The sequence below is a fragment of the Lissotriton vulgaris genome, chromosome 6 (genome assembly GCF_964263255.1).
Source record: "Lissotriton vulgaris chromosome 6, aLisVul1.2, whole genome shotgun sequence".
Taxonomy (NCBI): Eukaryota; Metazoa; Chordata; class Amphibia; order Caudata; family Salamandridae; genus Lissotriton; species Lissotriton vulgaris.
Window position 1 is genome coordinate 1,891,525,675 of NC_141694.1, and position 72,089 is coordinate 1,891,597,763.

General features: G+C 46.8%; 1 pseudogene across 1 annotated transcript; it reads left to right on the forward strand.

Annotated features, from left to right (window-relative positions):
• The first annotated feature begins 9,584 nt into the window (after positions 1 to 9,584).
• LOC147709792 (uncharacterized) lies at positions 9,585 to 57,957 on the forward strand (annotated as a pseudogene). Its single transcript, XR_015296732.1, has 2 exons — positions 9,585 to 9,823; positions 54,618 to 57,957. The product of XR_015296732.1 is annotated as an uncharacterized LOC147709792 (transcript).
• The last annotated feature ends 14,132 nt before the right edge of the window (positions 57,958 to 72,089 follow it).

Below are 72,089 nucleotides of genomic sequence, written 5' to 3' on the forward strand. Positions count from 1 at the left end.
AGTTAATCAGTAACTTCACTCTATTTCGACGAGACCTGATGGACATAGTGAGAAAATTTGCTACCCCATACATGATTAGGGGTGTTTCCATTAATTGTAAAAACAGAAAGGCCGGTTTCACTTGGGTAAACTTATGATCATTTAATATGGGCTTAATATATTTCTCTCTTGCAATTCTAAAAAAAGGACAAAAAAAGAGGAAATGAAGAGAATCCTGGTCTGAGAAATCGTCACACTTACAGGGGGCGTTCTCATGTGGTTTACACCATTTATTGTATTCACCCAGCAGGAAGTGAGACTGATCAAAGCGAAATTTAGTGAGGAGCCACCGGTGGAAAGGTTTGTTTACTACCGCAAAGTATGGTTCGATAGCTAAAGATGTTATTGTCAAAAAATGTGACCTCACGGTTGGCTTCATAATCTCGCGAGTTTCTCTATCGGCTTCTCTTTTCTTTATATATTCCAGTTTTGCCCAACTAATGTCCTCTTTTTGTAGGCCTTCAGGGTTGGTATATAAATCAGGGCGGCCCAAATATTGTGCTATTTTCTTAATATATGAAAGCCACTCAATCTCAGCCACACGATCCCACCCCATACAGTCTTTAATAATCGTGTGGTTCAATGTTAAATTGGGATTAAGCCAAGTTTTAATCCATGCCCTTAGTGGTGCAAGGGACAACATATCTTCAATGTAACCCATCCCTAATTCCATATGAACTGAGTGAGCAGGTGTGGATTTTGGTAAGCCCAGAACAGTTCGCAGAAATATGTTCTCTGCCCTTTGGATTTGGGTTGTGTTCTTATATCCCCAAATAGAGGCTCCATATCTTGCTATTGCTATGGTTTTGGCTTTGTATATGGATAATATAGCCTCTGGTGGTTTGCCGCCAAGACGTTTGGCGAACCCCAATATAGCAGCAGATGATCGTTTTACAGCAGCGGTCTTGTTCTGGATTTGTGGTGCCCATGTCCCTTTCGCGTCGAACACCACTCCTAGATATGTGAAGGTTTTAACCTTACTGAGTGCGGCACCATTACAGGTCAGGGTTCTGGTATTACTTTTAGAATTACCCACAGCCATGACATGCGACTTTCCTGCGTTAATCACTAAATCCAGGTCTCGCATAAAAGCCCCAAAGGTGTTAAGTAGATGTTGAAGGCCCCTCGGGGTCCTTGACATCAGCACCGTGTCGTCGGCATATAAAAGTACCGGCGTCACGGAACCACCCATGCAGGGCACATCTGCAGAGGCAGTTTTTAGCGACTCACCAAGGGAGTTAATATAAAGGGAGAAGAGCATAGGCGCCAAGATGCACCCTTGGCGCACTCCCCTTCCCGATTTAAAAAAAGAGGTGCAGTTCCCTTCTTGGGTCATACGGATGGTTGCCTTTAAATCACTGTGGAGTCGCGCTAAAAAATCCACAAGTGCCCGATCCAGTCCCATTTCTAGGAGTATTGTCCACAGCTTTGACTTATTAACTAGATCAAAAGCTGTGGACAAGTCCATAAAGGCCAAGTACATCATTCCCCTTGAAGCTACAGTGTATTTGCTCAGTATAAGGTGCAAATTGAGGCATTGATCTTCTGTACCTCTGGCAGATCTAAACCCATACTGTGCATCACACAAGATGTTTTTATCGGTAGTCCAGGCTGAGATTCTCTCTAGTATTATTTTACCCAAGATTTTAAATGAGGAATCTAGCAGGGATATGGGTCTGTAGCATCTAGGGTCCCCCCTTTGACCCTTCTTGAATATGGGGATGATGACAGCCTGTGACCAGGTAGTTGGAGGTCTTATTTTGTCTATACCAACTACATTAAAGACATTTGTAAGGACAACTAACCACATTGCTGAGTTTGTTTTGTACATATCAGCGGGTACGCCATCTGGCCCGGGGGCCTTCTGTGATGACATGCCCTCGATAGCACTCTGTACCTCTTTAATAGTAAAACTTAGAAGGGGGGCTTGAGTGTCGATCGGTGTTAGATTAGAGGGTCCAAAGTCGATGTTGCTGCCATAGATTTTTTGGAAATGGTCCAGCCATTCCTTCTCAGGAATATTTAGCTCCAGTGGCGCATTTTCTTTCCCATTGAACAAAGGTGTATTAACAATGGTCCAGAACTTTGCGCTGTCCCTCAGGGTAGCTTTTTCATACAGATTATCCCACGCCTGTTTCTTGATTTCCTTTTTCCTAGCTAGGATATCCTGATTGTATTGTTTTCTAAGCCTCGCCACCTCCACTCTATCACGGGGTACCTTTTTCAGTGCTTTATGAAGCGCTCAATGTGATTTGGAGCATGCATTATTGAACCACCCCTCAGCCTTTCTCTCTCTATTTGTGGGTTTACATTTTAAGTCATCTGCCACCTGACGACAGATGGCTTCAAAGGACCCAATGATATTCCCTTTGAATCTCAATGGCTCTCTACAAACATTAATACCGCTGCCCACTTTCTCGTTAAGGGAGTAAAAGAACTCTTCAGGTATAACTTTGCTCCATTTCACCCGTCTCCCTTGGTCCTTTACGGTGATATCAACGGCGATATCTACTTCTGGGTTTTTATTAAACAATGATAAAATATTATCCTCCATATTCAACACAACCGGGTTGTGATCACTATGTGTGGTATGTATAGCATTGTAAAAAGTAACATTCTGCAACATAACTGGTGAGATAAATATATAATCAATAATACTGTTGCAATCCCTGGCTCTGTAGGTTGAGACCCTTTCTTTACTATCAAAAAACTCTGGTTCGTAAAGTTTGTTTTCAAGAAGCAGATCTTCTAGGGTCGACCCTTTAACAGAATGTTCAAAATGTGGGAGTTGGAACATGTCTACATTCACATTATCTATGAAATGACAGTTTTGTTGACATAGATGTACATTAAAATCTCCTAACAAAATAAAATATGTCGGCGCGGTTTGACTCTCTTTAAAATTACACAGAAAATTATTCAGGGAGTTGAGGTTTTCGATATCACCAGTGCCTTGGGTAGCGTTATAGAAGTTAATGTAAACGCATTTAGATTGATTAGTCAATGTGACTTCCAAGGCTAGAAAATTTTGGGATAGAGTGTTTATTACTTTCGCAGTTCCATTCATTTTAACTGACATTAAAAATTGTAAACCTCCTTTGTTTCGACCAGAATTTGATGGTTGTGCAGCAAGAAAGTAGGATGTATACCCATCTATCCAAAAATCACAATCCGTATCCCATGTCTCCTGCAACGCTATCACATCATACCTTTTCAATATATTCAACCAGTTTATATCTTCCCTTTTAGAGCGGAGTCCTGCAATATTCCAACTCATTAGGTTAACTATAGAACCCCTTGCATTGCTATCATTAGTTGTAGACGATGGGTCAGTAACACAATCAACAGGAACTAGTCAATCAATTTCCTCCAAATTTGATAGTGCTGAAAACATATTTGATAGCTCCAAACCATTACTTAATTCACGACCCTGGTTTACATGGGGTTTAGGTAACATACCAGTTGTTTGTGTTGCCCAAGAGCTAATACGGTGAGTTTTGGTTGGGGGAACAATACGACTTGCCCTTTCAGGGAGCTTTTTTGGGAGTACAGGTGGGGGGTAGAAGAGTACAGGTGGGGGGAGCCGCATTTGTTCAGGGCCAACCCCCCGCACCGGTTCCCTCCCGCCTCGACATTTCCCGTGTCCCAGAGCCTTACCTGAGCCGCCGCTCCTCCCCGCGCTCCTCACTTCACCGCCGCTCCCCCTCGCCATGACGCACCTGAGCTGCCGCTCCTCCCCGTGCTCCTCACTTCACCGCCGCTCCTTCTCATCTTCACGTACGTTGCGGCCAGCGCTACGTCGCAGCCGGCGCTACTTTCAGGGCACTACTTTTTTTTAAGTTATATTTTTAAATGTACGTTTTTTTTTTATTTTCTATAGCCTATGTCCATCTGCACACCCTGAGGATTACAACAATGTATTGGGTGTGTGGATTGGCACTGTGGTTCCCGAGTTTACCTTGCCAAAAGGTTTGTGTTCTCTCTATTTAATAGTAGTATAGATTGTGCAACCTTCTCTGATGTGTCTGTAAACCTTACCTTTTGTCCTGAATTTTGACCTCCTGTCCTGAACTTTTGTCCCGAATTTGGACCCTTTGTCCTGAATTTTTACACTCACTATCCGGAATTTGCACCCATGGCAGTTGGTCACCCTAGGCATCACGGCGACCTCTCCAGGTACTGGTGGTTGGGGGGTCGGTGATCCTCGGTGTTCAGATGGAAGCAGGGGGCTACCAATGACAGAGGTGACAAGTGCGGGTGCCCTGCAACCCACTCATCACCACCACATGAAGGAAGAAAAGAACCCGAACAGCTCGTCGACCCAACTTCAAGAAAAAAACTTTCAGACGCCATGGAAAGGCAGCAGCATCTGCTGTCTGCGAGTCTGTCAAAGTAGATTTGTACAATAAACCCATTTGAAAGGGAAACTGCATTAAATGTCTGCCCCATCACGGTCACCCCTCAGCATCTTCAATCCCTCGTTCACACCTCTTTTAAACCTCACGTCAACTCGTCTCCCTCAAATTTCGGGAGGGGGGGCTAATTCATCCAGCCAAAGCCATGTGCAGAGTGGAGATGAAAGGGCTCTAAGTAAGGGTGAAAACACAACAAAGCCTCATTACCAAGTAAATGGTCTTTTAAAGACCTGTGTGAAGCACTCCGGTGCTGTGTGTGTGTGTGTGGTGTGCCGGGAAGCTGTCTCAGGCAGGCACACACATTCTTATAACATTCACACCCCTCAGAATGACAAATCACCACTTCTAGCTGTCTCGTCATGGGGTGGGAGTGGGAAGATGTGCACAACAGAGGGAAAGGGATGGCCAGTGCAGGTGACGCCTTTCTTTTGTATAGGAATTTCTGCTGTCATCATAGCCCAGGAGTTGCTGTCTGTGCACTTGTATAGATGTGTATTCCATACAAGTGTACAGACAGCACACCCTGGGCTATGACCCCTGCAGGAAATACTTTACAAAGGAAAAGTGTCACCTACACTGCCATCCCTTTCCCCCTGCTGTCTATGCACTTGTATGGAATACACATCCACGGCGCTGTTCACCAGATAAATGGTTAACAGGGCCATGGATCTGTCTCTTTTTGCATCCAAGGGCACTGACGAATAAGCAGAGGAAGCCCAGGCAAGGAGAATCCAGGAGACATTTGACCCACACCTATCTAGAAAGTGAGACCTTCGGGAGGGGCTGGATGCCAGGACGACAGTGCTGCTGATCAGCCCAACTCTACTGAATAGTATCAGAGGAGCAGGCAGCAGATTTTAAGTAAGTTCCAGCAAGTTTAATGCATTCTACAGCATCACCAGCATTACCTACTGGCTGCATATCTAGGTTACGGTGTTTTAGACTTACATGCATGGAAACGTCAAGGAGGACAGTCCCCTCGGAATATGCAAATGTAGTGTAAGCTTGTAGGGGCAGATTTACAAGCCCCGTGGGCCACTTTTGCGTCACTTTTCCCATGTTAAAAGTGACGAAAAAGTGGCACAAGAGGCTTGTAAATCTGCCCCGTAGCGTTCAGCTTTTGGGATGCCAGTGGGGTAATTTTAGGGTTCAGGGTGGGTATGGGTTTTGGGGTGGCAGAGATAATTTTAGGGGTCAAGGTCAGTATGAGTTTTGGGGTGCCAGGGTTAATTTTAGGGTTTAGGGTGGGTATGAGTTTTGGGGGGGCAGGGGTAATTTTAGGGTTCAGGGTGGGTATGGGTTTTGGGGTACCAGGGGGGTAATTTTAGGGTTCAGGGTGGGTATGGGTTTTGGGTTGCCAGGGGTAATGTTAGGGTTCAGGGCGGGTATGAGTTTTGGGGGGCAAGGGTAATTTTAGGGTTCAGGGTGGGTATGGGTTTTGGGGTACCAGGGGGGTAATTTTAGGGTTCAGGGTGGGTATGGGTTTTGGGTTGCAAGGGGGGGACATTTTAGGGTTCAGGGCGGATATGGGTTTTGGGGTACCCAGTGGAAAAAGTTAGGGGTCAGGGTGGGTATTGGTTATGGGTTTTGGGATGCCAGGGGCCTAATTTTAGGGATCAGGGAGTGTATGAGTTTTAAGGGGCCAGGGGGGTAATATTAGGGTTCTTATATGTACTTTAATTGTTGTCCAGTTTCAAATGCAGAATTCACTTTTTTTTTCTCAGCTTGGCCTGAGAATTACCCAAACCTGATTGTCTGCCATTTTAGCCCCACCCCTATTGATTAACATTAGCCATGCCCCTTCGTTTGCTAGGTTAGCCCCCCCTGGAAAAATTTCTGCGGATGCCCATGGCTGAGAATAAAGAGAGAGAAACAGGAGAAAGACGGAGTGCGAAAGGGGAGAGAGAAAAAGAGAGGAAATGAGAATAAGTAACAGAGAGAGACGAGAATAGAGGAAAGAGAATGCGGGGGAGAAAAAGGGGGAGGGAGAATGAGAGAGAAAGTGAGATAGGGCGGGATTTAGAGGAGATTTGGGGTGGAGTCAGGAGTTCAAAATGCTTGGTGCCTGTTCAAGAGGTGAGGGGGCGGGACACCGCTCGAGCTTCACAGTAACTCTGAAGGCACACACAAGATCAAGCCACTGACAAATGTCTGGTGATGCTGAGCGAACAAAAGCAACAGAAAGCCAACATCTGTGCACTGGAGCTGCTCACCAGACTGGTAATGCCCGCTACCACCCCACAACAGCGCTGGCACGTTTCCTCTGCCAACAGCTCTTGGATAAAACAGCACAGATAGACAAAATACATATGGTGAAGCAAGTGTCAAACCTTCATCTGGGGGAAGACACAACCTGGTCGGTTTCTTTATTTGTACGATTTTAAGATGTAGTTTACCATCATGGTTGTGCATCCGTCAGACTACCATGGCGCCCGGTTCGCACAATACTACACAAAACAGCAAGAATTATACACAAAGCAACACACGCACAGCAGGGTATGTGAGAGGAAAGGTTCTGTGTTATATACAATGGGATACAGCAGCGAGTACAATGCTGCAGTCAGCAGTTCCTCACAAAGGCAGGCGCCATACTCTATTTGGGTTTCAAGGACCCCGTTCTGCATGTAAATGGGATAATAATCTGAAGCGAATCTAGGGATTATGCGCAGTGAGAAGGCGTGCTTCAGTAGCCTTGGCACCAGCCATGAGTGATTGATCGGATTCACACAGCACAGAACACGACACGAAGGGAGCCATCATGAGCCAGCCCCTGGCAGGGGAGAACCAAAGGTGAGAGAGGAAAAGCGCCCATGATCACAAACTGCGCCTGCAGGGGAGCGGGTAAAAACACTGCAGGAGAGAGAGGGAGGTGAGGTAGGGTGGGGCGTTAACTGTTTTCAAGCACTTGTGCTTGCAGGCATATTACTTCATATTCTACTCTTTTTTTTACCTCTATAACCTTGGGTTTCACTGTAATGTGCTATGCACTGAAAAGTGTGTCTTCGCCATGTCAGTGGTAGTAAGTGCTACATAATTTCAATTTACAATTATGAATGGCATATATTTTTAATCCCAAGGGTCATCCTGCCAGCATTAGCAAAAAAACATCAAATCAACCAGGAAATCTTCAGTGTCAGACATGTCAATGTGCTGTGGCAAAACTGAAGCAATCCTCTGACCCACACATACAACAGCGGGTTTCCCATGTAGTCACACGCCAACCATTCACCGCATCACAGTGCGCTCTAGCTTGCAGCAAAAGAGAAAAGGGCTACACACCACACTAGTGCAGTGGATCCAGCCTTCCAGAAGGGCCTGAAGCTGGCTAGTGATGGAGAGGGTAAGAGGGAGTGAAAGGTGCGGTGGGTATCAATGAGAGCGGAGCACTGGCATGTGAGGACCAGTAACGAAAAACAGTGAATGACAGGGGTTGGGGGAAAGTAGAAGTGATTTGCAGTGAGTGGTAGGAGAGTTTAAGTGACATGCTGGGAGACAGATAGAGAAATAGAGAGGCTGTGCGAGGAGAGGTTAGCTATGGCAGCAATAGCTACCAGGGGGACATCAGAGACGTGAGCCTCAATAGAGGAGATGGTCCCTGGTGGAGTGGGTGGGTAGTGACAGAAAAGGTTGACACTGATAGGAGGTGGGCATTAATAGAACACTAGGGCAGTGACAAAGGAGGTAATCTGTGTTGGTGAAGATGTGCAGTGACGGGAAAGGTAAACACTACAGGAGAGGTGACACTTAACCGCAGAAGCTGACTTTACAGAAATCGAGGCAGGGAGATAACGGGTGGGCTGTGAGGTGGTGAGTGACAGGAGAGGGGGATAATGACTAGATGGAGCAGTAGTGAGTTGGTCAGTGGTGGGAGAGGGGTAGTGACGGGAGATCTGGGCACTCATGTGAGAGGTGCTCAGTGGCGAATAGGTGGACACCGGCTTGCGATGTGTATACACTTGAAAGACGTTAAAAGTGCCCGGTAGAGGGGCAGTATTTAAAACCTGAAGTGATAGGACAGGGTTCCATGAACAAGTTAGCAAGGGAGCCATGAGACACAACAAGTGGGAGGGGTGGGGTGTGCACGTGCGCACACACAAGAGACAACTCTTGCAGCTGAGCGGGCTTGAACCTTGAAGAAGTAAACAAGTGGGAGGGGTGGGGGGAGTGCACACGTGCCAAGCAGCAGCTGTTTGCTCTTTTTCAAAGCACACACTCGTGCTTGTGACGCGCCGCTGTGCACTCCCGCAAGCTGTATGCCGCCACAAGAACGAGTATGTGCTTGGAAAAAGAGCTCACATGCGCGCTGCATAGCCGAGACCTAAAAAACGGCTCGCCTCAGCCAGGGGTCCATCAGCTGATCAACGAGGCTGCTCAGGTGACTGTATGGAGTAATGGGAAACGTGTTTCCAGAAACTTAAATGTGATTGACTGCTGTTTGAAGTAGTAAAAGAAAGAGAAGCCTAACCGGAGCCTCCAGACCTTACACAGAACTCTGTAAATTGCTGGTAGACTTTCTTTACAGGAGGCACATTAACCCTTTGCGCTCCTTTGTGGTGAGAGTTAAAACTGCCAAGAGTAAAAAAAACGACCTCTCTCCACCTGGAGCATTACTCCCTCTGTCTTTACAAGCCTCACAGCGCTTGCACATAAAGCCGCTGCTTTGGAGCGCCCCTGGGGCTGCAGCTCAACTGACTGAAGCAAGCAGGTCACACCTGCTGGCTGCAGACTCACACAGGACGTCACTTCCGGCGGGTCATGGGAGCAGATCTACGCATGCGCGGCCTAGTGCACGTGAAAACGGAAGTTGTCAAATGTTTGTGACAATGGAAGTTAGAACCTACGTGTTCGCGGAGCTGCGGTTACTAGTATGTGAAGACTTCCAGTTAAAATTAGCCCAGGCGCTGAACAGAGATTTTTATTTGTAAACCATCACGTTTTCTAGGCATGCGCCGCCGAGCCCAGGTTAAGAGTTGATAATGATAACGGAAGTCTAAGTGGTGAAGTACGGGCGGAAAATGGTATGGAAGTTAATAACTGCGCATGCGCATCTCCCTGGTCACTAGTACCGGAAGCTTAGACGCGCGCATGCGCGGAGCTTCAGTCACTTGCTGTTACCGAGCCTTAAGGTTAGAGGTCTGCGCATGCGCACTGTGATCCGTCGTGGCATACTGACAGCTGCCCCCTGGCCCCAGGGTGTTGCTGCCGACAATAAAGAGCAGGATCCCCGGAGTGAGTGCACGAGTCATCGCTGCTCGTGTTTTATACGACTTCACGGGCACCAGTGAGTCCTGGACTAGACACATTTCATAGCAGCCAATCTCAGGTCCCCGTGTGACACACGGCAGCGGCTTCCACCACAGGGTCTCCAGGTAAGCAGCCGCTCTCACACGTGCCAGGGAAAACGAGCTGCGAACCACTGTAAATAGTGGTTTTTCGAGGTTTTGAACGGCCCACGCCCATTAAGGGGGGTGAAAATACCCCTGGACATCGGCACCAGCCATAGCAAGCTTTTTTATGGAGAGGGGGTGTGCAAAAACATCCCTAGCACACGTAAAAGTTTTAGAAGCACAATAAAAGGACAGTAGTAACTTCTTATGACAACACAAATGTATAGACTGGTCAAAGGAGGTTTCTTCAATCTTTTATTCTTGGCATAGAACCTTCTCAGGTATGAGTTCTCTGACAGATCGAGAGCCAACACGTGTTTCGTCGCTTCTGTTACATATACATGCAGCTTTGTCAAGGCTCCATCGTCTTCAATATGCAAATGCTAACATATGGTGATAATTCCGACCCACACGGTCCTCCAGCATGGGGAAATCATTGTGGTAGGGTCCAATTAATGACAGTCGCTCTTCAATGTATGATTATGCAAACTTCTCAATTTCCTCCGTGATTCGTGCAAACCCCTCACGCTGGCATCCTCGAGTACGAGGGTGTGGGGATTCAAAAGTGCTTCTTAGGTACTTCTTGGCGGGGCCCCGTTCCCTGCTCACACTGTAAGGGTTTTGTTCAGGTTAGTGGGTGTGTCATTTTGCAGCGAGTCAATGGTTATTTTGAGCGAGTTCAATAGAAATAAAGAGGAGGGACGGGGAAGCAGTGCAGAGGTACAGCTGTGTATGGGGTCCTCAGAGTTGGGGAGGGGCAAGGGTGATCAGGAAGCAGGGTAGGGTGCAGCTGATAAAAGTTGTGTATGGGGTCCTCAGGGTGGGGTGGAGCAGTGGAGGGAGGTGCAGAAGTGAAGCTGGGTATGGGGTCCTCAAGGTTGGCCAGAAGCAGGAGGTAATCAGGGAGCAGGCAGGGCAGTGCAGATGTAAAGTTATGTATGAGGTGGGGAGGGGCAGGAGATGATAGGGGGATCAGGCAGAAGTTGACCTCTTGGGTGGGGAGGGGCATAGGGTGATCGGAGAGTAGGTGTGGGCGGTGCAGAGGAAAAGCTTTGTAAGGGGTCATCAGGGTAGGGTGGAGCAGGCAAGGGTGGTGCCAAGGTAAAGCTGTGTATGAGCACCTCTGGGGTGGGGAGTAGCAGAGGGTGAATAGGAAGCAGGGGGGGTCAGAGGTAACGCGGTCTATGGGGTACCCTGGAATGGGAAGGGCAGGGGGTGATAGCAGGACCGTTCTAGAGGGTAGGCCAGGCCAACACAAAGGAGCCCATGGCACACCTGAGGTCCTTCACAACTGGGCAGCCACCAAATTCTCTTGTTTGTGATGCTTCATGTAAGGCCTGCAATCTTCTTTCTCTGCCTAATTACTTAACTTTAATGTTAGAATGCAATGAATGGGCCTGGTTGAAGGTGTGAAATCAGCAGGGATGGAAGCTTCTGATTTTATGCACAAAGTGGTAGCACATGCCCACTGTAGCTGAAAAGACAGCGTGCTGGTGTAACAGGGTACTCGCATGACAAAATCTGTGACATGAGTGAAAGTAAATAAAATTGGCATACTTTAGAACACATGTAACTTCAGTCAGTCAGTCAAAATTCTTTATTCGATTAATTAAAATCATAAAAGAAGGACGAGCAATACACGGTAACATTTCATCATGGTACATAGTAATACATACAGAAGAATTTATAAATTTATAAAATTAAATTTTTTTTTATAAAAAACCCTAAAAACACATTATACAAGAATAAAATTATAACCATAATCTTAAAAAATTCATTTGGATATAAAAGGTAATCATTAATCAGGGACAGAGTGACTGGTGCTAAAACGATGCTTATTTATACGTGCACCAGCAACCAAAAAACTAGCAACATGAAATGCCACTTTTAGATTGGGTAAAAGTTGCAGGAATAGCATAGCTGGTTTGACTTGAGTAAAACCCATATTGCACAGTATAGGCAGCAAGAATTTTTTTCTACTTTCTTTGTAATGACCACAGAACAGGATAAAGTGCGTTGTGTCTTGAATAGAAAAATGGTCACAATCACAAAGATCAGCATTTTCAGGTCTAGACCACTTTTTAAAATTGCCCAATATAAAAGGAATTAAATCAAGGCAAAATCTTGTTAGGAGGAAACGATGGTATGGTTTGTGTACAGAAAAAAGATATGGTTCCATGCCTTGAACAGTTATTATCGTACAATGTTTCCTAACCGTGTGTTTGTTCAACTCTGTGGCTTCCCTCTCCAGTACATAACGCTCAGTCAAAAGATTTTTGACTGTCTTTACGTCTTCTAGATTTATCAAGTGTATTTCTTGCCCGTGTTAGCGTTTTTTTGCTTTCCATTAGTGCCTGTATTTTTCAGCTTGTGTCCTTCCTGTTTGCCCGCCTACCTCGCCGCCCTCCGTCTTCCCTCCCCGCTCCCCGCCACCACCGCAGACCCCGCCCCTTTTTTCCTTCTGTTCCCTCCCCGCTCCCGCCTCCCAGCTGCTCCGCCCACCCGCGCACTTTGCCTTTATATGGCGACTGTGCGAACGCGCAGCGGTCACGCGCAGCGGGCGCGCCGATTGTGTGCCGAAGGCGCGCCAAAGGTAAGCCCGTCTGCGACCGGATCGCGCCCAGCGCCAGGACCCCTGGCCCCCGAAGACCCCGACCGACCCGCCTGACGTACTCCGCCGCCACCCTCATCGCTCTCAACTCCGGCCGACTCCCAGAATGCCATCAAGCCACACCACGACGCACCCACAGACCTTTCAGCTGCCAAGCCTGCAAATTCAACAGCATCCGGACCTGCCTCACACCAGCACCCGCCAAGTCGAACACCAGCAGCACCCACCTCAAGTGCATCCTGCTCAACACCCGCTCCGTCCACAGACACGCCATCGAACTCTGGAACCTCCTAGACGCCACAGCCCCTGACGTTGCCTTCCTCACGGAGACCTGGATGAACGCCTCTTCAGCTCCCGACATCGCCATCGCTATCCCAGAGGGCTACAAGATCGTCCGGAGGGACCGCAACGCCAACCAGATGGGAGGAGGCATCGCCATCATCCACAAGAACACCATCCGTCTCACGACCAGCTCCGACAACACCCTGACCACCGCCGAACACCTGCATTTCCAGATCCACACCAACCCGAACACCACCCTCAGAGGCACCCTGATCTACCGACCCCCTGGACCACGCACACAATTCAGCGAGGACATCGCCGACTTCGTCAGCCCGCATGCCCTCCCCTCCTCTGACTACATCCTCCTGGGGGACCTCAACTTCCACCTGGAGAACAACAACGACCGCAACACCACCACCCTGCTGGACAACCTCGCCAACCTGGGACTCAAGCAACTGGTGTCCACCCCCACCCACCTCGCCGGACACACACTCGACGCAGTCTTCTCTTCCAGCACAGACATCGACTTCAGCCACGCCACAGAGCTTCAATGGACGGACCACAGCTGCGTCCACTTCACCTTCAACAGAACGACGACCCACCACCACCAGCAACAGGCCGCCCGCAGAAGCTGGAACAAGATCACAGCAGACCAGCTCGCCACCTCCCTGAGCCAGCACCCTCCTGCCAGCTCAGCGAACCCCAGCCAGGCCGCCGACAACCTCACGAAGTGGATCAGCATCTGCGCGGACGAGCTCGCCCCGCTGAGGACCCCGCCCAGCAGACCCGGCAGCAAGAAAGCCCCGTGGTTCACCGACGAACTCAAGAGCTCCAAGAAGAACTGCCGAGCCCTCGAGAAAGTCTGGAGAAGGGAACCTACACCGGACAACAGGACCTCCTTCAAGCTTGCCACCCGGAAGCACCACCAGCTTATCCGCGCCACCAAGAAAACAGCATTCAAGGAACGGTTGGACAACAACGCACACAACTGCAAGGAACTCTTCAACATTGTGAAAGAGCTTTCCAACCCCAGCGCAGGAAACAACGACATCACCCCATCGCAAGACCTCTGCAACTCCCTCGCTTCATACTTCCACAACAAGATCGCGGACATACACAACAGCTTCAACAACCAACCAACGCACACCATGACCGAACAATCACCCCCCACCACCACCCTCCACGCCTGGACCCCGATCAGCACCGAAGACACCATCCGCACGATGAACTCCATCCACTCCGGATCACCGACCGACCCCTGCCCTCACCACGTCTTCAACAAGGCCGACGCTGTCATCGCACCCCACCTGCGAGACATCATCAACACATCCTTCAACACCGCCACCTTCCCTGAGAGCTGGAAACACGCCGAACTCAGCGCTCTACTCAAGAAACCAACAGCGGACCCCACCGAACTCAAGAACTACCGCCCCATCTCGCTCCTCCCGTTTCCAGCCAAAGTCATTGAGAAGACCGTCAACAAGCAGATGGCCGCCTTCCTCGAGACGAACGGACCCCTCACAGTCCGGCTTCCGAGCCAATCACAGCACCGAGACCGCCCTCATCGCCGCCACCGATGACATCCGAGCCCTGATGGACAATGGAGAAACAGCGGCCCTCATCCTCCTAGACCTCTCCGCGGCATTCGACACGGTCTGCCACCGCACCCTAGTACAGCGTCTCAGCAACATCGGAATCCAGGACAAGGCGCTGGAATGGATCATCTCCTTCCTCGACGGAAGAACACAGAGAGTCCGCCTACCACCGTACAAGTCAGAGGCCTCCGAAGTCATCTGCGGCGTCCCTCAAGGATCATCTCTGAGCCCCACCCTCTTCAACGTCTACATGAGCCCCCTCGCGGCCATCGTACGCAAACACAACCTCAGCATAATCTCCTACGCCGACGACACCTGAGGTTCCGTGACAATTGTAAGTGGTGCTTTCGACTCGCACGAATATGGTCGAGTCTGGTATCTATGAACCGCAAATGACGAGTTTAGTAAGTGTGCGCAGTTTCGCTGTGCTAACTTAAACCGTTCGTTTGTTACGTGGGTTTTTCATCTGTACCCACGGGTTCCATCTTAGATACGGCATCCATTTTGTCTCTTGCCCTCAAGTAGCCAGCGAACGGACGCTGTCCGCTTCGCGACCCTGGGACTCCCAAGATATTTGCGGAAGACACATGTTCTTTGTAAGTGTCTTTATGACGAGGGGGATGCTACTGTAAGGCAAATGGCGCCGCTCGAGGCTCATCTTGCCGCACGGACTTATTGTCTCAGCCGTGCATCTCATTAGGCACGTCTCTTTGATGTCTGTATCTCGTGTTTCCCGATACCTCCCCTTTTACACCCTTTCCGATCTCCCCACTGTCTCCGTCTTCCTCTGCACCTGTCTTCATTCCTATTTCGATCTACTTTACTGCCGATTGGAATTTGCTAAATGGTGGGAAGATGGTTTTTATAGTTGGGAACCGCCAAATGTTTCCGCACTCATGTTCCGGACCTCATGTGTTTCAAAGTGACCAAAGCGACCCCTCTGGGGGCTAATTGTGGGAACTGGGTTGTAAACTTTTGTGTTCAATGTTACCCTATGGGTAAAAACTGTATAAAAGGAGCGATCCACAGAACCAATTTGAAGCAGTCTCCCCAAGTAGCACGCTGTGTACTTGTCGTGATCTCTGTGTTCCCTGCAGCAAATAAACCTTGAATCTTTGACGTCAGAGGAAGTGTCCCGTGTCTCTGTGACTTGTACGCCGGAGCAGGTTACCCACGAAGGTTTCAGGTGTTGTGCCCTGGCACCGCTGGGTCCAAAAGAACCCAGTCCTTCAGTTGGCGCCCAACGTGGGGCTGCATCAGTGGTACCGGTCCAAGCCCGACGATCGTGAGGAACTTCGTGTGAAATCTCCGAGGGAAGGTGCACCCCGCTTCATCGATCCTGTTGTCGAAATAAGTGGCCCGAAGACTTTTCCCGCGAAGATTCCCGCCTCCGGACGGCTGCGACGGACTGCTGCCCTGACTGTAGACCTGTTTTGGCGCCTGGCGTAGACCTTGGTAGAGCGAGACGATAGACGGGCCTTCCTGGTGACGCCATCGATTTTTGAGTTAAGTATTTGTGGGTCGCTCCCATGGTTCTTGGTTGTTGACACTCGAGCGAGTGTTTTTGTTGTTCACGCTGTGTGAGTGTTTTTGTCGGTGACACTTTGCTAGCGTACTTTGTTGTTGTATTATTTGACGACTGCAGCCGCCAAAAACCGAGGGTTTTGTTCTTTGCTGGGACCTGGTAAATCCCGTAACCCTTGAAGTTTGTGAAACTCGGCTAGTGTGCAAGATGCCTGGTCGTAGTACTTTGTTTAGTTGTTTCAGACCTTGTGGTGCGGATTCCCTGCTGGAGGACTCGTGTCCGATACCTCCGGTTGGAACTCCTACTTATGATCTATATAGCAAACATGGGCTAGGCCCGATTACCTTTAATGATTATTGGATTAAATATACAAAGAAAGACGGCGACCTTCGTTGGCCACCTCACGGTAGCTTCGAAGCGTCGATCTTAGATAATCTAGAAATGAAGTTGTTCGAACGAAAATCAAGGCCGGCCATGTTTGATGCCTTTCGGTTGTGGCGTAAAGAAGCACGACAGAGAGAAATCAGACAAAATAAACGTAGTCAGCGAGATAATGTTGCTACCATAGTGAAGAAAGCTGAGCAGTTCCAGCGTGATAAGGAGGATAAGGATAAGGAAGTGTTTGAGAGACTACAGCGTATGACCATAGATAAATGTTATCCTGCTTTACCTACGGAGTCGGATAAGAAGGAAGAGGCAGTTGAGGATCCTTTAATGTCCTACCTAATGAAGTCGCCACCTCCGTACGTTCAGGGTACCGCAGCTCCTGTGGTCCCTGTCGTACCTGTTCTTCCACCTATTGTTCCTCCACCTGTTCCTCAACCTGCACCTGTTCTTCCGACTGTTCCTGCTCCTTTGTCTGTTTCTATTCCTACTGCTCCTCCGCTTCCACATACTCCTGCTCCCGCTACTGCTCCTGTTTTGTTAACCCCTGTTGCTGCTACTGTTTCTACTCCTTCTCTTGTTAGTCCTGTGTCTTATCTTTCTCCCTCTACTCGTAGTCGTAATTCTCCTATTGCAGCTAGTTTCTTTCAGTCGCTCGGACCTGTTCATGGGTCTGCTAGCTCTGATGGTCCTCAGAGACGTAGCCAGCTTCCTGGAAACAGAGAACGTGTTGCACTATATAATATGGCGATGGGTTGGATGGTAAACCCCCTTAGAAATCCACCCCGTGTTGTTCTCGAAACGTTTAATCAATTCAACATACCGACCCAAAGGTATGTGTTTGATGAGATGTGCAAGTTCCTACATGATCAGATAGCGGCCGATGCGCCTGACGAGGTGCTGACCGCCCTGTCTGACCTTCGGCTTCAGTTCGCAACTGGGCTGATAGTGGATACTAATGTCCGACGTGCTATTGAGCGGTTGCTATCTCTTCGTCCCGCTCCTATTCCTCATGCACTGTTTGTTGAGGATATTGAAAAACAAGACGAGTCTGGCCAATATCCTATGCGTGAAGTTCCGCCGGTTTGGATACCAGCTGATGCTAATGCTAATCCTCCGGTATTGGCGCACTTTGAGCGAGTGTGGATACACCTCCCATGGAAACGATCGGAAGTGCTTCAGGTGAAACAATCTTTGCCCGATCCTCGTAAAAATCCTACAGGGTATTATAAAGAATTATCGCAGCTCGTAGATGCTACGGTGATGAATCTCGCCGATATCGACATGTTGTTTGGCAACGTCGTACCGCAGCCGGTATGGGCTAAGATTCGTCACCAAGATCACGCAAATGAATTAGGTGGTGATTGGGCTGCCATTACAGCGGCAGATGCTGGACAAGTGGCTGCTACTAAACCCGATCAATTGATCACTGCTCTCCCTCAAAGAATTATTACGTTAATGAAAACGCTTATGCCAGCTATGAGAGTAAATTGGGACAAACTGTCCGCTTGCAAACAAAAGAAAGATGAGAGTGTTTCCGACTTCTTTACGAGGTTTGAGGAAGCATTCATTGACCATAGTGGACAGGATATGGGTACTGAGGGTGGACAGAGGTTGTTTGTGGATAAATTTGTGTCGAATTTGTTGCCCGATTTGAGCAATAAATTGAAGAATTCAGAGAGTGCATGGGCCGTTTCTACCTCGGCTCAGATATTGGCTACGGCACAATATTACGAAAATAGGGAGAAAGAAGAGAATGACCGTGCTGACAAAAAGACAAAAGAGCTGAAAACTAAAGTGTTGCTGCAACAAGCGTATCCGCCGCGTTCCAATCAGAATGCGCCTCAACAGAATAGGTCGCAGTCGCAATTGAATAGATCACAGTCGCGTAACGATTCCTCCTTCCAAAGATCCTCGTTAGGGTATAATCAATGTGCTTATTGTAGACAAGAGGGACACATCAAGTTCAATTGTCCTGTTCTAAATGAACGTAATAGTGGTAATTCGTCTAAAGGAGGCCGTGGTGGTTCACAGCAGGCACCACGTGGTAGAGGTCGTGGTGCTCAAAATGATCGCTCAGACAACTCATCTAATTTTAATAATTGTTTCGATCAACGTGGATCGTCGCAAGGGCGATCGGCGCAGTACACTGTAGATGATTATTACGTCGATCAGGGAACTGACGACAGTAATTACTAGGACAGCCATAGACAAGGAGAGGGAGTGGTATCAGTTCCGGTTGATCAGAGAGGGCCTTACGTCGCAGTTGCTACATCGGGCGTCGTTGAGCCTTTTCTGTTGGACACTGGTGCAGCGAAAAGTTCTATCATGCATTCGAAACTCCCTGGCGCACCTTTGTCTGGCTTAACAAATGTTTCCGTTGGATTCTCTGGCGCCCCCGTTAGCAATCCAGTTTCTCGCTTTTTGCCCCTTCAAATTGGGCCACGTGAGCTCCAAGCTCCGTTGATTTTAACCACGGGTTGTGGTGAAAATCTATTGGGTCTGGATTTGCTTAAACGTTTGTATGCAACATTGTATTGTTCTCCTGCGGGTGTGAAGCTTACGTTAGGAGAGAGGGTTGTCTCTCCTATGTATTTGTCTCTCGATAGGCTTCCACCGGAATTGAGTTCTCTTCCTGCGTCTTTGTGGGCGACGGGTCCAAATGATGTGGGCCTACTTGATATCTCTCCCTATGTTGTTCAGTTGAAATCGAATGTGCGATTGCCACGTATTCCCCAATATCGTATCTCCCTTGATGGTGAACGGGCACTGTTAGCGATCATTTATGACTTGATCGAGAAAGATGTTATTGAAGAGACGCGGGGAAACGTGTGCAATAGCCCTGTACTGCCCATTCTTAAACGTACTGATCCTACCAAACCGCCTGTTTATCGTTTTGTTATCGATTTACGGGAGGTAAATAAAATTGTGGTTCCTCAATTTCCTGTTGTGCCCGACATCACGGCGCTACTGACTCTGATTCCAGCTACGGCATCATGGTTTTCGGTGATTGATTTGAAAAATGCGTTTTTCAGCATCCCAATTGCCGAAGAGAGCAGGGACCTTTTCGGCTTCTCTCTCGGTGGGCGTAGCTTCCGGTTCAAACGCGCTCCTCAGGGCTACTGTGAAAGTCCATCGATTTACAGTCAAGCCTTGAAGGGTCAACTGGATGCGTTTCGGTTGCCGGTTGGTGCGGCCTTAATCCAATACGTCGATGACTTATTGGTGGCTGCTGATACTAAGGACATTTGCAAGCTTGCTACGGTGTCGTTGCTGCAACATCTCTGTGAGTTAAATCACAAGGTGTCACCTTCTAAACTCCAATATTGTTGTCAAGAAGTAACCTATCTAGGTCACTTATTGTCAAAGGAGGGAAGGAGGTTGACCCCAGAGAGGATTGCAGCGATTGCGCGAATGGCTGTGCCACAAACCCAAAGAGATGTGCGTGCCTTTCTAGGTATCACGTCGTACTGCAGGCAGTGGATTCCTAATTTCTCATTGCTAGCGAAACCATTGGTGGCTCTTACGTGCAAGGATGTTCCAACTCCTTTACCATGGACGGAAGAATGTCAGAAAAGTTTTTCTGAATTACGTGATTCATTGTGTTCGGCTCCTGTGCTAGGTACCCCTGACTACAGTAAGCCGTTTACACTATATGTTCACGAGAGGGAAGGTTGTGCTTTGAGTGTCTTAACGCAACCTTTCGGTGGTAAGCAACGTCCATGTGCATATTTTTCCTCGACCTTGGACCCAGTAGCTAGAGCATTGCCGAGTTGTTTGAGAGCAACTGCGGCAGCTGCGGTCTCCATCCGACAATCAGCAGGATTGGTCATGGATAATATGCTTACGGTGATGGTTCCGCATGCAGTCGATACTTTGTTGAATCGTACGAAAACTCAGCACTTGACGAGTGCGAGGTTGTCTGGGTACGAATTGACGCTCTTGGCAAGCCATATTCAGATAAAACGTTGTAATGTCCTAAATCCGGCAACTTTGTTACCAATTAGCTCAGAGTCAGATGAAGTAGTAGAACATGACTGTTACTTGCGGACAGAAGAGGAAACGAAAGGTCGAGTGGACCTTAAAAACACCCCATTGGACGATCCGGATGGCACTCTGTATGTGGATGGGTCATGTTTTAAGTTGTCGAATGGCGATGTGACTACCGCTTATGCTGTTGTAACACTGAACACTGTTGTTGAAACTGCAAGATTGAATCAGAATTCTGCCCAAGCTGCGGAGCTGATTGCTCTTACTAGAGCATGCGTGTTAGCGAAAGGGAAACGTGTGAATGTGTACACTGACAGTCAATATGCGTTCGGTGTGGCGCATAGCTTTGGACGATTGTGGCGAGAGCGTGGTTTCTTGACGTCGCACGGTACGAAGATACAGCATGGCCAGCTTGTGAACGATCTCTTGGATGCATTGACTTTGCCTACGCAAGTTGCGATTGTTAAATGTAGTGCACATCGTAAAGTGACGGATGATGTTGGTCGTGGTAATGCGTTTGCAGATGAGATTGCTAAGGAGACTGCCCGGAACCTTAGCACTCGAATGTATGTGACGAGTTCGGTCAGGTGGCCTACAGAATCAAGTATGTGTGAAGATACTGTTGAGAGCGTGAAAGCAATTCAGAATGAGGCCACCGACACTGAAAAGACGAAGTGGAAAGAAAGTACGGGAAAGTTGGATGCAAATGGTTGTTGGATTGATTTGTCGGATCAGAAAAGATGGATGTTGCCTGACGCGTATGTACTGGCCGTTGTGACAATGGCACATGGGTTGGCACATATTAGCGCGAAAGGTATTTGTAAGTTGTTGTCGCCTGTGTGGAAGAATGATGGAATTACGAAATGTGCTGAACGTCTGGTGAAGAATTGTATGGTGTGTATAATGTACAATCCTGGCAAAGGAACCCCAACTCCTCCTGGCAGTTTTGCTCCTCCTTCGCATCCCTTTGAGGTGATTCAATTGGACTTCATCCATATGGAGCGATGCAATAACCTGAAATACGTTTTAGTTGTGGTTTGCGCATTCTCCCGATGGATCGAGGCCTATCCTCTCAGAGACAATACTGCTTTGTCAACTGCGAAGATCCTACTGAAGGAATATTTTCCTCGGTATGGAATGCCTAGAGTCGTGTGGTCAGATAACGGAAGTGAGTTTGTCGGAAGTGTGATGAAGAGTGTGTGTAAGGGCCTTGGAATTAATCAAAAATTCCACAGCGCCAATCATCCCCAGTCAGCTGGATTGGTTGAAGGGTACAATGGCACCCTTAAACTAAAGTTAGCAAAGATTCAGGCTACGACTGGTCTTTCGTGGCCTGACGCTTTACCCTTAGCATTACTGTCAACAAGGGCGACTGTACACTCCCGAATAGGGCTTAGTCCCTATGAAATAGTGTTCGGCCGTCCTGCGAATGTGTGGGGGGTTCCTAGGCCAGGGATATTTTCTGATCTTGAGTATCCAATGTTGATTGACTACTTACATGACTTGACTGCTAAACTGAGGTTAATTCACCAACAGGTTTACGACGCATTGCCGACGCAGACGGAGGGTCCAGGCCACCAGCTCCAGCCCGGAGACTGGGTGGTTACACGCAACTTTTCACGAAAGAACAATCTGGACCCCCGGTTTACCGGACCTTACCAGGTGCTCCTGGCCACGAGGACTGCCGTTCGTCTTGAGGGGCGGAAAAATTGGGTACATGCTACCCATTGTAAGCGAGTCCCTATTCCTTTGCCGGCAGACCCGTGGGTAAGGAAAGGCATTGCATCATCAGAGACAGAAACATTGCCGGTGTTTGTGCCTTTCAGCGACGCACAGCCTGTTGGAGAATCCTCAGCGCAGCAGACAGCCACTGTTGAACATTTGTCAGCAAAAGACTCGAGACCAGATCAATCAACTGATCAGCAGGACGCTGTCTCTTCAACGGATCCTTTGTTCGACGAGCAGACACGTCCCGGGAAACATCGATATTCTTTGCGATCTCACACTAAGGACAAATAAAATTTTCTTACTTTGCTGAAATCGAAAACTGCATTATCCCCGTTTCCCGTGATCAGTTTTGAACATTCGTATCACTGTAATTTTTGTACATATATTGAGCTTCCTCCTTGTACCTTTTTCATTTTACAGCAGAGAGACTTTGTGCTTGAATATACGTATTGTGTATTGAAGGCCGTAGGGCCGCGCGCGTACTTCCTTCTGGATAGTAGGTCTTGACGCTAGGTTAAAGGCCGTCGGTTCCTAGGAACCCCTAGGGATTGACTATTGCTGCACAGAACGGAGTGCGTCAAGAAACGTTGCGGACGGTCGCAGGGAATGGCATTCTCGAAGCTGAATGATTTGGAAGGAGCTCAAGACTACAGACTCAAGCTGCAGCAACTCAGTCGTACTAAATGCTTCATATTTCGATTGTTTATGTTGTTTTTGACTGCTTCTGCATTATTGGCGGGTGGGGTGTATTACACTATGTCCTACTTCTTACCAGCTACACCTACTCCTATTCCTTACCCTAATCTTACCACTACTGCTTCTCCCCATTCTTTTCACATGTTACCGGAACACGAGCAGGCTAGACGTGTAGAATTCCGCAATAATTCCTTTATTCAGCTCCTTCATCAGCATCAGTTAGTGGTTAACACTACTAATTGTTGGGTGTGTGGGTTGATGCCACATACTACAGATAAGGGAATTCCATATCTGGTGTTACCGTATAGTTCCCAAGGGTCAGCTCGAGCATTTCAAACAATGTTTCGAAGCGCACTGGGTTTCCACCCCATTCGAGAACCACATTCCCCCTACTCTGGCCCCACCTCGTATCAGAAGCCTTTATCGATAGCAATAGAGGATATGGAGAGTGAGATCCATGACTATTCGCTTATCCCTGAGGAAGAGGTACGAGCCTATAAGGTCCTAAGTAGAGGTGAATATAGTGTGTTCACTAGTGAAAAGCAGCTCAAAAGCTCGCCTCCAATATGGGTCGTACCCCACACTGGTAATTTTTGTATCATGGGTCGTGGCCGAAGATCGCAAGCCCGACTTGGAGCAAGTGGTTGCATCGAAAATTACATTTTGCCGATGTTCTCATCCCCTGTGTTTCTGGCTGCCAAGGGTACCTACTTTATCTGTTATGATCGTGCATACACATGGTTGCCCGCAGACTTCATGGGCACATGTTTTATTGCAAATCTGTTGCCTCCGACGTTCACTGTAGATGCCGATTATCATAAGACTAGAGTTGTGCGAGGCGTAATTAGCGAAGAGGACACTGCCGGTCAAGAGGCAGGAGACTTTTTCAAGGGTTTCCTCCCGTTTTGGGGACCTATGGTTAATAGTAGGAACCTGAGACAGTTGACTCGAGTGGTAGAATCGACAGCTAATATTACTGCCAGTGCCCTTGGTAATATCACCACAGAACTTCAGGCGGAGAGACTTATGACGTTACAAAACCGAATGGTTTTAGATGTCATCCTAGCAGATCGCGGTGGGGTATGTAAGGTGATCCATTCGAGCTGCTGCATTTTCATTCCAGATAATGCTCCTACTGTCTATCAAGCCATCTCGAGGTTGCATAAGATCTCCGAATCCATACACGTGGATGTAGGGGATTGGACGCTACTTGGATGGTTTTGGGGCCTGATGTCGACTTGGGGTTGGAAAATTCTGATGATCATTGGAGTTGTGGTAGTGTTCCTGTTCACGTGTTGCCTTTGTGTACAGTGTGGTCCTGCCTTATGTGGCCTCTGTGCTACAACGTGTATGAGACAACCATCTGTTACCAAGGGGACTCGATTGGACAGAGCTATGCTACAGCAACATCTCGAGGGTCTGATGAATATCGAATATGATTCCGACTAGTGCTTGCCTACATGAGGGCAAAAGGAGCGTCTGAGGTTCCGTGACAATTGTAAGTGGTGCTTTCGACTCGCACGAATATGGTAGAGTCTGGTATCTATGAACCGCAAATGACGAGTTTAGTAAGTGTGCGCAGTTTCGCTGTGGTAACTTAAACCGTTCGTTTGTTACGTGGGTTTTTCATCTGTACCCACGGGTTCCATCTTAGATACGGCATCCATTTTGTCTCTTGCCCTCAAGTAGCCAGCGAACGGACGCTGTCCGCTTCGCGACCCTGGGACTCCCAAGATATTTGCGGAAGACACATGTTCTTTGTAAGTGTCTTTATGACGAGGGGGATGCTACTGTAAGGCAAATGGCGCCGCTCGAGGCTCATCTTGCCGCACGGACTTATTGTCTCAGCCGTGCATCTCATTAGGCACGTCTCTTTGATGTCTGTATCTCGTGTTTCCCGATACCTCCCCTTTTACACCCTTTCCGATCTCCCCACTGTCTCCGTCTTCCTCTGCACCTGTCTTCATTCCTATTTCGATCTACTTTACTGCCGATTGGAATTTGCTAAATGGTGGGAAGATGGTTTTTATAGTTGGGAACCGCCAAATGTTTCCGCACTCATGTTCCGGACCTCATGTGTTTCAAAGTGACCAAAGCGACCCCTCTGGGGGCTAATTGTGGGAACTGGGTTGTAAACTTTTGTGTTCAATGTTACCCTATGGGTAAAAACTGTATAAAAGGAGCGATCCACAGAACCAATTTGAAGCAGTCTCCCCAAGTAGCACGCTGTGTACTTGTCGTGATCTCTGTGTTCCCTGCAGCAAATAAACCTTGAATCTTTGACGTCAGAGGAAGTGTCCCGTGTCTCTGTGACTTGTACGCCGGAGCAGGTTACCCACGAAGGTTTCAGGTGTTGTGCCCTGGCACCGCTGGGTCCAAAAGAACCCAGTCCTTCACACCCAGCTGATCCTCTCCCTGACCAACGACCCCGCCTCCGCCAGAGCCAACCTGCACCAAGGGATGAAAGAGGTAGCCGAGTGGATGACGACCAGCCGCCTGAAACTGAACTCTGACAAGACGGAGGTCCTCATCCTGGGCTCTTCCCCCTCCGCCTGGGACGACTCCTGGTGGCCTCCCGCCCTGGGCACCGCACCCAAACCGACAGACCATGCACGCAACCTGGGCTTCATCCTGGACTCCTCCCTCTCCATGACCAGGCAAGTCAACAACGTCTCCTCGGCGTGCTTCAACATCCTACGCATGCTACGGAAGATCTTCCGGTGGATCCCCACCGAGACCAGGAAGACCGTCACCCAGGCCCTCGTCACCAGCCGACTGGACTACGGCAACGCCCTCTACGCCGGTACCACCGCCAAGCTCCAGCAGAGACTCCAGCGGATCCAGAACGCCTCAGCCAGACTCATCCTCGACATCCCACGAACCAGCCACATCACCGGACATCTGAGAGACCTTCACTGGCTCCCCGTCAACAAAAGAATCACCTTCCGCCTCCTCACCCACGCACACAAAGCCCTACACGACCAAGGCCCGAGCTACCTCAACAGCCGGATCAACTTCTACGCTCTCAAACGCCACCTCCGATCAGCCAACCACGCCCTCGCCACCGTCCCCCGCATCCGAAGAGCGACTACAGAAGGAAGGTCCTTCTTCTACCTGGCCGCCAAGACCTGGAACTCCCTCCCGACCGACCTGCGCCTGACCCAAGACCACCTCTCCTTCAGGAAGAAGCTGAAGACCTGGCTGTTCGAGCAGTAGCGGCACCCCCCCCCCCCACCCCCAGCGCCTTGAGACCCTACGGGTATGTAGCGCGCTCTATAAGTGTCACTGATTGATTGATTGAAGTGTGGGGAGGAAAAAAGTTCAGGTCGGCCAACTAGAGTTAACTGCGTCTTGACATATTTTAACCAAGGAATGTTATAAGCATTGTCCAAGGCTAAGCAATCTTTAAAAATATGATGGTTTAGAGTGAGCTCCTGATTGAGCCACACTTTCAACCAACCAGTAACTGGGGCTGCCTTCAGGATATCGGTAACGTAGCCCAAGCCGAGCTCTGTGTGTGTTATGTATGTAGAAGTTGACTGGGGGACAGAAAGCAGAGTTCTCAGGAATTTATTTTCTACTTTTTGAATTTTGTCATACTCATGATTAGTGTACCCCCAGATAACAGAGCCGTATTGGGCGACCGATAAACATTTGGATTTGTAGACCTTTATAATGCTCTCCATGGGGCGAGCGCCAAGCTTTTTAGCAAAACCAAGCAGCCCAGCAGCCGCTCTTGCTACTGAGTTGCTTTTGGCCAAAAGCTGGGGGCCCCACTTGCCTTTTTCGTCAAAGATCACGCCCAGGTAGGGAAAAGATGGAACTCTCCTGACCTCCTTCCCTGAGCAAAAGAAAGTTTTAGTCTTTCTTTTCCTGCCTGCGGCTCCTGCTATCATTACGTGGGATTTTTCTACGTTAGTTTTCATGTCCAGTGAGGACATGAAATCCCCAAAAGCTGAGAGTAGTTTGCTCAGTGCCACTCCAGAGCGTGCTAAAAGGACGGCGTCGTCCGCGTACAGGAGGACAGGGATCTTTATTTCTCCTGCACGCGGAATATCCATGTGGGACGCAGCCAAAACTGCCTCAAGACCATTTATATAAAGTGTAAAGAGAAGGGGTGCAAGGATACATCCCTGCCTAACCCCTCTCCCTGACTCAAAGTGGCATGTACATCTCCCTTCCCTGGTCACTCTGACCGACGTCTTGAGGTCTCTATGTAACTCTGCCAGGTATCCCACTAGTGGGGCATCAAAGCCCATGGCCAAAAGGACCCCCCACAGCTTAGCCCTGTTGACCAGGTCGAAAGCTGAGGAGAGGTCCATAAAGGCCATGTACAGAGAGCCCCCCTTGGCTGCCACATATTTGCTTATGATCAGTTCTAAATTCAAACACTGGTCTAAGGTTCCCCTTTTCGCTCTGAAGCCATATTGTGCATTCGATAAGATGCCCTTTTCTTCTAGGAGCTGGGTCAGTCTACCTAAGAGGACTCTACCCAAGATCTTGACACTTGAGTCGATTAGGGAGATTGGCCTGTAACAGGCTGGGTATGTTCTTTGTCCCTTTTTAAAAATAGGTATAATGGTAGACTTCGACCAGCTAATAGGAAAAACGAAATCTCTTGTGGCATTAAAAATGTTGGTCAGAATTTTGGCGCTTAATTCTGGGGCACTTTTAATAAAGTCAGCGGGAACCCCGTCTGGGCCTGGAGCCTTTTTAGAATGTGTGTCGCTGATAGCTTTTTTTACCTCTTCTATGCTAAAAGGGGAAATGGGAGGGACTGCTTGTGTGGATTGTAGTCCACTGCCTGAAATATTATCAGGACAACTATAAATATTACTGAAGTGTGTGACCCATTGATCGTCCGGTATGGTGCAATCTGCTCTCTGCTTATCTGGATCGACAAAAAAGGGATGATTTATTATCGCCCAAAATTTTGAGCTATCTCTCTGTATATCGGGCGACAACAAATCGTTCCAGGCCTCAAGTTTAATCTCTGATTTTCTCTTTCTGATAGCGTCATTATAGTTTTTCCTTAACAACGCTATCTGTGCTTTATCTCTTGGCTCAGCTTTTAAAGCCTTTAGGAGAGTTGAGTGGGCCTTTGAACAATCTATGTTAAACCATTTTTTGCCTCTACATGTCCGGCCCTTATTCCTTACGGTCAGATCCAGATCAACCTGGATACAAATAATGTTAAAAGCCTCTATCAGGGTAGAAGACGGGTTATTATTATCCAGGCAGATTGCAACCTCAACTTTGGACAGGGTGTCCTGTATGAAAGTGATCGGGGTAACTTGATCCCACTTCAGCCTACGGTTCTGATCTCCCAGGACTAAATTAGTCGCGCATAAGGCTGCAGCTTGTCTCTTTCCAAAAGCTCCCTGAGATAAAATCTCTAAAATTACTGGGTTATGATCACTGAAGACTGAGGTTTCTACCTTATAGGTTGAGACCTCAGACAAAACACTAGACAACAAAAAGATATAATCTACTATTGTGCCAGAGTTGTTACCCACAAATGTCGGTAACCTCAAGTCTCTATTACTACTAGAAAATTCATAAAGGTTAAAAGTTGCTAAAAGTGATTCCAATGCCTCCCCACGCGATGAGTGTTCAAAGTGCGGAATACAGAGGTAAAGGGGAAAATCTTCATATTCCTCACGGCAATCCATGTCGCAAGGGTGGATATTAAAATCTCCCATGAGAATCACGTCAAAGCCGTGGGCACTATTTTCGCTGTGGATAGACAAGAAATCCTCTAAGGTTACCAAATGCTCGTTGAGCAGTTGACTGACAGGAGAATTGTAAAAGTTAACTAATAAGATAGGCTGTGAGTTAGATGTAGTTAATTCAACTGCTAGTATATTTATCGAGTTAGAATTAATTTGTCTTGGCTTTCCCTGAACGTTCAAGGAAATATATATAGCCAAGCCTCCCTTTGCCCTACCAGATGTGCTAGAAACAGCAGGTACAGAGAACTGGGAAAAGCCGTCTAGAGCAAATCCGTCGGACGTCTCCCAAGTCTCCTGGAATACAAGGATGTCGTATGATCTGACCATTTCTATCCAGTTCTTATTACTAATTTTGGAGCTAATACCAGCGATGTTCCAGCTCAGGATACTACACACCCTGTCATTTTTAATTTTTTGATCTGAATGTACAGGGGCAGAAAAAGAGACAGGTAAAGAATCCTCATTGTTAGTATCTTCTATAGGAGCGAGTCAGTCATTCTTATCCATGAAGGACAATGGGGCATAGCGGTTAAATAACCGTAGAGGTTCAACAAAAGAATTATGTTGTGGTAGAAGGGGATATTGGGCTACAGAATTATGCCTTGTATCCTGCCCTTGTCTGGGGTTGAAATCCCAGGGTCTATCCCACCCCAACGCTGGAGTCCTTGGGTACGTGACATTTTGTTGCTCCCCATAAAAAAACTTCAAAGTTAGAGGAACAACAGTGCCTTTTCTGCGTTGGGGGGGGGAATAGATTAGCCAGGATATTAGGAAGAACATCTTGATTCGAGAGGGTCACTGCCACACAGTCCCCCTTAAACTTTTTCGGGCGGTTTCCCAGCCAAGGGACCCTGGTCGCAGACTTAATGACATTTGCCAGATGATGTTTCCCCCCTGGGGCTAACCGCATGTTGTTGGTTAGCCAGTGCAGGGCCTTGCTTGTAAGGGAGGTAGGGCTTTCAACTGTTCCCCCTTCCAGGGGGGGTACATTTGCAAGCACCAAGACCACTGGGGTGGCCTCGACTAAGAATTGGTGGGGGACCGTAGTTTGGGTAGTTACTGGGGGTGGTCCAACAGAAGGGAGATCATCTGTTGGGATGGTAACCAAAAGAGGGCCCTCAGTGATGGTAGACAAAGGTATTAATGGTTGGGGCAATGGATTGTCACCAGGTGACTGAGTCCCTTCATTATCATGAAAAACTTCATTAATCACATTTCCCCCTATGTTGTTGGGCAGGATAGTGACTATCTTGGTGATATTTTCCACCCCATCTACTACCTTGGTACTTAGGCCACCCAACCTCTTGACCTCTGCATGCAGTTTGTCTAATTTAGATATTAAGGGTTTAACAATGGCATTGATTTTTTGTTCAAGAAAGTCAGAGATCCTTTCGAAAAAAGCGTCCTCAGAGATATGACTCTGATTATCCTCCACGACGTTTACTTGTTTAGTCTTTGGAGTGGTGACCCTTTTCTTTCTTGCCCCTATGCGTGGGCCACTCAGCTTTGGCGGGATCTTGGTGCATAAGCGTCTTGGCCTTGTTGCATGCCCTTTTGGTGTCATCTCCTTGGGTGCAGCTTGTGCATGTGTCTCGTGGTCAGAGTCAGTGTCAATATCAATACCACCCTCAGCCTGTATGTTGGAAGTCTCAGTGGCCATAACTGCGTTATCTGGTGCACTGCTTACATCCAGGAGAATGGGGCCGCTAATTACATTATCCTGGCTAGTTTCTTGCAGAATGGTGTCATCAATCATAGTGGAAGCAGTGGGTGACAAACAGCGAAGGTCTGGGGATTGACTTAGACCAAGAGAGTCTCTCCTTTGCATATTGATTTTCCTGACTGTCTGGACAAGATAATTATCAAGGGTCTTCTGTGGAGCTTCCTTCGTTTTCGCAGGCATACTTTTCAATGTACTCACAGCCAAAGACAAAGTTTTCAGACTTTAGATACTTAGTATACATTATAAGCAATGCTATAGCTTACGTGAAAGTACGTCCTGTAGAGTTTCGGGCCCTGCCCTGCCTCCTCCTGCCGATGAGGGCCGTAGAGGGCCCGCCCTTTGCCCGGGCTTAGCTCCGGGCGTCCCGCTCGCGTCCCGCGAAGCTGGTCCTGCAGCGCTTTATTGCGCCTCCCTGGCGCCCTCGCGTTGTCACAAACGCGCGCCGCCGCGTAGGCTGCCGGGATTCGTAGTCCCGGAGCGGCGGCGCGACCAAACTGCAGGAAAAGTGACTCTTGGCGGTGGCGGCGTGGACCGTGGCCGTCTGGCAAGCTGCGGCGTGTTCCAGGTAAGTTTTCGTGTCTCCCCACATGTAACTTAGTTGTTTAATTTTTGCCTGGTTGTGCTATAAAAATAACAGATATAACTATTGTCCTAATTGTACCACTCCATTTAACCACTTTTGAAAGATGACAGGCTGTGTCTGTCTAAACAGGCAATGAACAAAATAAATTATGCATTCTGACATCAAGTAAAAGTCAGAACATAGTGATCACTGCGTAAATCACAGGATCTCTGTGGGTTTATGTAAACGGTTGCAATTGCCACCATTGGGGATTATACTCTAATACGTATGTAACTTGCAAGACACCGGCTCAAATCCCAGCAATGGAATTTCAGAATTTCATCCTTCTCTGATCCATAATTTAGGTATCACTAAGTCGGCAATTAGGAACATGTGTCATTTATAGTAACACAAAATAGCAACACACACTAAACCAAGCAGCACACTAACACAAGTTAAATATTTATATAATGAAAAACAAGAAAGGTATTCATGGAGCTTAAAAATACAATGGTGTTGGTCACTACATATAAAAACAAGTCTGAAACCTTCAGAAACACATCAGTAAACGTGTTTTTTGAAAGGGAAATACATAATAGCCACGTATAAATATCTTAACTATTCCTGAACACTCTGGACTTATGTTGTGACATATTGGGGTTCATTCAGATTCAGTTAACTCCTTTGCTGCTTGCGAAGGGGCTAAGCCGTTTTTGGCATTTGGTGTACTTTGCTCTTAGGCCCCTGTGTAACCTTCTGTCCACATAAGGTATCCACGCCAAATTTGCTTTCTTACCTTCCAGCATCTTGAGGATTCTAAAAATACCCAGGGTTTGTGGATTTCCCCAGAGGGGACGAGAAATTGGCCAAAATACAGATTTTTTTTAGATTATTCTTTTTCAGGAAAAAGTGCTGCAGAACAAAGTTTCCATTTTTTTCCCTGCAAAAGGTATAAACAAAGAGTTTGTGTTGCTAAAATCATCATATTGCCAGCTCTCAAGAACAGGCAGACATTTGTCAGAGAACCAATTTTTTGGCATTTTACTGGGACATACCCTATTTTTCGTATTTTATTGTGCTTTCAACCTGCTTCCAGTTAGTAGTAGAAGTGGGTGTGAAAGCAATAATGGATCCCGTAGAATGATCCATTTCTGAAAATTAGATGGAATGATAAATTTAGCAAGGCGTCATTTGTGTAGATCCTTCAAGATGCTTCTATAGAAACTTACAATTGAAATAAACAAATATTAAAATTGAGTTGGAAAAAAACAGCCATTTGCTCTAACGTTTTCACCTGTAACTTCTTATAAATATGGTAGATTCTTGAAAGCAATAAACTGTTACGTCCACTGGACCCTTCTGGTTGCAGGACTTGTAGGTTCACCATGAACCCGCGGTACCTAGAGCCAATAACTGAGCTGCGTCTTGCAATGGGTTTTCTTTGTGTATCAGGTATATAGCAATTCATTTGGGCAAATATGAAGAGTGAAAAATAGTTACGAAGAAAACCTATATATTTCCGAAATGGGAACAAAATATAGAGTTTAGAAGCAGTGGTTATTTGCCCCTCTCTGAAATTGTGGGTATGATACAAGCATGTGAGTTAGAGGACATTTTTCAAAATGACTTCTTTTTTATACCTTGTCTTACATTTAGAAGGCAGAAATGCAAAGAAAGTCAATTGGTAATAACACTTGTTCTGCTAATCTATGTTCCCCTAAATCTCCTGATTAAAAAATGGTACTTCACTTGTAGGGTAGGCCTAGTCCTCGCGATAGGAAAGGACCCAAAACGCAATGCGAACACATCACGTTTTTCCAGTGAAAACTGACCCTTTTTTCGCAATGTGCCTAGCTGTGGATTTTGGACCCTACTTTTGCCAGCACCTAAGGAAATCTAGCAAACCTATACATTTTTTTAAACTTGACATTCAGGGGTATCAAGGATGAGGTGAGATGGGGGGCTCTCATCCTCTTCCATTACCCAGAATCCCTTGCACACCTCACACTTTGTAAAATAAATCCACATTTTCCTCACATTTCTGTGAGGGAAAGTTTTGGAATCTGTGTGGATTCCACAAACTTCCAGCATTCCCCAAAGTCTCCCGATAAAAATGGTACCTCTTTTGGATAGGTAGACAGAAACAGCCCGAAACGCAACTTGGACACGTCACATTTTTCCTGTGAAAATTGACCCTTTTTCACGGTGTGCCTTGCTGTGGATTTTGGACCATAGCTCTGCCGGCCCCTTAGTAAACCTAGCAAACCTATACATTTTTGAAAATAGACATCAAGTTGAATCCAGGATGAGGTGACTTGTGTGGCTCTCACTGGGTTCTCTTACCCAGAATCCCTTACAAAGCCCAAACTTTGTAGAAAAAGAAAAAAAATGTTTCTCACTTTCTGTCATGGAAAGTTCTAGAATGTGCAGGGAGCCACAAACTTCCACCCACCCAGCACTTCCCCAAGTCTCCAGATAAAAATGGTACCCCACTTTTGTGGGTAGGCCTAGTGTCTTGGACAGGAAAGGGCCTAAAGCGTACTGTGGAGACATCAGAAATATTGATTACAAAAGACCTTGTTTTGTGAAGGACTAGTCACCTGCGTTTTTGATCCCGGGCTCGGCAGCCATCTTGGAAAACCTACCAATCACAGTCAAGTCAAGTCAAGTCAGAAAATTTATATAGCGCACTACATACCCAGAGGGTCTCAAGGCGCTGAGGAGGGGGGGGGGGGGGGAGGATTACTTGTCAAATATCCACGTTTTGAGTTGCTTTCTGAAAGCTAGGTGGGTCTGGGTAAGGCGAAGGTAAGTGGGGAGTGAGTTCCATGTTTTAGCAGCCAGGTAAGAGAAGGATCTGCCTCCCATGGTGGTCTTGTTGATTCGAGGTACAGTGGCGAGGGCTTGGCTGGAGGAGCGTAGTTGACTGTTTTCCTGGTTTCGGTGGGGATCCATCGAAATGTTTTTTTGAGCATGCGAAGAATGTTGAAGCAGGATGAGGATACGGCGCTGACTTGTCTGTTCATTGAGAGTGAAGAATCCAGGATAACGCCTAGGTTCCGTGCGTGGTCTGTCGGGATGGGTGCTTTTCCAAGGGCTTCCGGCCACCAAGAGTCCTCCCATGCGGAGGGGGATGTACCTAGGATGAGGACTTCTGTTTTATCTGAGTTCAGTTTCAGACGGCTGTGTTTCATCCATTCAGCGACTTCTTTCATTCCTTCGTGTAGGTTAGTTTTGGCGGTGCTGGGGTCCTTGGTGAGAGAAAGGATCAGTTGAGTGTCATCTGCGTAAGAGATGATGTTGAGGTTGTGTTGGCGGGCGATATCGCGAGGGGGCTCATGTATACGTTGAAGAGGGTAGGGCTGAGAGAGGATCCTTGTGGTACGCCACAGATGACTTCGGTGGCCTCGGACTTGAATGGTGGAAGGCGGACTCTCTGGGTTCTTCCGGTGAGGAACGAGGTGATCCATTCAAGTGCTTTTCCATGTATTCCGATGTTGCTGAGGCGTTGTAAAAGGGTGCTGTGGCAGACTGTGTCGAATGCTGCAGAGAGGTCGAGGAGGATGAGGGCGACTGTGTCTCCATTGTCCAGTAGAGTTCGAATGTCGTCTGTTGCTGCGATGAGGGCGGTCTCAGTGCTGTGTTTAGCTCGGAAGCCAGATTGTGAGGAGTCGAGGGATTTGTTGGTTTCGAGGAAAGCGGCGAGCTGGTTGTTGACAGCTTTCTCGATTACTTTGGCCGGGAATGGAAGGAGCGAGATGGGACGGTAGTTTTTGAGTTCGGTGGGGTCCGCTGTGGGTTTTTTCAGAAGGGCGGTGAGTTCAGCGTGTTTCCAGTTTTCCGGAAAGGTGGCGGAGTTGAAGGAGCAGTTGATAACGTCTCGGAGGTGCGGTGCTATGATGGAGTCTGCTTTGTTGAAGATGTGGTGAGGGCATGGGTCTGTGGGGGATCCTGAGTGGATGGAGTTCATCAGGCGGATGGTGTCCTCAGTGGAGATTGGTTTCCAGTCGTTAAGGGTGTTTGCGGGGGAAGAGTGTTCAGCATGTGGTTGAGTGGGTTGGGCTCCGGCTTGGTTGTCGAAGCTGTTGTGGATGTCTGCAATCTTGTTGTGGAAGAATGAGGCTAGGGAGTCGCAGAGGGCTTGAGAAGGGGTGATGTCGTTGGAGTTGGCCGAGGGATTGGAGAACTCCTTGACGATGTTGAAAAGTTCCTTGCTGTTGTGGGCGTTGTTGTCAAGTCGATCCTTGAATGCTGTTTTCTTGGCCTTTCGGATTAGTTGGTGGTGAGTGCGGGTGGCGATTTTGAAGGCGTCCTTGGTGCTGGTGGTTGGGTCTTTTTTCCAAGCTTTTTCCAGGGTGCGGCAGAGTTTCTTGGACTTCTTAAGATCATCGTTGAACCATGAGGTTGCTAGGTTTGCTTTGACGTTTTTTCAGTGGTGCTAAGGTGTCGGCGGTGTTGGATAACCATAGGGTGAAGTTGGCGGCGGCTAGGTTTGGGTCCGAGGAGTGGGCTGGGGTGTTTAGAAGGAGCGATGAGGAGATCTGGTCGGTGGTGATTTTGTTCCAGTTTCTTTGCAGAGTTGGTTGGAGGTGGTTGGTGGGTTTGGGCTTGTTGTAGGTGAAGTGAACGCAGCTGTGGTCAGTCCAGAGGAGATCCGTAGTGTGGCTGAAGGAGACATGATTGCTGGAGGTGAAGATGGGGTCGAGTGTGTGACCTGCGATGTGGGTGGGGGAAGTGACCAGTTGTTTAAGTCCGAGGTTGGCGAGGTTGTCCAGGAGGGTGGTGGTGTTGCGATCGTTGATCTTTTCAAGGTGAAAGTTGAGGTCTCCCAGAAGGATGTATTCTTTGGAGGGGAGCGCGTGTGGAGTGATGAAGTCCGTGATGTCTTCACTGAATTTTGCGCGGGGTCCTGGTGGTCTGTAGAGGAGGGTGCCTCTGAGTGTGGTTTTGGGGTCGATGTGGATCTGGAAGTGAAGGTGTTCGGAGTTGGCGAGGTTGGCGTCCGAGCTGGTTGAGATGCGGATTGATTTCTTATGGACGATAGCGATTCCTCCTCCTGTGTGGCTGGTACGGTCTTTGCGGGTGATCTTATAGTCTTCAGGGATGGCAATGGTGATGTCTGGTGCGGAGGAAGCATTCATCCATGTTTCCGTTAGGAAGGCGATGTCTGGAGAAGTGGTGTCTAGTAGATTCCATAGGTCAATGGCGTGCCTGTGGACCGAACGGGTGTTGAGAAGGATGCATTGTAGGTGGTTGGGGTCGGGAGACAGTGGTGTGGTCGTAGCGGAGGTGTTGTCGGTGCCGCTGAATTTGCAGGAGTAGCAGGAGAAAGGTCCATGGGTTTGTCCAGGGGTGGCTTGGACGCAGGTGGGGGCGCGACCGGGGTTAAGGGCTAGGAGGGTGGCGGCCTCGTAGGTAATGCGGGAGGGCTGGGAAGCGCGAGGGGCAGGGGGTCTGGCGCTGGGCGAGGTCCGGGCGCGGACGGGCGTAGACGGGCTTACCTTTGGCGCACCTTCGGCGTGGCCGTAGCGCGTGGACGCTGCGCGTGGGGGCATTTGGCCATAAATGGATAGTGGAGGGGGAGGGGCGAGGGCGCTTCAGCTGGGAGGCGGGGCGGGCTCAGTAAGCACAACAACAACAACAGGGACAAAATGGAGGGGGGAGCAGGGCAGGGCGCCGGGGGTATATCGCGCTAAAATGCACTTACAAAGCTGAAAAGATACAGGCAGGCGAGGCAAGCACAATTTCAATAGCAGGCGACAAAAATAAACAATGGCAGAGTAACAGCGCTAGTCAGCACAGCTTCTACGATACCGTGTCTCGGCAGTCTCGGCAGCCTCGGCAGTGAGACAGGGGAGCGAACCACTCAGGGCAGAGGCTATTTCTGAGATCAAGACACCGGGGGGAGTCCAGCGTGGTGTGACTTGCATGGATCCCCCAAAGTCTTCCTACCCAGAATGTCCTGCAAACCTCAAATTTAGCTGAAAAAAAACATTTTGTTCTCACATTTCTGTGTGGGAAAGTTGTCGGATCACTGGGCTGACACATATTTCCTACCACCCAGCATTCCCCCAGGTCTCCCATTAAAAATGGTACCTCACTTGTGTGGGTGTGCCAAGTACCCACAACAGACAAGGGCCCCAAAAGTATTGTGCAGACATAAAACTGATTTATCACAACATGACCTGGTTTTGCCAAGAGGTGCACCTGCGTTTTTGGTCCCAGTCTCCGGAGCCATCAAAGGGAAGTGTGGCTTGCGTTGATGCCCCCCCTCCCCCACGTTTTCCTACCCAGAATCCCCAGCAAACTTCAAATTTAGGTTAAAAAAACACATTTTCCCTACGTTTGTGTGGGATCACCGTGCCGGCACACATGTCCTACCCCCCAGTATTCTCCTTGGTCTCCTGATAAAAATTACACCTCACTTCTCTGGGTGTTCAATACAGAATCACCTAAAAAAGTATTAAAAAAAATATTTAGTGCTTTGAGTTTGCTGTGCTATTCCCTCAATCTCTGTGTTTTCAGCCCTTCCCAGTCGCAGGCCCTTGGCCCTCCCTCACAATTGAGGTATCGTTTTACTTGGAAGACTGAGGGGAACGCTGGGTGTTAGGACATTTGTGCCGGGCCATGATCCCAGACAGAAGTGTGAGGAAAATGTTTTTTCTTAAGCTAAATTTGGGGTTTGCAAGGGATTCTGGGTAGGAACACGTTGGGGGATCCACACAAGTCACAGCTCCCTGGACTCCCCCAGGTGTCTAGTCTTTAGAAATGTCTGAGTTCGGTAGGTTTCACTAGATGGCCTTCGAGCCCGGGACCAAAACCAAGGTGCCAACCTTGCAAAGCCAGGTCGTTTTGCTATACTTAATTTATGATGTCTCCACAATACATTTTGAGCCCTTCCCTGCCGCAGGGTACTTGGCCCACCCACACAAGTGAGGTACCATTTTTATCGGGAGACCTGGGGTAACATGAGGTGGTAGGAAACTTGTGTCAGCCCAGTGATTCCACAACTTTCTCACACAGAAGTGTGAGGAGAATGTGATTTTTTTAGCTAAATTTGAGGTTTGCATGGGATTCTGGGTAAGAAAACGTGGGATTTGCGCAAGCCACACCTCCTTGGACTCCCCCAGATTTCTAGTTTTTAGGTCATGTTTATGCAACGCGCATGCGCTGCTTAGAGAGAGACCTAATGCCATCGGCACAGCTTTCCCAGCAAACATGTGCACGTGTTGCATTGCCTGCAATGGCAACTCGTGCATGTGTGGCGATTTCCTAGCTGGAGCGCGCGGTGCCACCATATGGTGGCACGCTCCCGCTAGTAAATCGCGCATGCCCCCTCCCCTGCTGCAGAGGCACGCGTTTGTTTTGTTTTGTTTTTTACACGTTCTAAACTTAAATTGTATTTTTACTCTTCTAAAATGCTCCCATCGAAAATTGTCGGTGCTTACATGCCATCGATTTTCTTCTGTGGGTTATAACTACGTTTAGCCACCAGGTTGTAGTGTTGTACTATATTTGGGTGGAAGATACCTGAAATGCCAAGAGGAATGTGCTTGAAGTGCGTCCACTGTGCTTTAAAAATGCAACAGGAAATTACACTGTTAATGCAATATTTTTGGTGTAATCCTTTCTGAAACTGAGAAATACATCCATATTTTCGTTAGTCCAAACGGAAAAAAACATGATTTCCCGGTAGTCCTGGCTTTTTTATGGGATGCTGAGAAGGAATCATTTGGTGCCTTAGAATATCACACATCAGACTCTGGTGCAGTTGCTCTGAAATTCTGGTAGGGCTGGGGCAGGATGAGTCCTGTATTTTTCTAGCACACAACAGGCCTGTAACAAGTCAGTGACAAGGTTTATGCAACTTAAACCAGGTCCGGCAACCTCCCACTCTAGAACATGGTACAAGATGTGACCAAAAAACCTGGATTGGACATAGCGGCCTTCTGTTGATCGCTCCTTCTCTCACTTTTTAGGTCGAGGGACCGTTAAGCTGCGAAGCAGCTTCCGGTCAGGAGATCTTATGTTGTGTAGTAGGCCGTTTAGACCCACCTCTCAGCTCCGTTTGCTTCCATTGGCTGGCTTCCTAAACAGAGGCCAGCCATTGGAAGAGAAGTGAGTCACTCCAAACAAGCCCCGTCTTTTTCGGATTCGGGGGCGTAAGTTTTGCTGTTCTTTAGCTCGTGACGTCGTCCGTCACTCAGGACAGCAAAACACGCCCCCGAATTCGAAAAATTCCGGAAGCTTGAGGCCGCCATTTTTTTTGTCCGTCGCCGAGTCTTCAAGTGCAGAGGAGAGCCTCCTCCTCGCAGCACCGCAGTGAAGGTGAGCAAACAGCGCTTTCAGGACCTGCTCGCCTCCCCCCTTCCCTCTGCCCTCCTCCGTGTCCGTCGCCGGGTCTTCAAGTGCAAGGTTGTCTCTGAGAGGCCTGTTCAACAGGAACATATAGCAGGACATCTCAAAGCGTGTTCATCAAACAAGGCGTGTATTCCGAATAGAGTTCATTATATAAATGTACAGTCCGGCGTCTGTGGGTATAAAGTTTGCCTTTTTTTTGTGCATCTTCTAATGCAGACTTGAGCTGTCAATCACGGTCACTCATTGAGTATGCAAATGTAATGGACGTTTGCGCACGTGCGTGCTTCCCCCGTGAAGCCATGGTAGAGCCACCACTTTGCTTATTTATTTTGACCTGAGGTAGGACAGACGCACTTGTCCCTCACAGAGCACGTGCGAGGCGATACCACCCCGCTTCTGAGGTGAGGGGTGTTCAGGGCAACCCTGAAGTGAACTGCGCTCGCGGGTGTGTTATGAAGACCCCAGTCAAGCTTAGTGTGACGTAACGTAATATAACATAATGTCATATAACGTATAACATGTATATATCACATATGGCAAGTAATAATGAAACAGAACTTAGTACCGTACATATACATACATATAGCAAAGCCCAGCCAAGCTGAGCGTAACATAACATAACATGACACGGTATGCAGAGTGGACTCCTCTGGTATCTGAGAGGGTTATGATCATATGAGATGTGTGACCTCATTTCTTACAAAGCCCTCGAAAGGTAGTGGTATGGCCACACAACGTTATACACGAGTGGAAAGGCGCAGGCTCCTTCCGAGCGTCCCCTACACGTCGTGATTTATATATGATGCGGTGCCGCCGCCCCCTCTGGGTTGGCAATGCACAGGGGAGCCTGGGACTGAATATTTGATTAAGGCAGGCGCGCATTAATCATTTCATACGCTTGAATATTTAAGCAAAGCAGGCTTCCAAACGTAGTTGAGATGGCGGTGCAAATAAACCACCCACGTTACACCGGCCACAGTCAAGGTGTGCATGTGTCGGGAGGGGGTAGGAGACAGGGGGATACTGAGGGTCACATGAGAAGCGAAGAGTGGTAGAGTGGGGCACTGGCAAGAACGCTCCACGGAGGCGTGGGGGGTGCCCACTGGTGCGCGAGGGCAGGGGCGAGCACTCAGGGCACGCCTCTGGGTTCTTGTGCGAGCGCCGCCTGCTATGCCCCTACTGATGAATCTGACTGAATGTGGCTGAGCGGGGAGGGGCAGGGGGCTGCCGGCAGCTTCTTTTGTTCCTGGAAGCCGAGCAGGGTCCTAGCCGCTTTGTAATACCGCTTGGAACGCGGTGTGCAGGGGAGAAACACCCACGACATGGCGGCTGCGCCATTGTGACCTCTGTGCAGCATCATTTATTTGGTGATGGTTGCAGAAAAAAATACATTCTGTACAAAATTACACATGCCAGTGTGTGGAAGGTGTTTATTTCCTGTAGCAATAAGCCCCAGGCACAGCTTTGCAGCGTTTTGTTCACAGCCCACACTTTGTCTTTCCAGTGTGGTGTGGGATGCACTCTGACACAGCTCGTGTGGGTGTCTGTACAGGGCTTTGAATGGTCCTGTGAGGTGTCACGCCTAGTGCTTTCCGCACAGATCTTTCTTCCTTCAAGCGTAGCAGGCCTGCACCTTTGTGCCGAGGGATTTAGGGCGGAGGATGCCGCCAGCAGCCTGGCCTGCAGCGAAGCACAAAAGGATGCGTGACCCTGCACTGGGAGACAAAACCCCGCACTGCCTGGCTCTGCCGCTCTCTGGCACAGAGCCGATGAGTCATTAGCAGCAGCGGAATCAACCCCCTGTCGCTCCTGCTTGTGCTCCAGTGCGTGCTGGTGTCTGCGCGCGCATTAGTGTGTGTACGTGCGCCAGTGTGGGGGCATTGTGCAGCATGCGTTTCTTTATGTCCATGCATGTGAGCGCGCGTCTATGTGTGTTAATATGAGTGCATGATCTTACTAGAGTGCGCGTGTGTGTGTACTTGTGTTTGTGTCTGTCCGCGACTGTGTTTGCCTGTGCGAATACGTGTGTGTCAGAGTGCTCGTTTGCTTCTGAGGAGGTGAAATAAATACATTTTGTGTTTAGGTTTCACTGGTATGAGTCAGCAATGATAGATTTCCTTTCTCTCTGTGTTCATTTCTCACTGGGTTGTTTCCCCAACTTCTCCAGTCCTTGGTAGTTTGAGGCACTCTATCTCTTTCTATCTCACTACCTCACTCTCTCACTTTCACTACCTCACTCTCTCTCTCACTACCTCAATCACTCTCTCTAACTAACTCACTCTCACACCCTCACTCTCTCTACCTCACTACTCCACTCTATCTATCTCACTACCTCACTATCTCACAACTCGCTCTCTCAAAACATCACTACCTCACTCTCTATCTCACTACCTCACTCTCTATCTCACTACCTCACAACTTCACTCTCTCTCTCACTACCTCCCTCTCCCTCTATCTCACTCTCTCTCTTTCTATCTCACTAACTCACTTTCACTACCTCACTCTCTCTATCTCACTACCTCACAACCTCACTCTCTGTTTCTATCTCACTACTTCAGAACATCCCTCTCCCTCACTACCCCACTCTTTCACTACCTCACTCTCTCGGTCTCTCACTACCTCACTCTCTATCTACCTCCCTCTCTCTCACTACCTCACTCTCTCTCTATCTCACTACCTCACTCTCTCTCTGCTAATGCAATAGGTTTCGCATATGCAAGCAATTAAGCTATTGCCAATATAAATGACAATGCCATTTATTTAGGGATACAAAAAAATAAAAAAATAATGAGCAATGCCAATAGCTCTACCTATAATATTGCCGAGACCATTGCATTGTAAATTGTATTCCAAATGTATGTAGTACAGTCTTGTGTTATCCTCTTGTCCTCTGTTCCTTTCTCTAGCTGTTTCTTTTGTTTAAACTGTTTCGTATCTTTCGCTCTTCATTCGTCGTTTATTTTCTGCATAGTTTTTCTGTATAACTTTGTTTTCGTTGATCGCATTCTTGTACTTCTGCTTTCTTTCCCTGTCGTAGCTCATCTGTTTCCTTTTCTCCCTTCTTTTCACTCACTATCTCCATCTAGTGCCTTTCTTTTTACTCTTTCTCCCACTGTCTGCGCCCATCTGTTTCTCCGTTCTCATGGCTCCCTCATCGGGTCTCCTTCCTTTTCTCTCCTCACTTCCCTCCTTATCTCTGCCCTCCCTCCATCCACTGCTTAACATGTCCACTGACCTCGCCTTATGTTTCACGGATGGCTCTCTCTCATGTTGTATGTTCTGTACTACTGCTTGCACATGGATACATCGACATGGTGACTATGTGTGCGCTTTAGAAATATGAATTCACTTCCATGCTTTGTGAGCAATATAATAGTGAATAAAATGTATTAAGATCAGTGTATTGTAATTAGCATATAGAACAAGCATTGGCATAGCCAATAGGTCTCGCTTTTGGGACCTTGTTAGTAAGTATAATACTTCACGTTTACATTTACTTTGTATTTAGGCTGCAGTAAATGTAAACGTGAAGTCTTACTCTTCAGTTTTTTTTTACTTACAAAGTCCCAAAGGCGAGACCTATTGGCTATGCCAATGCTTGTTAGAAATGTCTGGGATTGGTAGGTTTCCCTAGATGGCTGCCAAGACTGGGACCAAAACGCAGGTGCCCCTTGCAAAATCCGGTAATTTTGTGATGGGGGCCCTTGCATTTTTGGTACCAGGTTCGGTGGCTATCTAGGGAAATTTACCATTCCAAGACATTTCTAAAAACGAGACACCCGTTGGATTCCAGGTGGGCGTGGCCTGTGTGGATCCCCAACAAGTCCTAAAAAAAAGAAGTGGGGGGAATAACCAAGTTAGGTAGTTTGCAAGTGACATCCTGGTGCATGCCACCGTAGCACATGATGCCACAAAGCGTTGCCTTGCACATGGGATCACAGCAAGTGATCTCTCTTGAAGTGATATCCGATATTAAGACCTCACATATATGTTTATCAGGTATATCATGAGTACATTTAAGCTCATTATGAGATTTCACAAATCAGATTTTACTTTGGGCTTGTGCCAATGAAAGTGGTACAATCCCAACGCAAAATATGGGCCTCAACCAGGGGTGGGTAATTCGTATCGCCCGAGACATTAAGATTTATTGCAAGTGCAAGATGTTTTAATTACTAGTTTGTCCGAAGGAGAATTAGACCGTGAATTATGCTAAACAGAGACCTCTTTAAATTGTCAGTGTGTGTCTTCCTCAGTGTAATCATGTAACCCACGCACACATGACACAATTTACAGCAGGAGTGTACACATGGAGTTTAAGAATTCAAGCTCTGTCTCTTCTGCATGGGGGCTAAACCACGTAACTACACAAAAGATCTGAGACCTTTTTCAGTTAAGTGCAGTGTGTTAACAACGTAAAAGCACAGCATGCACTTGGTGTAGCTCAGAATTTTCCAAACCAGCACATTTAAGAGAGAATGCCTTGTAGTATTTCCTTAGATAACGGGGCAAACATGGAGCTTTTTCAGCTCAAGAACACTCCCAGCAATGGCAGATAGGAGACTGGCTTCTCTGCTTTTTGCTTTTACAAGACTTTAACTTTATTCACCTTTCTGATCCTGCCCTTTCTTGGCTCCACACTTGGGCCTCTCGTGTTGAACCCAGGTCGATCTCCTCCCCTCCCCTCGCATCCGCTTGCAGTAAAGTACTTTGATTTCTTCTGTCATGCAATTCTTGGGCCCCTCCCTTCACACAGTGCTTGCCATCTGTGCTTGAGGTCTCCATCTCTACTGTCTCAACCAAGTCTACATCAAAGCACTTACTTTTCCTGTGGGGCTGTTTTGCATTCCACAGCCCCAACCTTGTTGCTTTCATTTTCACTAGCCTCTAATTTCCAAACCAGTGCCTGCACTAAGCTCTTTTCTTCCCCCTATGGCTCTGCATTTATTCCTTCACAAGCACCCAGGAATCGGAGGCCGGAAAAAGAAAACAGAAGGGGCAAGGCAGAGTTTGCCAGAAGGCACGATTGCAGTGATACATTTACCACAAACTAAAAACCTAAGCCTTGCAGTCTGTGATACAATGTCACCAAAATCTTGCACTTGAAACTGTGAGAGGCATTATATGCTGTTCTGTGCAGTGCAAAGCATGAATTAAAAGCAGCACTGGGGCGCTAGACTGAGGATGATTTCTTTAAGTCCGGACAAAAGCCATCGATTAGCATCTGCTACGTTATGCGACCTCACGCCGTCACAGAGACGATAGCCAGGGCCACTGGAATTATGTGATTGAACATCTACGGCGATTTTCACATAATTATATATTTGCCACATAATCCATCATCTGCTGCATAATACCCAGATTTTAATGAAAGCTAAATTTGTTTCTAGCTCAAACGGTTAAAAAAGTTACTAAAAATGTGACAATGCATTTTGCTGCGCAGTGGAAGCCTCTTTGCAAAGCTGGACTGGTCACCTTTCTGTTGCTTATTACTGTATTTGGATGTTCAACCTATACTAATGAGTTGCAACCAATGCCCACAGGGTGATACCAAGTTTAAAAATGATGAAATAATGAACTAATACTATTACAAAATGTGCCGTATTATGTCACATAAATTAGCTTTTTCTTGCTGCATAATTTCCTCAACCCAGCCACATAACGTTGTCCTCTCTTGCCACATAATCCCAGTGGCCCTGGCTGTAGCTGTGGTCTGACTGACAACAGGCATGCCCGCAGGCATGTCAATATCACACATTTTACCTAATTTACAACAATAACAGGGAAGTCTCTGAAAGCGCTTCTTGTTGCTACTACCCCCTGCAAACACTATTAAAGTTAGGGTTAATAACAGTGCTTCTGTGCTGTTTTGCAACTTACTGTTTTAGGTAGCTCTTATTGAAGTGAGTTAACCTTTAAGTGAGCACTACTAATCTTGCAACATTAGGAAATGGAGGACCAGAAAAATAAAACACTTGCCAGGATCACACAATGTGCCTAAGTGGTGGTGAGTCTGGGTTAGAGGCTCTGTATCTTCATTTGGAAGCTATTAAGCCACATTCCTACAAGAGCCTGGTGCACTGCACACTAAGATAAGGCAGGTTTGTGGAATGGTTACCTCAAATGTACCGGGAGGGGTAAATAAATAAAGGTGCACGTATGGCTGGATAGTGTGTTTATGCTGTGCATTGAAATGGGCTTTTTAAAAGTGTACATAGTAAAGCGAACATAGTAATATAAATGTGTCCAAATAAATCATGCTTAAAGTAGATAGGTTGGCAAGGCCCTCTGTTGCTTCACAACAGCATGACTTGTGGCTGTCAGGCTGTAAATTCCTCTCTGGGCCTAGAAGTCTGTCCTTTGTGTTGTGCTGGTCTTCTCTACCCTATGCCATGGATTCTATATTACAGCTACATCTTGCAAGGGAGTGGTGTTTGAAATGGCACCACAGAGATATGGTCTGTGCCCGACGCATTGAGGAAGGATTGTTTTTTTTTTACCGTTCTAAAGTAATCATGTGTAAAGCAAGTGAATACACTACATGTAGAAAGTCCAATAGAAGGTAAGAAACTCGGAAAGAACTAATGTTACAAACCTCTCTGGAGATGCAGCAGAACAAGTGCAATTGTTCTTATGCTGTGTGTTTTATATCAGAAATCACAAAATGCCATCTACAAGGTGTTCCTTTCAAGCTGCTGCAGACTATTTCTTTAGGATGCTTAGATAGACTTCTTTGGTGTAGTAAGGATTCTATAGCAGGACCGGAGGCTTCTGATTATGCTGTCTCAATTTCTTTACCGAACTCACAGCAGCCAATGAAAGTAAAAATACACACTGTAAAAAACATCATTACCCATGAGGCTTTGAACCACGCCTCCTTATCACAGCCAATGGCAACATCACAAAGTATACAAAATAGAGAGGCACCATCCTGGCCTCATCTTTCTTTGCTGCTCCGCAGCCCAGATAAGTGCCTCTCTATTTTGTCTACTTGCTTAATGCGTGTTAAGGTTTTATATTACTGTTTGGAGGTTTCTCCTGTGTTTTGGGGCAGTGTGTATAAGTGTTTTGCACTGTTTTGGTTCGCTCTATTTAATTGTGCTGCGTTAATTGTGTTGCCCCGAGCGCTTCAGCCCGATTTGTTTGCGCAGATCATGAGTATGCAAGGACCATGCAAGATAGATCTATTTGCCTCTCGCCTCAATGCTCAGCTCCCTTGGTTCTTCAGTTGGAGACCAGACCCGATGGCGAAGGGAACGGATGCGTTCCTTCAACATTGGGGGCAACAGAGGAACTATGTGTTTCCCCCGTTTGCCTGGATCCCGAGAGTGGCGGCCTTTGTCCGTCGGCAGACTGCCTCAATAGTACTGGTGACACGGTTGTGGAAGACTCAGTCGTGGTTTCCCACACTATTGGAGTTGTCTGTGGATCTTCCGTTTCAACTTCGTAATTTTCCCAACGCTTCTCCAGGACCCAGTGGGGGCTTGCCATCCACTGGTCCTGCAGAAACAACTAACTCTGATAACTCAGGAGACATGAGAGCATTACAGGTCTTTCACAGGCGGCTGCCGGCTTCATACAGCAGGCTTGGGCTCCATCCACCCGAAAGCGATATTCAGCTTCCTGGAAGAGATGGGTGGGTTGGTGCCTTCAACGGCAGATGGAACCTGTGGGATCAGATGTGACTGAGATTTTAAACTTCCTCTATGAGTGTGCAGAGTCAGGCCTTACGTACAGATCAGTTAATAACTTCAGGCCTGCTATCTCAGCAGGTCACGATCATATTGATGGTAAACCCGTGGGGATGCAGCCTCTGGTTTGTAAATTGTTCAAAGGTGTTAGAGTGGCTAATCCACCTCGTCCCAGATATTCGACTTTATGCGATTTTTCTAAGGTCCTTTCCCTTCTGGAATCTTGGCCAAATAAGGCAGATCTTTCATTTAAGCAGTTATCTGCCAAACTCACCATGTTATTATGTCTCATTTCCTGTCGCAGAGTGTCTGATGTACGAGCTTTAGATCTTGCAACCGAATGTTTTCTCCACAGGGTGTTTCTTTTGTAATCACGAGACGGATGAAGACTGTCACGTTCAGTGGAGTATCCTTCTTTCCCTCATAATAGTAAATTATGGCCCACATGCATCATTGTAGGAATTTGCGATTCCTAAAGTGCGAAAATTAAGGAATCGCAGTTTAGGAATCGCAAATTCCTATGCATCAAAAATTCGCAAACGTTTTTACGATTTCCTAATTTTCCTTATTTGGGATTCCTTAATTGCGAATCGCAAATAAGGAATCGCTTTACATTGATTCCTATGGGCCTCGAGGCCCATAGGAATCAATGGGAAGGCATTCTCATTTTGCGAATTCGCAATTAAGGAATCGCAAAATGAGAATGCAATTTCAAGGGTGCAGGGGGGCCTGGAATGTCATGTAAGTACATTTTACTCACACACATGTCCCAAGGGCATGTGTGTGTGTAAAATGTAAGTTTCAAAAATGCATTTATTTGCATTTTTGAAACTTTTCGCAAATTACCATGAAGGTGTACTTCATGGTAATTTTTCCCTTTAAAATTGCGAATTCACAAAAAAAAATCATGCATTGCATTTAAGAAATCGCAAAATTTGCGATTTCTTAAATGCTATCTCAATTTGAGAAATCGCTAAAAATTGTGATTTCTTTAATTGCGATAAATGAGAAATGAATGATGCATTAACCACTCAACCCCTGCGCACTGTTGCTGCTAGTGAATCACACTAGAAATATCAACATTCTAAACTTTTCATCCTATTTTTTTACAATATTTAGTTTTCACATAACCAAATTCACCATTCTTTTTTGGAAGTGTGATATTTAATCATCAGTTCATTTTCAATAAATTTCAACATATATTCGAAAATCAAAACATTACAAAATTTTCATTGTATCAACAAAGTCTTTCTTGACAACGTATAGTTGATGTAGCCCGATGCATTTCGAGTCCTAATTGGACTCTTCCTCAGGGGCCTGTGAATATGAACATTTAATGTCAACTGTTTCATAATTTTATCCTTTTCATCAGAATCAAGTTTCAAAGCATACGAATGCACAAAACAACAAGCAATCATTTTTCGTTTCATATGGAGATATAATGACAGCATCATGCACTGATAAAACCTAGAGACTCCACCACCTCACCGAAAAAGTGAATGTGTATACAAATACTTGTACTCACAACAGAACCAAGAAGTTGAAATTCCTGCAAACAAAAAAACCTGACTGTAAACGACTGCTGAAATCATCTACCAACACCCTACAACCAATGAGCCACCTAACGATGCTTCCTCTTACCTCGATTCTTTTAAGTTGGAAACCACCGCGTTTCCGTATTTATTCAAAGTGCCACCTACAACGAAAATGAGACGACCTTAAGCTTCATGCTGCTTGTTCAAAGTATTCCTGCCGCTATCCCTCGCGGACGCCACTTCTTACCTGCAAATTAATTACCGGCTCCTTCGTTCACTCTCTACCGATTTCAAACCAAACTCCAAGCTATCCGGGTTTAAAGCACATTAATCTCCGGGTAAACTGACAACAAAGAAAACGGACTAGGCCGGGTCACTAAGGCGCGCCATGTTGGTACAGTCTCAAAAACGAGTACAGCGGTGCCGGAAAACTCACAGCGCTAAAAATAATGGACACAAAACAGAATCACTAAATACCGCCCTAACAAACCGAAAGCCTTATTTTTCCAATAAAGCTACTGACGCTCACTAATAAAAAATAATGGGGTGCTCAGAGTGAATTAGAATAAAATGAAAATAATATGGAAATGATATTGCAAATACATCGAGAAAATTTCAATACAAATGCAAAAACAGTGCATGATTTACATTTCAAACACTCTGGTGCACATGTGTTTATAAATGTAGTCAAACGTACCCCTGCTAAAGAGAGGCTTGGCCAAAACCTCTACATGCTTCTAGCCTAGCTGACAGTGTTTTTTCTACAGAAAACATGTGTAGTCTATCTTTTCATTTAACCCTTTTGGTTCCTGAGTCCCTAGGGACCGGATCCAAAATATCTCTCTTTGTAGGAGGCATCTAGTGAGATCCACTCCTTCTTGCAATTCAGTTTTTTCCAAGACTGAAAACTGTAGCTGGGAGATGTTATGCCTATTTTCTGACCAGTGTTTAGCTAAATTGCTTTTGACGTTAACATTCCTGATAGTACTTTTGTGTTCAGATATTCTTGTCTTTAATTTTCTGATGAAAAGGATAAAATTATGAAACAGTTGACATTAAATGTTCATATTCACAGGCCCCTGAGGAAGAGTCCAATTAGGACTCGAAATGCATCGGGCTACATCAACTATACGTTGTCAAGAAAGACTTTGTTGATACAATGAAAATTTTGTAATGTTTTGATTTTCGAATATATGTTGAAATTTATTGAAAATGAACTGATGATTAAATATCACACTTCCAAAAAAGAATGGTGAATTTGGTTATGTGAAAACTAAATATTGTAAAAAAATAGGATGAAAAGTTTAGAATGTTGATATTTCTAGTGTGATTCACTAGCAGCAACAGTGCGCAGGGGTTGAGTGGTTCATCCACTCAAGTTAGGTTGGTAGTTTAGCAGGCACGGAAGAAGGACAAAAGTGCCACCGCTGCAGCACGCATGTGTTAAAAATAGAGGAGTAGAATTATAATTTTGTCAAAAGAAAGGAGTGCCTTCCACTTCATTATTTCAAATGAATGATGCATCCCAAAAAGTGATTTTGGAATCGCAAATGGCCAAATTTTGCGATTCGCACCGTTTGCGATGCCAAAATCGCTTGAGGCATGTGCCCCTATGTGTCTTGCAATGTTTGAAATGTTATGAGGAGCATACTCTTGCACATAGGTCTGACCCGTTGGGTCAGTTGTTAATATCAGTTCAAAAACCTTTCAAGCCAGTCTCTGCTGCCTCCTTGACTAGGTGGGTAAGATGGGTAATGTCAGAAGCAGGTATTGATATTTCTGTATACGGTGCCCATTCTGCGAGGGGATCGATGGCCTCCAAGGCATATTTGTTGGGATCTCGTTTGGAAGACATCCTGAAAGCAGCTGACTGGTCTACAGATTCTATGTTTAAAGTTTTCTATTACAAGCCTATCTCTTCTGTTGTTATTAATGAGCTTTGAACCAGTGTAATCAGAAGCCTCCGGTCCTGCTATAGTATACAACATTTTCCAGCTATGGCAACAAGAATTTTAGATTCTATTAAGGACACGGAGGCGAGGATTATCCCACCCGATGGCACAGTCTATCTCAACTGTGAAGTTGTTTGATTGTTATGTTTATAACAGTATTAATGCCCACCCTATAAGAATCAGATTTGTGGGTTCCCTTTCTCAACCTGGTTTCTGTTTTAGGAAATGATTCCAACAAGAACTGAATGGTTACTCCAGATGGAAATGGATCATCCTCATGTGAAAAGCGGATGACTTCAGGACGTGTGAATATATTCTCTGTTGAGAATGGAAAAGAAATGTTACCTCTCTGTTGAGAGTTGAGACTTTGTTTGGTTCATTATTTTTGGACTACTGTTTCGCAAAGAAAGAGGAAGCCAGGATGGTGCCTCTCTATTTTGTATACTTTTGGATGTTAACATTGGCTGTGATAAGGAGGCATGGTTCAAAGCCTCATGGGTAATGATGTTTTTACAATGTGTAGTTTTACTTTCATTGGCTGCTGTGAGTTCAGTAAAGAAATTGAGACAGCATAATCCTCGCCTCCGTGTCCTTAATAGAATCTAAAATTCTTGTAGCGATAGCTGGAAAATTTTGTATTCAGGCCTATTGTTTTTTCCACATGCTTCAAAGAGCACTTCCTTCCCTAATAACGCTTCTAGGACTGCCTGTGTGATAATGGCAAGACTTCTACAGGATAGGCCTAAGTGTGAACCCCCCACCCACCCTAATCTTGCCGCTATGTATCACAATGTCACGTATTGAGTCATCCAAATGAAAACCTTACACACTTTCAGAGATGATGCTTTGATCTAAGTGGGACTGCAATCTGAAGACCCGTCTCTTAGTAAAAAAGGAATTGTCTCCTACCCTTCACAGGACAGCTAGAAAAATCATGCTGTTCTGAGCAGGACACTCTAATCTAGACATAATCACAGATCGCATTCATATCCACCCGTGACTATTGCCTAAATCTCAAATACTTTTTGGGTAGCATCTTGGTTCTAGCCGATATGTCACTTGTGTTTTATATTCTTTGTAAATAGCTTATGCAAAAATGTTATCCTGTAAATATGTAATACTGACTTAAATATTACCACAGTGTACATTATACTGATAATTTCTGATTTGAATATGCAGCCTCTTTGTTGTCACTGTTCTCCCAAATGGCAGCTTCAATGTATCAAGTGCTTGCATGTCTAAAATGCATTATCTAAAACCTAATATAAACCTTTGCCTGTTCATCCTATTGATTTAGTGAAGAGGTAAGGCAAGTAGATTTATTTGTAGGACAAGTAGATTTCTGTAAAATGTTGTCCCTTAGACAAGTAGATTTTTTAAAAACAATTCCACACCCCTGCTCAACTTATAATTTTTTTTTCAAAGACTTGACACAAAGAAATTGGCAATAAGGAGTAGCATGCCAGTAAATCTCTTCTGCGTAATTGGTTGCAAAGTCTGAATTTTTGAATATTTTATGGGGTTAAGGCATCTGCTACAGAGGTGCCCAGTACATCACAGGGAATAATAATAATAATGGTGAATTACCTTTGTAAGTTAAAGCTTTTGTTAGAGAGATCTGTGTTTTGTGTAGTCCCAGATCAGCATCAAAGTAGTATAGAAGGCTGTGTCTCCTGCAAAGCACATCCCGTAACATGCAGATGAGAGATTTCTATTTTTATCTATCTAGGTAAGTAAGTTACTGCTTTGAACACAGAGATCCTTTTGTTAATTGCAGTTCATAAATTATAATCTTTCTAATATAGCAGAGTGAGCTGTGAAGGACATGTGACTTCCACACCTTATAACCCTCACTGACTCATGTAACACATCATGTACATTGATTTACACACTTACATGATTTATCAATGTCTAATGTGTATGTTATGTAAAGCGCTCTGACACCCTGCATTGGGATGAGTAGCGCTATAAAAGAAATAAAATAGTACTATTTTAACTGTTATTTCTGTAGACACTTGGACAGACACACACACCTGACATTCTTACAGTACATGCACTCACATAAAGGGACTAAACAAAGACAAAAGCATGCATCTCTTAAGCACCTGTGAAGGGATAACCAGCTGTGTGCTTTTGCTTCACCTCCCTTGTATTATTTGTATTTAAGTGAAGTTCCCAGGCCAAGTCCAGTAGGATACTCGATCAAAAGGAGCCGCCTGACGGCCCCTTAACTTGGCCTTTATTTTCGACAGAGAGGTCAGGGGTTTCTGACAAATTGCCCCTTATTCTTTTAACATAGCAATGTTGTTTACTTTTCTTTATCGGATGCAAGTTGAGAAGGCTTATTTTAAAGCGAACTGTGCCACAACTCTGGTGAGGTGTAGGGTGTTAGATGCTGTATAAAACGAGAGCCAGGGATACAAAATGGATGAGCATTGACAAAATCAGACTTTAGGGGCAGTGGAAATGGAATGCGTGTGTGTACGAAGCTGGAGAACTTTCTTGAGCTCTCTTTGTGGAAAAATATGAGTGAAAAGTTCCATAAACGCCAGAATTATAACAAAAAACAGCAAACACATCTATATTATTAAAATCATTTTAAGCAAACAATATTCTTCTGAAATGAATTCACATGAGAATTCTTTTTTTTTTTTGCACAAAAGCACTCCTTATGGCAGTGAAGTTGTGCAAAAATAAAAAAATAAACAATTTGACAAACCTGCAATACGTTAAATGTATCTAAACACCACAAGCAGTTGCAGTCCACCACCTGCTCCTTTTTCATTTGGTTTCTCTAAAGACGGCGCTTGCGATGCTTGTCCCTATGACCATTCCCCAGAGAAACCTTTTTCTCCATTCATTTTTTTCTGCAAGTTTTATCGCCTTATGAGTCAGAGCATAGGAGTGTCTAAAAGGAGAACAGGTAGCTTTCTGCCGCCAAGCCCTGATTTCGCGGGCACTTTTGTAAAAAGCGCTGCCTTTTTTCAAAAGTGCCAATTTCGCAATTATTTAGCAAATCGCGAAATCCTGGAGGATCCGACTGTTTTAAGGTTGTCAGGGGGAATAAACTGTTTGATTTTCCTGAGGTCTTTTAGTGTATAGTGGCTAACTTGTTGATGTGCTCCTTCAGTGACGGAATTTGAAAGTGAGAGAGAACAGTTTAGTGTGTCCAAATTCTTTAGCCATTCTTGGATTGGTAAAGGTTTATGTTTAGGGGAGAAGAGTAGTAGCTCAGTCTTGTTAGGGTTCAGCATTGGTAATTGGTGTTTAACCAGGTTTGTATCTTATTTAGTGTGGCATTCAAATGCCTGATGTCTCCGGGTGATGTTTTTTTTGTAGTACAGTTTTGTGACATCAGCATATAGGTGATAGCCGACTCCAGCTTGGGTCAGAATAACTGGGAGGGGTTCCATGAGGAGGTTAAATGGGTCTGGAGAGAGGATTGAACCTTGAGATACTCCACGTGAAACTAGTGTAGGCTTTGAGAGACCGCTGTGGATTTGTTTTTGTTGAGAACAATGTTGCAGATAGGACGTGGCCCATCTCAGGAAAATGCCATTGATGCCAGTGCAGTTCTTGAGTGTCTCTAGTACCCCTGGATGGTATACTGTATTGAATGCCGCAATAAGTCAAATAGTTGGAGGCAGGAACTGATGAAGCTGGAATGCCTCCTGTGAATAGCTGCTAGAAAGCATCCTGCTATCACATGAGGCTGTGAAAACATAGGCAAAGCTAATGCAATTATTAAGCAGTTCTGGGAAACCCTTCCCCGGGTAGCTGTGCTCTTTAACACCTTCCATGCTCAGGACGGCTCTCGTCGGTCATGAGTCACAGTAGGCGTGTGCTCATGACGGCCGGAAGCCGTCCAAATGTTGCCGCTCCACCCACGCTTGGGAAATTCCCCGGCTGTGCGGGAGAATTCATCAGTGGGCGGAGTTCGGACGGCTCCCGGCCGTCATGAGCACACGCCTACTGTTTGTAAGTAAAAAAGGACTCCCTTTGTTGCTTATGTTTACTGTCATTATTGTGATACTGTGTGTTACGTGGTCTATTCACTGGAAAAGGCCATATCTTGTAATATTTGTTGAGCTGTGTGATAATAGGAAGCATTCCCTGAATAAAAATGGTGGCATCTTGTCATCATGGAATTAAGACTATAGTGTGTTGTGGGGAGACTGTCTCACTTACTGAACAAGGAACCTTCTCTGATGTCGTGGTTGCTCCTTGAGACCACACTTCTCCATAAAACTATAATCTGCCTACTGCATCTTTGCATTGAATGTGTAATCTAGACTTCCTTCAGCGCACTTGTCTATATGGACAATTAAATGTGTTATTAAATGCCAATAGATGTTTGTGAGGGACTCTGCATTTAAGCTCATTCAGTGTTTCTTTTTTTAATCTAACAGGTGAAATGAATGCAGTAATAACCGAAAAAGGTAAAGGCATTGGACATCGCCTGTGAAGGAAGTGATGTAAAAAAAGTATACCTCAAAATCTCTTTCCTGGAAGGCTGGTACCTTGCCAAAGTCTTTTTTATATAGCAGAAAATCCTACTTGCCCAATGAGGTCTGTACTTGGCTCTTGGGCATCTGCTGATAGACATAGAAGACATGACTCACTAACATACTGAAGCAAGTCTGATGAGGTGCTCATTTTGTAAGAATATCTTACCTGGTGTCAGAAAGAACACACAGGAGAGAAACTATGAATATCTAGAATGTGACAACACATTTATTAAGCAGAGAAAGCATGTGCAACATCCTAAACTTAATACAGGAGAAGAACCATAGTGATGGACTGACTGTGGAAAAATGTTCTTTGCAATGAAAGACCTAATGAAGCATCAGACTGTCCATGCAGAGGAGAAACCATATAAATGTACAGAATGTAAGAAAGCATTCCGACGGAAGCAGAACCTAAAGCATCATCATCAAATCCACACTGGAGAGAAACTATATATATGCACAGAATGCAATAAGGCATTTATTACTAGTGGAAGCCTAATGACACATCAGAAAATCCACACTGGGGAGAAACCGTATCAATGTACAGAATGTGAGAAAGCATTTCATAGAAATGACGAGCTGAAGCGACACCAGACAGTTCACACTGGGGAGAAACCGTATCAATGTACAGAATGTGACAAAGCATTTATTACAAATGGAGAGCTGAAGCAACATCAGAGAGTTCACACTGGGGAGAAACCATATAATTGTACAGAATGTGACATGGTATTTACTAGAAAGCCACACTTAATACGACATCTCAAAGTTCACACAGGAGAGAAACCATATCCATGTATTGAATGTCTTCAAGCATTCAAAACAAATGATGAGCTAAAACGACACCAGAAAATCCACACAGGAGAGAAATCTCATGTGTGTACTGAATGTGAGAAGGAATTTATTACAAATGGAGAGCTGAAGCGACACCAGGCAGTCCACACTGGGGAGAGACCGTATGACTGCACTGAATGTGACAAATCATTTATTACAAATGGAGACCTGAAGCAACATCAAAAAGTTCACACTGGGGAGAAACCATATAAATGTACAGCATGTGACAAGGTATTTTTTACAAAGCGAAAATTAATACGACATCAGAACATTCACACAGGAGAGAAACCATATCAATGCACAGAATGTCGCAAAGCATTTAATGAAAATGGAAAGCTAAAGCGACATCAGAAAATCCACACTGGGGAGAAACCATATCAATGTACAGAGTGTGACAAAGCATTTATAACAAATGGAGAGCTGAAGCGACACCAGAAGATCCACACTGGGGAGAGACCGTATGACTGCACTGAATGTGACAAATCATTTTTTACAAATGGGGAGCTGAAGCAACATCAAAAAGTCCACACTGGGGAGAAACCAAATAAATGTACAGAATGTGTCAAGGGATTTATAACAAATGCAAGGCTAAAGCAACATCAAAAAGTCCACACTGGGGAGAAACCGTATGACTGCACTGAATGCAACAAGGCCTTTATTACACTGCAAAGGTTAATACTACATGAGAGAGTCCACACTGGGGAGAGACCGTATGACTGCACTGAATGTGATAAGGCCTTTATGACCTATGGAGGGCTGAAGCACCACCAAAGATTCCACACTGGGGAGAAACCATATCAATGTACAGAGTGTGACAAAGCATTTATTACAAACGGAGACCTGAAGCAACATCAGAAGATCCATACTGGGGAGAGACCGTATGACTGCACTGAATGTGACAAATCATTTATTACAAATGGAAAGCTGAAGCAACATCATAAAGTCCACACTGGGGAAAAACAATATAAATGTACAGAATGTGTCAAGGAATTTATAACAAATGGAAGGCTAAAGAAACATCAAAAAGTCCACACTGGGGAGAAACCGTATGACTGCACTTAATGCAACAAGGCCTTTATTACACTGCAAAGGTTAATACTACATCAGAGAGTACACACTGGGGCGAAACAATATACTTTTACAGAATGTAATAAAGTGTTTAGAGCGAAGCACCACCTAAAGCTGCATCAACCAATTCATGCTAGTGAGAAACCACATGAATGTACAGAATGTGATAAGGCATTTTTTACAAAGCCAAAGTTAATATGACATCACCAAGTTCACACAGCAGAGAAGCCATGTCCATGTATTGAATGTCTTAAAGCATTTATAACAAATAGAGAAACTGATGTGATACCAGAATATCCACATGGAGAGAAATCTTATGCACATAACAAATTTAATAAAGTCTTCAACCAGGAAAAATAGCTAATGTGGCATCAGCAAATACACACTAGGGTTAAACCATATTAATGTACAGAATGCGTTAGAGATTTATTACAAAATATCATGTAATATGACACCAGAATGTTCACACAGGAGAAACGATATCAATGTATTGAATGTGACAATGCATTCAAGAGAAATGGAGGGCTAACAGAACTTCAAAAGTCCAACCTGAAAACAACACTGAATGTGGCAAGGCATTTATTAGCAAGGCAGAGTTAAACAACCTCAGTAATTCCCCACTGGGGAGAATCTGTATGCATGCACAGAAGGTGAAAGATTGTTCTTAATGAAGTGACAGTAAGAATGTACTGAAAGTGACAAGACATTTATTAGAAGGGCACAGCAAAGCCAATGTGCCATCAGAAAGTCCACACAGTGGGGGAACATGGCCTGGCTGAAGACCAACATGGTTGCTTGAACCTGAAGCTCTGGTGTGGTGCTGCCATTATACGGGCCAATCTTCACATAAAAAAATGATCGGCTGTTCCTTGCAGTGCCGAAGTGCTGCTGATGGCCGGCCTGCTGCTTTGGAGCTTATTTGTGGCAGCGTGGCTGGCTGAACATTTGGGGACACTGGATGCAGGCAGCGGCCTCGCGTGGCCCTCATCGGCCTCGCGGCCACATAGGTCGCAGATGAACCTGAGAGGGGCTACACTACTTTTGCCGGCATATGCAAAATCGAGGCCTGTGTGGCCAGGCATCATCTGGAAGGCGGGCTGTGTAGAGGGGAGACCTGACTACGGAGCCTGCACTGCTGATATAATATGATCTTCTCGGCCACTATCGGAGGTGAGTTGCGTCACGCCTCACCCCCCCCCTTCGTCTCCATTATCATCTGATGCAGTGTTGGTGCCTGTGAGGGCGGGGTGCTGCACGGACTCTCCCATACATGCACCCTGCTGGGCGAGACAGACCTGTTGTGCAGGAGATGCCTTGTGCTGGTGCCCCTTCCCCCCCATCCCCCCCCCGAGAGCAGAATGAACCCATCGTTTGTGAAGGCTGGAGCAGATTGCCTGTGGCTCTGCCCGGAACCCTGGCACTGGTTGGCACATGCTCCAGCACATGTGGAGGCACTATGCCTTTCCATAAATACATGTTGTACAGCCAGTGCGGCATTGCTCAGTACCTCTTCCCTGCATCTAATGCTGAATCATTGATGTGGCATCACTCATTGCTGGCAGCCCAGATCCATAGCTCCCCGAAGCGGAAGTGGGGTTGGGGCCTGTCTCAACTTCCTGCATATTTGCCAGGCTTGACCATATAGTACAGCATTGGGCGATGTGACCCACGTCAGCGCCCGCTCTCTTAAGGCACCCAAGACCCCTCAATGTGGTAAGGAGGATGAGTCCCGGGAAGCGTCCTCGAGCACTGGTAACCCGGCCCCATACATCTGAGGGGACCGAGGCAATCCTTGCTGAGTTGTGAGCTGGCTTTAAGTAAGTGGACACTAGACTGGATGCAGTTAGAAAATATGCATGAACAAGAATAGCGGCACAAGGCGTGCCATACCTCTGCTAAGCAACACATATCAGACGTCAAAGACCCTAATTCTGCTGATTCCAGCACATAGACAAACTGGAGAAAATGCTGGAACTTACAGCTGTGAAGGCAGAGGATTTGGAAGCAAGGTCCCTTAGGAACAACATCGCATCTCTGGGGTGACAGAGTATACCAACACGAGACATGTGCTCATACGTGGAGTCACTACTCGTGGATATATTTGGCAGGGACGTGTTCTCTCCCATGTTTTCACTTGAGAGGGCACACAGGACCCTTGGCCCGCACCTCACTCAGACGCACTGGTACGATTGATCATGGGCAATCTCCTCAACTAATAAGACCTTAGCACGTTATTGCACCTCACCAGGGAGAGATCCACAGTGCAGCACCAGGGCATGACCCTATCTTTTATTCCAGACGTCACGCCGATTAGTGAAGGAAGCATGCCGTATATTTTCCGATGTGATTGGCTGCCTGGCAAAAGTCAATGTGAAATAGTTCATGCTCTACCCTGCCCCTCTAAGAGTTCAGCGCCATGGTAAAATGCACATTTTCAACACCCCATCTGAAACCATTACTTTTTGCAAGCAAAACGCTTAGGCCCATCCTCAACTACTGGTATTGGAGCTACTGGTCCTCCATCACCCCCCAATAAAGCTGACCGAGACATGCTCTGTCAGTTGACGGGTTCTGTCTGCAACACACTCCGAGGTGATGGGCAAATGATGGCCAAGTCGACTTGCCCAATATGGAGATCTGGCGCTTCTGTGGGTGGTGTTTGACACTGAGAATTGTATTGACCTACCTTTATGCGCTATGTTAATTTTTTGGGTATAGGCTTCACACCCTCACCTAGGATGACTCACTGCTAAGTGCTTCTTTCTTGTTGATTTTTTTATTATGATGGGATGCACCGGGAGCAGATTGGTAGTTTCACGATGTGGGTGGTGGAACAGGGCACTTCATGTGATTTGTTTCTTGAAAATTCTCTTGATTGTATCACCTGGGAAGGAATCTTTTCACATAGAGTGCATTTCCTGGACATGGGTATCATTTGCATTATTGTTGCAAATAGACGATTAGTTAAATGCCAGTAACCCCTACAGGAGCGGAAAAGATACCACATAAATACATCACATGAAATGTGCGCTGACTATCCAACCTGTTTAAGGGGCGCCAGGTACTATCATATTTATCCAGACATGGAGCCCAAATTGCGTTCCTGAAGGAAATGCACCTTACCCCTGGCGTCCCTAGTCGGTTCACAGCTACCTGTGGAACAAACTGCTTCCTTGTTGATTACAGCATATACTCCAGAAGACTAGGTAGATAGGTATATGCCCTTTGTCACTCGAGGGGTCGCAGCTGACTAAGAGGGCCGCTACCTATTGGTTCATGGCATGTTGGGTAATTTGCCAGTTGCGCTAGTGAATATTTATGCGCCTGATGTAGACCCCCCCGACTTTTTCACAGGCCACACATCTCACCCTGACCGAATGCTCAACCACACAATACTCATAGTTGGAGATTCATATCACATAAGACACCACGGGCACTTGATTATCACTAAGTCACACTCTCACCAACAGATCACCCCTTACTGCATTTTAACCTCCTTAAGGATGCTTGGCAACTTAAAGACACTCAGAAAAAAGTTAAACCTTCTCTGCGCCGCACGGCACGAGGTCACGCATTGACCACTGGTATGTAATTCCCAAGCTGGCGCTAGCACTTGCTAATAATACGCATCTTCCCAGAACTTTGTCCGATCACTCTCCGGTATTGCAGCTTCCAGGGTCTATGATACCTCGTGTCCCATGGTGCTTCCCTTCAAATGCACTGTTAGATGACATATTTAGAGTTGAGGTTTGTGAGGCAATAACATGGTATTTCCTTATAAACACCGGCTCACTTGAACATTATTCTACGCTCTGGGACGCCTTTAAGGCCTACATCAGGTGAGGTGTATAGCAAAACATTGAGGTATGCTCTCCACTGACAGCTGGATGAGGTTGAAAGGGCATTATGAGAGTTAGACGCGCAAGCTCAATGCCTAGATGCCGCCACAACCATGTCTTGATGCGCATCCCTCATGCAGGACTTTCAAAACTTGACAGCCAGAGAAACCAAATACCTAGGCTGTCCTGTTTATAATATAATAACTGATAAATCCCCACCGAAAGGAAATTAACCCTCACTAGTGCAAACATATAAACACTGAAAAAACACCTGCGCAACCACAAATTAAATGCCATTCAAAGAAAGGAAAAGGTGAGTGAAAGTCATTTTTGTTTCATCCTGAAGAGTCCAATAAAATGTAACTTTGTTATACAAGGCAGCAGCAAGAAAGACTGGTCTAACATTATTATGCTTGAGTGTTGCTGTTTCAGGATGTCACTAAAATAGTGTTTCTTCTTCCTGTTGCTTTTTTCTGTTTAGTGGTCGTTGGTCTAAAGATGCAGGGTTTAGATACATGCTTTAGGTCTTATTTAATTATTTTATAAGCAGTAGAGAATCAGGAACTATCAAAATCATATTTGATATTTTGACTACATTTGGTTCTTTCACTGATAGGTCAACTTGCTGATTTCATAATAATCTTTCCCAGTATGTTCCGTCATATTTTCCCACAGACAGAGATGGGTGAAACCCATTGATAATCAGCCCCCTTTTCTAGCGAGTCAGTATTGATAGTAGGTGAATTGCCAAACACCCATGGCTTTAAACATTTAATGCAAATTGTAGTGACAGGTATATGCGAAAGGAGTGCTGTCACCAAGCATCTGGAGTGGTAGTGAAAACATAACACAAGATGTTTAGAAAATATGGAACGCAGTGTCACTTGGAATGCTGCTGCAAAAAGTTGTTACAAAGTTCAACAAAGATTGGAGTTATATTGTTTGTATTTGCAGTAATTCAGCTACATATATGAAAAAGTTGTATGATGACCTATCAAAATAGATACCTGAACTGAAGTACCCCCCTGTAAGAGATCCTTGCCACTTGCCAGATGGCATGCTTAAAGCATCTTCATAATCTTCAGAGTTAAGGAAGAATACTATTGACGTTGTAGTCCATTCTGGTGCACTGTTTCATTATGCACGGTAACTAAAATGCAAATATTTCTCCTTTTCTGTTTTGTGGGGCATCACAGAAAGTCATCCCAACTGTGTCATTTAGCGGGTGGTGCTCAGTCCTAGAGACTGTGAATGCTATATTATCCATGTGATGACCGTTTACAGAATTGTTGCTTAGTAATGATGCCAACGGCCTGAAATGTGAGAATCTTTGGTCGCATATTGATGGTGATGTGAAAAAAGTACACTCTACTGCATGGGCACTCATAGTACGGCCCGCGGGCCGCCAGCGGGCCGGCAAGCCTTCCTTGCCGGCCCACGAAACTTGCAGACATGGCACCTGTGTTCTCTTATTTTTCTTGTGTCAGGAAACACCACCGCAGCAGTGCAGACTCAGAGAGACTGCTCTATGGAGGCCAGGCGATAATGTGAAGCTGCAGGGGCGCTAGAAGTTGTGAACTACAACAAAGCCTCATTAATATGTAAATGGTCTTTGTCAGGTCCCAAAGTCCTCAGGATGGTACGATGCCAATAAGGGTTCCACCTCTCGATAACCTCTGGGTCTGACAATAACAGACTCACAGTGGGGATCAAGCGAGGGATAACAGGAACAGCAGGGCAGGAACTGGGGGGGCGGAGAAGCTGAAATGAGAACAATACAAACAATCACACTCTGTCCTATATCCTATAGAACCTGTCTTCTATAGCTGCTCTGATCTGAACACCTATGACTAACTTCTCTTTACCTGGAGGGTAAGATAAGTTTGGCTTTGCCTGGCCTTCAGATGTTAAACAGTAACAGCACAATCCTGAAAACACAAGACACCGTTGGTTAACACTAGCACCATTATACATAAATATTTTCCCTAGGGTAATTTGCACATACCAGTGTTGTTAACAATAAGGGCTTCAACAGAGGGTAGAATGGAAAACAGCCAGCCAGGCGAAGCACATTATACCCCTGTTGTGAAAAGATAAAGAAACAGCAAATAACAGACTTTTGTTTCTGTAAAACTTTACACAGCAAAGACTTCTGGGTTACGTCACCCACAGCCTCACAATCTTTACACCCGGCTGGTAAGGTCCTGCACCAGCGAGTAAACAGTACTTATAATCTTTTTTCAAAAGAAAAGCAGATGTCCTGATAGAACAACCAAGTTCTTTCAATCACCCTTCCCACAGATGATAAGTCTCTGCAGACGGTGAATACAAGAAATAACTCTAGCGCCACCACAGCGCGAGCCGAGAAATAACAAAAGAGTCAAAGCGTAAAGCTTCAATCCGTAATCTCCTCGTGATAACTAAATATTGGCCAGAGCCTACATGGATTAGGCAAAATCCGAATGACCAGGACGACTGCCCTCTGAACACGAAGCCAAGGGAAATGGCTCCGCGCACCGCCAAGAGGCTCCTCCTCAGAGCGGAACGAGCAACAGAAGAGCACAGCACGGAACACGAAGGAAAATGCCAAGGCACCAAAAAAGGATACGCAGCCAAACTCCAGCACAGGGGTTCCTACCGTCAGAAGTCCGGAACCAGAATATACGGCGAGGCGATGCAGGATTCACTCCGTTTTGAACTTCCTGAAGCTGACGTCATCGCCAGGCGCGTCGCTCTCCCCCGGGAATCATGGGATGTGTAGTCTTTCCCACAAACTCGGCTCTGGACAGTGTTCATAGCGTCCCACCTCCGTGGGTCGTGACAGTACATCCCTCCCCAGAAGAACACTGACAGAGACAAGGCTTGTGGGGGAAACGTTTGTGGAACAGCCGAACATACCTGGGAGCATGAACCCCTGATGCAGGCTCCCACGAATTCTCGTCATTACCGTACCCCTTCCAAGCCACTAAATACCACAATCTGGTACGATAGATTTTGGAATCCACAATACCCCTCACTTCATGCTCCTCCTCACCGTTGACCTCAACAGGAGCAGGCCTTCTCTTATTGCCCCCTCTTGCAGGTTTAACTAGCGACACATGAAATGCTGGATGTATACGCAAGGAGGAAGGCAAAGCCAATTTCACCACCACAGGGTTCACCAGTTTCAGGATTTTGTAAGGACCTATGCACTTAGGATTAAATACACTGTACCTCCTAAATCGTATGTTCTTTGTGGATAACCATACATAGTCACCCTTCTTGTACATGGGACCAATCTGCCTGTGCTTATCGACATAGGTTTTGTATCTGGCCTTGGCTAGTGCTAATTGCCCCTTAACCTTCAACCAGATCTCTTGAAGATCTCGTACCCTTTCCTGAACTTCGGGGACGGGGGATGCAGAAGCAGGGTGATGGAACGGAGTGAAATTAGGATGAAAGCCATATGTGCAGTAAAAAGGGGCGTGTTTGGTGGACCCATGAACAGCGCTGTTGTAAGCTATTTCAGCCAACCATAACCTTCCCACCCAATCCTCATTGGTGACCTCCACATAGCATCTCAGATACTGCTTCAAGGTTTGATTTGCCCTTTCTGTCTGCCCATCTGTCTGAGGATGGAAACTTGTGGATGTATTGGATGTTATATCTAAAGCCTTACACCATGTTTTCCAAAATTTTGCTGTAAACTGACTTCCCCTGTCTGATACGATCACCTTGGGCAACCCATGTAACCTCACTATATTTTGGAGGATAAGATGTGCCAAAACACTAGCGGATGGTACTTTTTTGCAAGCAATAAAATGTGCCATTTTGGTCAGATAATCCACTACCACTAGGATAGTGGTACACCCCTGATCTATAGGCATGCCTACCACAAAGTCCATAGAGATACATTCCCATGGAACCTCGGGCGTGGGGAGCGGCTGTAATAAACCTGACTGTTTTGTATGCAACGTTTTCATCTGGCTGCAAACCGGACACTCCGCCACCCAATTTGTCACATCTTTTTTGATGTTTGGCCACCAGAATTGTCTTTGGATCCGCTCAAGCGTCTTGCTGCAGCCGTTATGTCCTGCACAAGGTGCCGTGTGACACCACTGAAACACCTGCTTCCGTAGGGCCTGGATAGGTAATAGCAACTGTTTCTTTCGCATGGGGAGACCCTGCACCATAGTCCATTCTTTATGCACTTGCAACCACTTCTTCCATTCTTCCTTCTGTACATTGCTCATGACACTGCGTAGAAACATCTGTGTACATGTGACCCCTATAACCTTCTCAGGGTTGATGATAGCTTCTTCTTTTCTGTCTGCAGTGTCCGTTATAGTATGTTGTCGCGATAAAGCATCTGCCTTTGTTTCACTGAAGACCTCTGCCAAATCTTGATATACCACCGGGAGTTCCACGTTCTGTTCCACTGCCGTGGCTATATGATGGATGCCAGCCAATCCGATAGCCGGACTTGGATTCTTCGGACAGCAATTCCTCTGACAGAACTCCGAAGTAAAATTTAGCACCTGATTTTCCCAATCTATTGCAGGGTTATGTCTTCTGAGCCATGGTAGTCCAAGAATCACCCCATACTGTGGTGCATGAATGATATTGAAGAACAACCTCTCCTGATGTTCTATACCCATGGTCACACACAACTCTTTGGTTTGTAACCTGATGGGTCCAAAAGTCAATTTTCGTCCATCGACCGCAAACACCTCTTCAGGGGTTTCTTTCTCTTGTAATTCCAACCCTAGACTACTAGCTGTAGCCTGGTCCATAAAACAACCAGTCGCCCCTGAATCTAACATGGCTTTGATCCAGGTTCTTTTCTCCGGTAGGTCCACTCCTATGTTCACATAAAAATGTATAGTTTCTCTTGTGCTTTGTCTATCCAAAGAAGGGATATACAACTTACTTGAAGGGCACCCTTCACTCCTCTTCAAGCCTTCTCGTTTCCCGCCTCTGGTTCAGAGGATAGAACAGACACCTTCCGATTGTCATAACGACCCTTTGTCTTTGTTGGGCATTCCCGTATGAAGTGCCCCTTCCGGCCACAATATAAACACAATCCCCTCTTGCGTCTATATTCTCTTTCCTCCGCTGATAGAGGAGATCTAACGGCTCCTATTTCCATGGGCTCGGGTTTGGCAGCAGACGTTCCTTCTGCTGTTCTGGAATACTCATAACTAGACCTGGTCCTGTCCTTTCGCCTAGTATCTCCTCTTCTATCACTGAGGCGATGGTCCAGCCGCAGCACTAAGCTAATCATATCCTCGCAAGTACTGGGTTGAGGGTCAATTGGGGCCAATGTGTCTTTCATCTCTCCAGTCAATCCATTGTAAAAGATTGCTAGGCGCTTGCTTTCAGGCCAATCTGTTTCGGTAATTAGTCTTCGGAAATCATTAAGGTATGTTATAAGATCCCTGTTTCCTTGTCTTAACCCCAGCAGGTCCCTATCTGCTGACAAGGTGGCTGATCTGCGGTTGAATGTTTTCTCGAACTCAGTCTTAAAGGCCTCCCAATCCCTTAACAAAGGATCATCTTTTTTAACTAACGGTACCGCCCACTGAGCAGCATCCCCACCCAAATATGATATGAGGAATGCCACCCTTGCATGGTTAGTGTTGAAGACTTTAGGTTTGCATGAGAAGTGTAAGAGAACTTGAGTGAGAAAAACCTGCACCTTATCACTATCCCCATGGAACCGTTCCGGAGCGGCCAGTGGAATAGGTGCGGGGACTTCTACCACCACCGAAGAAGTAGACTGGGTGCCTGCATTGAAAGGGTTTCTATTCAACCTATCTACCTGTGCTTGCAACGTCGCAGTTTCCGCCCTGGAAGCCTGCAACTCAGTCTGTACTATAGCCAATGCGGACATTAGGTCTTCGAGAGTGGTCATGATATCGTAACACCGGGAGGACTAAATTCTTGGGCCGTATATTCTGTCAGGTCCCAAAGTCCTCAGGATGGTACGATGCCAATAAGGGTTCCACCTCTCGATAACCTCTGGGTCTGACAATAACAGACTCACAGTGGGGATCAAGCGAGGGATAACAGGAACAGCAGGGCAGGAACTGGGGGGGCGGAGAAGCTGAAATGAGAACAAGACAAACAATCACACTCTGTCCTATATCCTATAGAACCTGTCTTCTATAGCTGCTCTGATCTGAACACCTATGACTAACTTCTCTTTACCTGGAGGGTAAGATAAGTTTGGCTTTGCCTGGCCTTCAGATGTTAAACAGTAACAGCACAATCCTGAAAACACAAGACACCGTTGGTTAACACTAGCACCATTATACATAAATATTTTCCCTAGGGTAATTTGCACATACCAGTGTTGTTAACAATAAGGGCTTCAACAGAGGGTAGAATGGAAAACAGCCAGCCAGGCGAAGCACATTATACCCCTGTTGTGAAAAGATAAAGAAACAGCAAATAACAGACTTTTGTTTCTGTAAAACTTTACACAGCAAAGACTTCTGGGTTACGTCACCCACAGCCTCACAATCTTTACACCCGGCTGGTAAGGTCCTGCACCAGCGAGTAAACAGTACTTATAATCTTTTTTCAAAAGAAAAGCAGATGTCCTGATAGAACAACCAAGTTCTTTCAATCACCCTTCCCACAGATGATAAGTCTCTGCAGACGGTGAATACAAGAAATAACTCTAGCGCCACCACAGCGCGAGCCGAGAAATAACAAAAGAGTCAAAGCGTAAAGCTTCAATCCGTAATCTCCTCGTGATAACTAAATATTGGCCAGAGCCTACATGGATTAGGCAAAATCCGAATGACCAGGACGACTGCCCTCTGAACATGAAGCCAAGGGAAATGGCTCCGCGCACCGCCAAGAGGCTCCTCCTCAGAGCGGAACGAGCAACAGAAGAGCACAGCACGGAACACGAAGGAAAATGCCAAGGCACCAAAAAAGGATACGCAGCCAAACTCCAGCACAGGGGATCCTACCGTCAGAAGTCCGGAACCAGAATATACGGCGAGGCGATGCAGGATTCACTCCGTTTTGAACTTCCTGAAGCTGACGTCATCGCCAGGCGCGTCGCTCTCCCCCGGGAATCATGGGATGTGTAGTCTTTCCCACAAACTCGGCTCTGGACAGTGTTCATAGCGTCCCACCTCCGTGGGTCGTGACAGTCTTTTAAAACAGACGGGGACAGGGACAGACGGGGACAGGGAGAGAGAGGGACAGACAGAGATAGGGACAGACAGCAACCGATGGGGACAGGGACAGACGGGGACACAGACAGACAGGGACACAGTCAGACGGGAACAGGAACAGACAGACAGGGACAGATGGGAACAGGGACAGATGGGAACAGGGACAGATGGGAACAGGGACAGATGGGGACAGGGACAGATGGGGACAGCGACAGACGGGGATAGGGAATGATGGGGACAGGGACAGACAGAGACAGGGACAGACAGAGACAGGGAGAGACAGAGACAGGGACAGACGGGGACAGGGACAGAAGGGGACAGGAACAGACAGGATGGGGACAGACAGGGACATGGACAGACAGGGACTGACCAGGACAGGGACAGACGGGAACAGGGACAGACGGGGACTGGGAGAGAGAGGGACAGACAGAAATAGGAACAGACAGCAACAGACGGGGACAGAGACAGACAGGGACAGCGGGGGACACGGACAGACGGGGACACAGTCAGACGGGGACAGGGACAGACCGGAACAGGGACAGATGTGGACGGGGACAGGGACAGAGGAGGCAGACAGGGACAGACGGGGACAGGGACAGACGGGGACAGGGACAGATGGGGCCAGTTACAGACAGAGACAGGGACAGACTGGGACAGGGACAGACAGACAGGGACAGATGGGGACAGGGAAAAATGGGGAGAGGGACAGATGGGGACAGGGACAGACCAGGACAGGGACGGACAGGGACAGACCGGGACAGGCAGGGACATGGACAGATGGGGACAGACATACAGAGAGATGGAGAGGGAGAGAGAGGGAGAGGGAGGGAGACAGAGAGAGGGAAACAGAGGGAGGGAGGCAAAGGGAGACAGACAGAGGGAGTCAGAAGGAGACAGAGTGAGGGAGAGTGAGACAGACAGTGGGAGACCGACAGAGTGAGGGAGGGAGGGAGACGGGGAGGGAGACAGACAGACAGAGAGAGGGAATCCAAGGGAGGGAGTCAGACAGAGGGAGGAGGGCGACAGCGAGAGGGAGACAGAGAGAGGGAGATAGAGAGGGAGACAGAAAGGGAGAATACAGAGCTAGAAAGGGAGGGAGACAGAAACAAAGGGTGGGGGGAGAGAGAGACAGAGGGATACAGAGAGGGATGGAGAGAGAGAGAGAAATGTGTGTATGCCGGGTCTGGTGGCTCAGTGGACGAATGCCTCCGCTGCATGGGCCTGTGTTCAACCTCATGGTCACAGATGTTTTTGCTCTAACCCTGCCCCCTCCCCCACTGACCCCGCCCCCACTGGTGCGGCCCTCAGCCACAAACCACACTGTAAATTTGGCTCCCGAGAGAAAGTTTGTGTGTACCTATGCTCTACTGCATTCTTGCAGATTTTTACAGGAAAACATGACTGCTGTAGTGGACATAATCAAAACACCTTTGTCTACCAAGTTTTTAGCGTAATTGGTGTAGACTTGAAACATCTCCTTGAGAGTAGACTGGGCGACACTTTTAGTGACTTCGGCACTGCACGATGTTCCATGTTAGAATGCTTACCACTTGGTAAGCGAAGAAATGTTGAGGAGCAATTCAGGAAATTTTATTTTACAGTGCATGAGAAAAATCTTGCAATGATGCATAGAAATGTCCCTTCACCTACTATTGCATTTGAAGTCAATAAAGCCTCACTGAGGTATGTTGCACAAGTTCTAGATCCCTTCCATTGAAAGGGATTTTCTCTGGAGTTTGAAAAGTACTACTTCATTTCAGACCTCTTCAATAACTGAGGGAATATGCGCATAGTTCGACGCATATGTTGCAGTACCTGCCTGAAAGAGTTGCAATCTTCATGTGCATCAGTATTGGCATAGAAAGCTATGTCAGTGGCCAGAGTTAGCAAAGTATGTACTTGCTGTTTTGGCATTGCCCATCTCAAGTGCCAATGTTAAGAGGACCTTTTCACACATAACCGTTTACATGGGAAGGAAAAGAACGCGCATGACCAAAGACTCACTTAAGAAGTATTGTATGATGTACTACAATAAGTTTGATTTGTAAAAATATATTTGGACCTCCTCTACCCTGTACGCACACTGTCTATACACATGCACTATCAGTGCAGAAAGCAAACCATAATAAAACATTCCTTAAACACTGGAAAAAGACTTCTGTTTTTTTAATGACGTAAAAATGTGTAACCAATTTTTTAAGGTAATAATAACACTGAAAAAACCCCAACAGAATTTACAAAAAATAGAAACTGAAAACAGGAAAGCCTACAAATACCCTAATAAATGCGCATGTGTGTACGGAGAGGGTGAGCGGCCGGATCGCACTCTGGCTGGTATACTGCACCCCTGTATCAGGCTTCATTATGCACCTCCAAACTGAGAATGACTCAGTGGCCATTGGCCGGGCTGATATCTCTGCCATTTTTCTTGACTACTACACCCAGTTGTTTTTTTCCCACAGCACAGGAGCAGCAGACTATTGCTGACTACCTGGCGGAGGTGGCCATGGTGTATCTTGACTCAAGCCAGCAGTCATTCCTTGCCTCCCTGATCTCCTGTGAGGACTTAGCACAGGCCATTGATTATCTGAACAGTAGCGGTGCCCCTGGCCTGGACGGCCTAATGGGTGCCATATAAGATCGAGCTGTCCCCCCATCTTCTCGAGGTCTATGCGGAGTCACCCACAAATGGGAAACTTCCCCCATCCCTATGCGAGGTGGTGATAACCCTGATGCTTAAGTCAGGCAAACCTCCTGACGAATGCGCCTCTTACAGGCTGTTATCGGTACTGAACCACAACAATAACATATTGGCTGTTGGACAGGCCACATGAAGGGCTCGCTCCCTCCCCGCATGACAGGGCCGGACACCGGCTCTCCAGGTGCTACCCACAGAAGCAACCCGCAAACCGTCCCCTACGGGACTCCTGCTCCCGGACATCTCTGTATCACTGGCCTGGGCCACTGTCAGCTCGATTGCCCGGCCCGGCCGCCATCTTGGACACTGCACCACGAGGCCGCGTGGCCTCAACTCGACCCTAACCCTGGGCCTGGCCAGGCCCCGACATCCCGGCACCACCATCCACCCAGGAGGTGAACGGACCACTTGGCAGGTCAATGGGAGAAAGGAGTGTCGATGGCTCTCCCCCGCCAGGTGCCGATTGCCCCCAGCCTCCCCGGGCGCTGGCTCCACCCCCCTGCTGGGTGTCTGGACTCCCTCATCCCGGACCTCCCGACCTCCAAGTGCGAGGGTCCGGACATCAAAGGGCGCCAGACCTATAACTAGGGCAGCTCCAGAGCAGGAAGGCAGTTGTATCCTGGAGTCGAGAGACACCTTGAAGAACTCATCCTTGACGGACTGCTGGCGCTGCCGCAGCCCTGCCTTGTGAACTGTCTGCCTGCCTGCTGGCGCTGCCGCAGCCTTCTGCAACCTTCATCCTCGTCGGGACCTGCTGGCGCTGCCGCGGCCTGTTGTAACTACCATCTTCATCGGGACCTGCTGGCGCTGCCGCGGACCGTTGTCACCTTCGATCTCCTCGGGACCTGCTGGCGCTGCCCCGGCCCGTCCTCCTAGAACACCGAGCTCGAGGATTGTGAGCTACCCATCATCTCATCGCAACTGCCAGATTGGTAACAAGACTGTCCCGCTACCCCCTTTTCCCTTCCAAAAGACTAGAATCGAGGGGACCCCTGAGTCCTGACCTCCTTGTACCATTCTACCGTACTTCAAGATTGCTTATAAAGGGGAGGAGCCAAGATGGCGACCGGAGCAGACGCTTGAGCTCCCGGCTCCGTCGGCCCTTGGCTCCGCAAGACCATCCTGTTTACTATCCTTCTCGCTCCTGGAGGCGAAACGTGTGCGAAGGCGAGCTGATCACTCCTGTGCTTTCCCGAGAATCCAGCTTGCCCGGATGCCGGAGATATTCATGATGGTGTCCCCCGCCCTGGACCCTCGCTTCATTGCCGCTCGTCGCCGGCCCCTGGAGGCTCCGCAGTGACCGGACCTGCCAGCGCCATTTCAGGCTGCGCGGTCCCGACCGCACTGCACACCGAGGACGGCCGCCAGCTGTGCCTGGAACGTGAGGGCTGAAAGACTGTTGCACGCTGCGCCTGGAATATGAGGGCTGTGAGGTAAGCCCCGCAGGATCGGGTCTCCTGCTCCGATCTGGTGGAGCGCGCTGTGGGAAGCTCAGCGACCCGGCTCGCCGTAGGCTGCCGGCTCCTTCTTCTGACACTTAACCTGCTGCACAGCAACCTTAAGGGACGGTTGCTCGACTTTCCTCGATCCTTGTGGCGATATAGACCTGAAGTGAGCTTGTTTTTGCCACAACCCCCCCCGGCCATTATATCGTCCTGCGGTAATCATGACCTCATCTGATTGCCCGCGGCTTGGGGGAGATCACCCGGTCCTGCCCGCTGACTGCTTCGCCCTCCCCGCGTCTAGCACCAGCTCCACAGCGCCG